The 72,089-nt window shown below is 36.4% G+C and overlaps 1 long non-coding RNA gene across 1 annotated transcript; it reads left to right on the top strand.

Moving 5' to 3' along the window:
* The first annotated feature begins 37,668 nt into the window (after positions 1-37,668).
* Positions 37,669-51,275, top strand: LOC121142243. The gene is made up of 5 exons (XR_005879227.1): positions 37,669-37,776; positions 43,960-44,046; positions 46,106-46,134; positions 46,931-47,015; positions 51,244-51,275. It is a non-coding gene; the product is annotated as an uncharacterized LOC121142243 (long non-coding RNA).
* The last annotated feature ends 20,814 nt before the right edge of the window (positions 51,276-72,089 follow it).

The following is a 72,089-nucleotide window of genomic DNA, read 5'->3' as shown; positions in this document are numbered from 1 at the left end:
ACCCTACATGCCTACCTGGACAACACTGGAAAGGAGTACAGAGTGTTTCCAGAGAGATTACTTTCTTAGCTATTCTATGTCAGTGCTTGCTGAGCAACTGAAACTGATTAGTTTGTGGAGACCCATGTGAGTGAAGGCCTCTGGAAATCCTCACATGAAATTTTGGAGACCATGCTAAAGGGAGAGGTAAAGTCTGCCTCTCAGCTTCAAATTTCAGCACTCACTGGAGGTTTAGTTGAACAAATGTCAGAGAAGAGCATACTCGATGCATCTTCTAGGGCATGACAAGATTGAATTGGCTTCCCAGGTAACAGGGGTGTTACTGAGAGTCAGGCGGTTGCAAGCCATCTTGAATGTCATTCTACTCAAGAAAGTGACAACAGGGATAAGAAAGTCAGGCAGCAAGCTCTGTAGAGACTGAATTTTAGAAAGCAGGAGCTGAACAGACCAGGGAGACAAGAACTATAAACATTCTTCGTAGGTTTGTAACAGGACCCTACAACTTTAGGCCAAGAAATCTACAACCTGAATGTTTGCTTTGTAAAACCCCTCTTCTAGTGAGTTATCCTTCTCTGTATGCATCCATTCATGATTCTTGAACCTGTTTTTTAAGAATCAGAAATAGCAAAAAACAAAATGTATTTTATTATTCATGCAAAGTATCTGAACCACAAGTAGACACCAGGTCCTCTTGGGTGGTATCTGGACAAAGCAATTTTGTGTTCTTGGAAGTTACTAAGGAGGGCAGATCACAGGGATAGGGGCAACCTGGGCATGTCAAGAGGCAGGCTTTGCAAAATAAGGAATTACTTCTCAGTGTCATATCTCCTCATTTAGACCTTTCAACAAATTTTCTATGTGTATAAACAAAACTATTTTCTAAGATGGCTGTCTCAAAATGACTATCATTGACCCAAATGGGAAGTGCATGAGAGAAGAGAGATGACTATGAGTAATTCAGCGTGGTTACAAACGGGATGAAGATGCAGGGAAGCCATGAAGACTAGAAGCACCTGTACATGTCCCAGGTTCTGAAAGCCCACTCAAACAATTTCTGTTCACTTTCTCCAAATTTAACATCATTTTCCATAATAGAAAAGAATGACAAGGATGTTGCAGAGATCTGGGTTCTTACTGTCATGTCTACATAGTAGCATTACACAGCTTTTACTTAGAAATAGGTGTATTTCTTCTTTGTTATTTGAGTTTTGCTTTTCTTGCAAAGGTGTATTTGTTTCATTTTGTTTTGTTTTTTTACCCACTGTTTGCTTTGTTAAGCATCTGCCTCATAGTTATTTTTTCTTCTCACATTTTCTTGTGAAGTTTTGTTACTCATGAGTTTTAAAATTTCTTCTCAAACCTAAACTCCATGGAAACATACATCTAAGGGTCTCTGAATGTCCATATTCTTTTAACACTTTTGCATAATTCTGAACAATTATTTCAGAATTTGGCTCTTGTCATCCTAACATTTTCCAAAATGTCCATTATAGGACTCAGCTACTATATAACTAATATTTTATTTATTTTATTTTTATAGTTTGATAGATTACAAGGCACACATAATAACTGAAGAATGATTTTTGACATTTATGAAGTTCAACTTAGGTGACTAAAATCTCTGTTTAAATTTCCAAACATCTGCACTTCAACAAGCTTTTTTTTTTCATGAAAGTTGAACACTGTAATGAGCATTCTTCCTGCCAGCCTGGTCCCAGACTGCATCAGTCCCAAATGAACACAAACAATGCTATATTAATTATGAAGCTGCTGGCCATTTTCTATGGTTTCTTGTTGGCTAGCTCTGACTTAATTATTAACCCATAATTACTAATCTATATATTTTTATAAGTTCTTAACTTACCAAGGACGCCAACCTCATGTGTCCTCTCTTCCCGGGATCACATGGCAACTCACTCCTCTTTACTACATTTCCCAGAATCCTCCTAGACTCCTAGTCCCACCTAACTTGCTTCCCTACTGGCCAACAGTGCTTTATTTATCAACCAATAAGACAAACAGATATACAGAAGGTTTCCCCCATTAGAACACAAATCCGCTTTTCAGCCTATAGAATATGATTTCTGAAAATACATTCAAAGTTGAATTAATTCATCATTTTTGTTTCTTTCCTTCATGATGGTTTTGTCATAATCTTTCACATATGGTTTTCTGTTTTAAAATTTTCACCTTTCTAGGAGGAAAACAATGCTGCCATTAACCATGTGACTTACTAGAGGCACATACAGATGAGGTAATAAAAGAGCAGTTTACCACACCGCTAACCACACCCACTTTAGGCATGACTAAAGACATATATGGAAGAACGTAAAGATGTATACAGATGTAGGCGGTGAACTACGTCACTAGCCAGGCCCACTTTTGGGCATGGCTAGGGGCGTTACGGGGGAAGGTATAAAAGACTGAACAATGGAAGTCTTGGTCTTGCTTTTTCCGGCTTTCGGCTTCCAGTTTAGACGGTGGAAAACTACTCAGCTCATCTGGGTTACTTGTTTGTCTCTTGTGAGTAATTTCTACAATAAATACTTAGTTTTACTTTCAGTAAGTGTGCCGTTTATCGTTGAAGCATCACACCTTTCCAAAAGCATTATCCATGTTTATATCTACTCTTTTACCAGCCATTTATCATATTCCATTGTGGTATTTATTCATTAACTACCCAAATTATCAACATTCATTTGTCCTTTCTCTTACAATATTGCTTTATCAGACTTTTCTTTAAGTCTCTCATGATCTATGATTTTTAAAAAATTTTCACAGTGCTATTCTATTTGTCATTGAATTATTTTTTTGCAATTACTAAGTAGAATTTCACTTTAGAATGAATCATTGTTTTATTATGGTGCAAATACATATCAGTTTTAATAAATTAAGATTGACCAATACATTTTCTTCTGCATATAATCTTTCAAATAAAATATACTTGCTCAGTTTTGGTAATTACACATATGCTAATTAGTTTCTCTTACAGAGATATGGCTGAAGACCTGTCAAATAGCTGTAAGTTTTAGTTGCACGTGTCTTCACTACTACCAGTAGACAGAACAAAGGTAGATTGTGGGATGCTTTCAACGTTGTGATCCTGTAGGCTAATTTCATAATTTAGTTCTTATTACATATGCATATATTATGTATGGTTCTCCTGATAAATGATTAACCATGACAGAGGCAAGAGACAGTATCTACTTCATGTACTTACACTATAATATCCTACTGTGTTATCCGTAGTTTTAATACATAATTTTTTATCCTTGAGAGGATTTAGCTGTGAAAAACAGGGACACCACAAATTCACATTTCATGACTAGTCTTTCTTAAGAACTTGCTATATTATCCGTGAAGATTCAATTTGACATATTTACCTAATATTGTATACATATTTAAAATGCGCATTTCTTCTACTAATACCCTACTACTAATGGGCATTATTATTCAAGACCTAATCAATACAGCTCATTTTGCCCACTTGCCTCAACAATCTACATTTTCATTCAAACTTAGGAAAAAGGTCTACTATAGTAATTGATCTGAACAATATCATTAATTTCCAATGTCCAGTGTATGGAGCACATATTATATATGTTTTTGATCCTGTATGCAGAATTTATTCATTAAAATATCATGTTTTTGAACTTCCTAAATACTGTAAAAGACAATGCCTTTGTTGTTAATCTGGTATTGAATTGGACATTGCCAGGAGACAAATGAGCACACCAGTGCTCATTTCCATATTAAGATCATCCAACTGAAAAACAATTTGCCTTAAAGAGTAGTTGCTTTGAAATATATTTTGAAGTATTTTGTGTTTTTTGAAGTTGAAATTCAAAGAGAAATGAGTAAGACTGATCTACCATTAAACATAAAATGTCGCAGCAATTTTCAACCGTTTAGGTAAGTAGTTTTTATTTACATTTTATGGAAGCCACCAAATTAAGTAATAGGTAATGAAACAATTAAAAATAAAATTTAATAACATGGTAAAATGGAGTGTTTACCTAGTTCAAGTTATGAAAAATAAGATCCTTGGTTCAGTTCCAGCAGAAAACAAAACATAACAGAATGAGTCAAATGAAATCACAGCAATTACAAAAATTCCAAAAACAAAAACCTTAGGGATAAATAATATGAAATTAAATCAATGGCTTCTTCCTGTTATTAGTTTCTTCTCTATGACTCTATCACCAGTCATCTATAGGTCTCTACTCTGACACAGACGTACTGTTTTTTCACTCAAAAATATACATGCAAAAAAAAACTCTCGGGAAATTAATTTTTACTCAGACTATCTCTTCCTTGACTATATTTGTAAAGACCTTCTTATCCCTGCACCAGGCTGTTTGTGTCATAGAGAAAAATACTAATACTAATTTGGTCTTTGGTTTTCTGTTGATAGTATTTTAAGTCAGTAAAAATTGTATGTTCTGAAGTTTAGGAGCAAGAATCAATGAATTTTGTGTTTTTATTTCACTTTATTTGTGATAGGACATTTTCTTATGTGCTGCACCTCATCATAGAATACTGAGTAAAAACATCTGAAGATTGAATATGGTTATGTACAGACACCCGACTTCATGTTGACTCAGAGTGGAACATATGCACATAGACGATTAGCCAGTCCTACAGCTCAGATCACCTAACTAATCCATTAATGATTATTTTCTCTTTTAAGGGACATAAAAACACATTTGTTTTAAATTATTTTCATTGCAGTAAATATTGACACACACTTTAGCCACTAATCTCCATTCCCATTGTTCTTCAGAACCTGTTATAGTGAATGCATCTTAAATAGTGATTTAAGATCAAATTCTATAGTGTATGTTGCTCATGCAGCAGTCAGGCTCTCTCCCTTCTTCCTTGACAACAGCCCTTCTGCTTTGCTAAGGTAGTCATGGTTACCATGACACAACAAAACTTCTAGTTGTCGTGCTCTCTCAGATCATGCCCCACCACAGTTGATAGGCTCCTTCTGTGAATGTTAGAGCACATATTCCAGAGAACACAGCAAGCCTCCCAGGCACTTCCAGCTGAAATGCACACTTGTGTTATTACATTGTACCTATGTGTCCCATATTCCTTGACCCACAGACTGGGATAGTTGATGTGGAACGTTGTGTTACCTCTTAAAAACCTACACAAACCAGATAACTCCCTCTACTCAGGGGGTAAGAAAGCTCCTTCCATGTCAACTATCATGTCGTACATGACCACTGACTCTCCTATTCATCCATTTTATTGTTTCTAATTAATATTTTCTCCAGGTTTTGTATGATAAGCATCCCTCTCTCTATCCATGAGCCCCTCATTCTCCTGTTGTTATGATGCTGTTATTTCCTAATGCTTTCTTAATACTCACCCACCTCATGGCTCGATCATGGTTGCCCCAAGAGGTCCTGAGGCTCTATCTCCCACCAATGATCATTTTGAAGCATAATTTTATGTCAGCTCTTCTCTGAAAATGACCTGAGGCTATCTGGCCTATATATTATCTATAATATCCATGTTTTTGTGAAAGTCAATTTAGGAATGTAAACAAGAGAAAAGTATGTCAATCTCACTCATGAAACCTGTGAACTTTTTATATGTTTATATGCATAGAAAGACACAACCTCTGATTCCCCTGAGTGTCATCCTTGGTCATGGTCATTAGAGATGCTATAGCCATTCTGTGTTGTTGCTGCATTATCCTGAGGGGCATTAACCAACAACAAAGACATCAGATGTTGTCCTGAAAGAATGGGAAGATGTGGTTCGATAGGTGGCTCAGTAGTTAAGAGGGCTTGATATTTTTTTCAGAGGACACTGCACTCACACTGTGACTGAAAAACTAACTCCAACTCTAGTTCAAGGGGAATGCAGCACCCTCTTTTGGCCTCAGTGGGGCATGGACCCTAGGCATAGCACACATTCACTCATGAAGTCCAGCATTCATATACTAAAATAAAATAAGTAACCCTTTAAAAGTAAGATGATTCTGGGTACTTGAAAATGGAATTACCTGGATGAAATTACTTCTTATCTTATCATATTAAGTAATGACTGATGCTGATTTCTCAATCTTGTCTAAGCTGATGACCTATTTGTCGTAAAACATTTTGATTGGTGACAATTAACAGAATTTCTAAGGATTTTCATCACTTTATTCTCTTTGCAATAAACACAGTAGTCACTTATAAATATTGTCACTATCATTTCCATTTTTTCGTTTCATACTTAGTTTAATTCCAAAATTTAAAATATCAGATATCAATTACTATAAGTGGGTGTAAGTATTTTAAGTTACTACATTATTGCCGTAATCCATTTTAAAGCAATAGTCAGCCTGATAATCTGATACGTACTGTTGTCTCTCAGTAGCCATCAAAATCTCTATTTGATGAATATTCATACAGTATAAACTAAATCTTCTATTCCATGTGTTTTATAATTTCATTCCATTTTAACACATCAAACAACAAGGCTCAAAATGAAACTTAATATATAATTCAACATTTAACTTCTTGTTGTGTTCATTAATATAACATTACATTTGTGCTTAAGGTATGTCATTTTTCTTAATTTGATAAGAGATTGAGTTACATAAATATTTTTATACACTCATTTATGCTACATAGGTTAAGAACATGTCTGCTAAACACACTTGTAATAGATTTACAAAATTTGAGGTCCTTATGTATATCAGTTAATATTCATTCATTGTTTAAATATAGAAAGTAAGCTTCAGAATTATCAAACAATAAAAGTAACCTGTTTTGGTAGTCAAGTCTTCATATTCAGTCTCTTATTCTTTTCAATACATTTGACAGGATATTTCACATCATCAAAATTCATAGTCTCAATAAAGAATTTGGGTCTGGGGACAGGACACAGTGAACAAAGAACTTGTAGTAACATGGGGATAGGTTAGGATCCCCAACCACTGTGCAAAACCCAGAATTGGTGGCAGGTTCCTGTGATAGATAAGTCTAATTGACTGTCTCCATGTGCAATAGTGACCTTTTCTAAACACTTAATTGGTAAGTAATGGAGGCAGGTGGTCAAAGTCAGCCTTTAGTCTCCACATGTTCAAATACAGGACAAATACACACCCTATACACAAACACTGATAATAAAACAATGTAAACCTGTATTTCTAATACAATAAAAACACCCAGCAAAGAACAAAGCATTAATTGAAACTCTGATGCTGTCACATGTCTGTGAGGGCAAAACTAGGGGAAAACTATACCTGTTTCTTTATCTGAGGCATCTCTGCATTCTCTTATTCATCACTTTAAATCACTGATGAAATACTATAAATTGAGGATTAATTTTTAAATATATTATTTTTATTTTATGTATGCTTATATGCCATGTGTATGCCTGTTGTCTGAAGAGGCCAGAAGAGATTTCCCTGGATGTGGAGTTACATTCATGAGTGAGACTGATGTGGTCTCTGGGTCTTCTTAAAGAAGAATGACTATACTTCTCTTTGTTTTATCATAATTTCCTATTGCATTCATCTCCCAGCTCTATAAAAGGAAACTGTGAAATGCAGTAAACTGCTCTAGTCTTTTAAATACAACAAAACAACTACAAAAACTAAGTGTTTTGGTGTAGCTGTATTCAAAATAAAATACAGTTTTAAAACAACTGGAAAGTTCCAGGGAATCCAGGACATTTACAGAGAACCTTACCTTAGAATAACACAAAGCTAGACAATGAGATTGAGTCAGAGACTGACTTAGCTTGCCAGGTCTCCAAGTCTCAAGTCCTTCCATACTCTGCATCCCACTTGGATGAGAGCTACATTCTAACTTTCCACTTAACATTTATATTTAAACATTATAATATTGATCTAATTTCAAAAAATGATGTTCTTAGAATACATTTACATTTCGTGTAGCCTGTGAGGTTAACATTTATACAGAAAAAAATCTCTGTTAACACTTCATGGGGTTCAATTGTCTAAATTAGACTCAAGAACAAGAAACAGCAGGGTAGACAACACTGTGTTAATTTTCATGTTACATTTTTTTTTTGTTTCAGTCCATGGATTTATTTGCCTAATTGTTCCCAAGATGCCTTGGTTTGAAATTCACTTTCTACTAATCATTGTTTATTAGGGATCAGCAAACACTGACCTTTTAAGGTCTCAGAAGACACTTTCCTTATTACTAAAACATAGCCACTTCCATGGTCCTCCACAAAGGAGGCTAAGTTCACCAGAGTCCCAAGTGGAATGTGAGATAAGTAAACAAAACAATAAAAAACCTGGCCTCTGAACATCTTCAAGAATGTCTGCTATGGTACTACATGAATTGCTAACACAGTTGAGCTTTTTAACTTCAGGTAGTTATTTCTTTTTGCATATTTGTAATTCAATAAGCTAATGATTTTTATATATTGTAAACATTTTAAACTATAAGCAACAAACAATCAGTAATGTCAAATAATCTGACTTTTACAATTAAGGTATGTTAAATAAAATAGTGCTTACTTCACACAGTTATTGTCTTATTACAGCAATCAACCCGATAACCAGCATCATCTCTAAGATCATTAAATGATGAACCAGAAGGTGTTGTTTAAGCTATGGCCACACAGGAAAAAGGGTAATTATAGTTGTCCTCATAGCATCAAGAGTCGAAAGACAGAGATTTCATGGGCCCTTAGCATACTTTGCAATTCAAAACTCACAAATCCTTTGGTGCTGAAAATTTTTAATTTATGTCTTTGAACAACAAAACTACAGATAAAAGGAAAAGACTGTATTGATTATTGCACCAAACTAAAACATAGTCTGCACTAATCCTTCTCTCTCAATGGTCATCTATGCAGTTGTATAAATATGTTTGTGTAGTCATTTAACAGTTAATATATTCATACAGATGTCTATATGTACACATAGATAATTAAAGGTTTCAGAAGTTACGTGCCTTGCTGAATATTTAGATAAATAAAGTGATGTTACATCTTATCTATTTCACTACAGCTTGTGAACGGATGTTGCATAGTGACACACAGTATTTTATCCCTTAAAAACCACAATGTACTGTTAATAGAAGCTAATCATGTATATAATTTATTGTGATAGTTTCATGTCTGTTGATCTGATAAAATATTGACAAAAGTGAACTCAAGGGAGAAAAAAGTGTATTTTACTTCACAAATTCAGGATATAGTTAATTCTTGTGGGATTTCAAGACAGAAGGAGTTTATAGAAACTATTTAATCATAGCCATAATCCAAAATTGTGAGAAATAAACTCATATTTAGTTTATAATCTACACTTACACAGTCTTTGTTTCTATGTCCAGGGATTGTTATTGCCCACAGTGAGATGGGTCTCTCTGCATCAATTTAAGTTAGTAATTCAGACAATTCCTTATAGATACACCCAAGGGGCAACCTAATCCAGACAATTCTTCATTCAGATTCTCTTTTCAGATAGTTCTTAACTGAGAAGTTGACCATTTAAGTACCAGAACCAGTAATACAAAGTTTGAAAATATGTACTCTCCTTCAAATAATGAAAAAAATCTGTTGTTCATAAATGAATAGAATAAAAATATGATACTATATTTAATATAATATGCCACATAAATAGACTTTATATAGTATATAAAGTTTTGGATGGTTTCTTTGAAATAGATATTGTTGAAGAATGAAAAATAGTGGTTAATGTTAATCCTTATTTAAAAACTGTTATGGTCTATGGATAGCATCATGACTTTTCAGCAAGTTGGGACTGTTGTGGAAGCGAACATTAGGAAAGAATATTAGAATAATCAAAACATGAAAATGCTAAATGTTCTTCATGATCTTGACTCTCGATCTGATTCAATCAATTGATGAATGAGGGCCCTATGATCATAGTTGGGGTATTCACCAACATGACTACAGGGGTAGGCCAGTTCATGCACCTTCTTCACTGTTGCTAAGAGTCTTAGCTGGAGTCCTCTGTGTGGATTCCTGAGAATTTCCTTAGCACCAAGATTCTCCCTAGACCCGTAATGCTCTCTCTGTCAAGGTATCTCTTTCATTGTTCTCCTACTCTCCCTCCCTGAACTTAACTGCCCTGTTCTTTCATTTTCTTATCAACCATCCACTTCTGTTTAGCTCAGAGGGAAGGAGTGGGAGGGAGAGCTGTGTTTGGAATGTAAAAAGGAATTTGAATAAATAAATAAATAAATAAATAGGTTTTAAATGATGCCTAGTATTATGTAGTATATGATTGTTTCATTTTAACATTAGTTGCTATGGCTTATTATGCCTACTTGATAAGTTGGTCCTTGTCATAGGTATGTGATTACGACAAAGTACAGCATAAACAGATGCCAGATTTCTGATGGTTCCACTTAAGGGTTCTTTTCTTTTTATAACTTTCCAACAATTTTATCAGGAAACTACCATGATTAAATCTCTGAAAGCTGTGTGTGATTCATTGCTATCTTCTGTTTCCAACATCATCCATTAAGGATTCGTGCCACATGGATAGACAGATTACATTTGGGGTAAATTATATGTGTATGTGTTCATTAATTACTATTATGGTAGAAATTATTAATAAATAAGATGATAGCTAAATATTTAAATTAAAATAATATAACAAAACAATGTATTTATACTATAATTATACATTATGTAATACCATATAGTTATAAATATAATGTAAATAAGATGATATAATTTATTCTTTATTAATTCAATAAATTAAAGCAAGATAAAGGCCATTTGATTCTGGAAACATGTTGCTTAAGACCAGTTCCTCCTCTCCCTATGATATAAGAGTATTAAATTTCTCCAGGCACTGCGACTCTTGGGTGTCAAGAGCAACCCATGTTACAGGCAGCTGAATTTGCTCATTACATTGGTTGTGTCATAAACAATTTGTATTGCATTGGTTAAGTAATTTTATCATTTTCCTTCTCAATTTTCTCTTCTGTGAGAACAGAATAATAAAATAGCCAACAGGATATGATGTTCATTTATATAAAAAGATGGGCATTCCAATATAGGATAAAAACTACAGTGACGTTTAGCCCTTGTTCATGTTAGCAAAAGCAGGTTAGAGACAATCGGCAAATGTTAGTAGACACCCTGGCTTTTTTTTTTGCCTTTATCAATAATGCACGAAATATCTCACAGTATTCAAATTGTTTGTTAGAACAGTGTGTTTGGCTGTGCAAAACTCTTACAAGGTGAAATGGAGGGTCAAAAACATGGGAATTTATTTCTCTCAGAAAGCCTTTCTGCTGTTCTTTCAGAAATGGTTGTAGTAGAGGGAAAAGGGACGAGGATGCGGGAACCACTGACCATTCCATTGGAAGACAAAAGTGGTGGCTCACAGTTTATTAAACCTTAGCTTCTCTGGATTCACAATGATTTAAAATTTTCACGTTATCACCTGAGAATTGATTTCCTTTTCAGTTATTCTCCCCTTATCTCATTGCGAAATATGTAGGACATAGTTTCTATAGTTGTCATCTATTTTCCCATCGCTGCTGACAGAAGTGATTCCAGCCTGAGACCAACTCACACCAGAAAAAAAAGAGGTGAATAATTTCAAGTGTGCTGTGGCTTAACCCACAGCACTGTGGTTTTAAAGTCCATGTTTTAAACGCTGCCTGTAACCTATGCCCATGAAACGTGCCTGGTTACGGAGAGTGCTTCATGGAATCCAGCCATTATCCTACTTCTAATAAAGTATCACGACTGATCTTGTTCTTGCTATCGGTTTGTTCCTCAGTCTGTGTTATTGTTCTCCGATGACCTCACAGCCATGAGTAATGAGACCTGAGAAGACTCACAGTTATAAAGACCATGGCAATGGTAAACGCCCATTGTATTTCATGCTAGATTCTGAAAAAAATGATTAAAAAACATAAAAACCCATCCTTCAAACACCGACGTGCATGCATCTCCTGAGTCCCAAACGGTACCAGGGTCTACTAAGCTTACGCAAGTAGAGTGTGCGCTGCTGTGTCACACCATGCGCAGTGTAGACATCCACCCCTCTGCTCTGCTGTGGCTTCGTTCACAACACCTTTTCATCATCGCACTCACTTACTCCATCCACACCACATTTTAACTCATGATGTCTGTCTCCCCACAAGTCATCTAGTCCTGGAGGTTGGGTCTTTTCTTCGCTTGTGTGGCTCCAGTACCTGGCATGAAGCCTCATTGTAAAATGAATAAAGGATGAACAAATGCCCGGCCACTGAGATGGGGTAGACAGAAATGCTAATTAAGTGCAGCTTGCAAAATAGGTTTATTCCTTTGCCTGTATCCAAATCAAAATTCTGAGAGGAAATAGGGTAAGAACTATAATAATTGATAGTACTCATATCACTTTTTTCAGTTATTAAAAACTATTTTCTTTGTGCTTCCACTTCTTACATTTCCATTTTATTATTTCTGATGTAAAAGACAATAAGATTATATCAAGTCTACAAACTGAAATACTAAATGCCTCTCCATTTTTTTTCTTTTGCAGGCCTACTAAAATGATCATGCTTAACTAACTAATGCTATTTTTTTAATGCAGTGGCTGTTTTGACTTGCCCCGAGGCAAACGTTTTGAATATGCAAATGCATTAAGGTGCCAATTCTGTGACCAGAGGAGAGTCTGCATTATCTGAAACTGAATAGGACCATGCAGTGTACGTTTTCATTATAATCAATGACACACAATGAAATGAAATGAACACACATACACACATTGCTTAATTGTACTCATCTGTTTACACCTAGGTTTTTCTGTTCATAATGACCTTGGCATAAATTGAGGGGAAAATCTTCCTGCCTCGAAAATGTCACATAAGGCTGTATGACATTTCATCTCAGAAATACTACTTTTTCCTTTGTAAGGTGTTTTGAACAGCAGACAGATTTCAGGGCACATAGTGTAAAGCAACATCAGAGTTATAATAAAGCCATAATGTGCTTTTATTACTCAAGCTTTACAAGTAGTTCAGGGACAGCTCGATTGTATTATCACCACTATTGAGAAAAACATGCACCACTTTACCAGGACAACAGGAACACCTACCAGCAGAGCTGTTAGATGTGAGGTTCCCCATTGCTCAATTCAGCTAACAAGCCACTTTGCACAGGCTCCTAATGTCTGTGTTACATCAGAACTTTACTTTCTCTGTCCACTCTTCAGAGAGCTCTTCATCAATTTTCAGGATTCTTCATTATTCTCCTGGAAAACCAATAGCCAGGGAGCTAGGAGATTTTAGCACAAAACCTGTTACTTACTAAAGCATGAGTCCATTGTTAACACATAGCTGACATCCCTTTGAAAGTTACATAGTAAACCCTTTATCTTATTCCAAACCTGTCTTGAACGTTACCATTATAATCTTCCCATCATTAAAAGAAGAAAATCCTCATTTTAAAGGCTGATGAGGTCTTGGAAATGACTTGATTACATTGTGATCACTACCTGGTCAGGCACATTTTGTTTTCTGTCCAGAGAGTACTGCTGGTGAGAGCTAATTAGGGTTAAAAGTTGGCAGTTACCTTTCTGTTAAAATCATTGTTCTGTGGTTTCTCTTACTGAGCAGGTATGTGGGGTTGAGATCTGGTATTTACATGTTCATAAGTTCTGAAATTTAAAATACGGTCCTCGGTGCTAATTACCTTGAGTGACCCCTGTTATCCATGCCTCAGATTTGCATGGCTGTGCTGTCCTGCTTCTCCAGCATGATGAACTGTTACGTTCCCCTACTCTGTGAATGATGTTGTATTCATAAGGGTTTTGTGAGCAGACACCACTGTAAATCAATGTTATTGGTGATATTTCAAACAAAATGTTCACAGAGCCAGTCATCTCACTTTGAGTGGGATCTCTTGCACGAAGGTCAAATAAAGTTGATATCAACTTACAAATTGTCTTATTAAAGGAGCAAATGACCAACAAATTTTAGACACCTTAATAACAATGTAATGTATTCATGTTTAATTTCAAGTTCCCCAGAGTCATAAAAGCTCTGCATGAGCTATTAAACTAATGTCATAGGGGTGACACAGAACTTCTCATCATAAGGAAAATCGGAAAACATCAGAAGACTGTAGTTCTTCATCATGACTTTACATAGGATGGGCCAGCATTAATACCACCAAAACTTGCTACAAAATAAATATGATCTAATCACAACCACTAACTCCTCATTGAACGGCTCTTGTATTTGGTGGGGAGACATCAAGGCTATTCATTAGAATTTGTGATGTGTCTGTGTGCAGAGGGGAAGAAGAATCTTCAATTTAAGTGTGTACTTCAAATTTGATTTTCAAAACTGTTTGGCGTGGTGGAGGGTTCCAGGAGGTTGCTGGTAATCAGATACTCTCACGTGTGTTTTCTGCTACCTAACTATATGGCTTTTAAAGAAAGCCTGTACCAGGTAAAGACCATGCTCAAAACAATAATCTCAACTATATCAAAATCACACATCTTAGTGTACATATACTGGAAAAGAATTATGGGTACCATGGAGTATCCAAGGGCTGAACCTGTCTTCACTTTAAGGGTCTGGGCTTTCAAGCAAACAAAACACAATCAAGAATTACAGACCCGCCATTCAGAAAGGTTCTCCTTAACAACAAAATGCATGACCTGAACAAATTAATAAAGGAACAGTAATTTGGCAGGTAAAATAAATTAATTTTGCATAGAAATTGCAATGTGCTTCAGGTAGGCTAATCTATCTTACAATCCAGCCAATATTTCATACTGTGATGACATCCATCCATTTTATATTCCATCTGCACTCAATACATACAGTGCTACAGTCATTCATCATCTAGTTCCATAATTGTACTGCACAATTATGCTTCTTTGGGGGGCTTTGTAAGAGAAATAATGGCGATAGACACCAAAGATTTAATTAAGGAGCAAAATATATGAGTGGTCTGGCTGAAGGAACACTGTGTACCTTGAATTTTAAGGTGTATTTTACGAAGACATGTTATTAATGAACGTATTCCTGGGCATAGATTGTTTCCAGTCTTTATGTTTTTGGGATATTTTGAACAACTTGATTTTACTAAAAGGAGTGAGATATAACATCAAAAATGGGAGGAATAAAGGAAATAAGGAAAACCAAGTTTGCCTTATTCCTTATGTAGCAATAACACAGTTGGAGAGTCAAATACAAGGTGTCTATCTGGGGTTTCCTTTAACTATGTTAAGTTCTTTTAATGGTATTCATTTGTTGATATCACAAGGAGAGCAGTCTTAGCGTCCATTTCCCATCGGTTCATTGCTATGCAGCACAGACCCCTCCTGAAAGAACTGCTCACCTCACAGAAGAAGAAAGCAAAGAATAAAGAGGCCTGCTCCCTTGCCTAGGGTTACAATATAAGTCTGTGGCAAAATGCATATTAAAATCCTGGTCTCCAGAGTCCCAGTGTTTTAATTAGCTTAATAATCCGTGCTAACTTTCATGATTGTGAGGGCTTCGATTTTGGTATTCTCAACATTGTTCTCTACACCTATGAATAATGGCTGCCCTTCATAAGGTTAATGTGAACTATGAGTTACAGCAATTAGGCACAGTCTAATCTTTGCTACTTATCCAGCTCCAGGGTGCTCTGTGCCATGTGAGCACTTTTCCTTATTTCATATTCAAAAGAGCTTTGCTAACTTCTATGAGAATTTTCCCGTTACAAAACAAGACAATTACTGGAATGTTTCAACACATAAACTTATAATGAAGTAATAATATTCATATCAATTACAATAAAAAAACCTAACGTTCAGCAGCTTGTCTACAGCTGCATCACTGATGAGAATAGGTCGGGGTATTAGTTCTGTGATGTTTTTATCATGATACATGATACTTTATTTCTAAGAGCAACTTGCAAATAATTAATTTGATGTCACTAGATTAATCAATAAATGGGTTTGACAAATACAGGATTTATCAAGCACTTCATATGTATAAACTATTTCCTTAGATCCAATTTTACTTATTCACAATTTATACTGTAAATCAAATCTATTATATTTTTGGTTTATTCATACATTTAATCAGTATTGAGTCAACTAAGGGGATTAAAACTAGGATATGATTTTAAATTGTGCTGTGATTAATCTTTTAGAATGGCTTATAAGTGGAAATCCTCTCAAGATGTAGTGATGTGTTGTATTGAAATTATGAGCTGAAAACGTTGAGATTGTCATACCAAGGATAGTGGAGAACTATCCACTAGAGATGAAAGAAAAAAAAACTTTACTGAAATTTTAATTGGTAAGACACCTACCAACCAAGGGAATAAACACTGTTTAATACACAAAGAGAAATGCAAGAAGAATTAGGTGTGAGAAGATGCAGGATAGGATTGTTCTGAGGCAGGAACTTTGGAAAATTCCACTTAGACAGATGCCTGACTCTGGCTGTCACTGAGGTTTGTTGTGAGGGCATTATATCCACAGTGATCTTGTTCGTGTCCAGAAAGTTTATCTGGTATGGGTCCGAGTAAAGGAAAGAAGAACTCAAATATGGGGAGTGATTCAAGAATTAAGGATCTAGAACAACACAGTTCTATAAAACCCATATTAAAAAGGGACTCTGACACGAGCAAAGATGGTGTCAACACATATGGAGTAGATTGAGCCATGCTTTGAAGGTGGAATCAACTGAATATAATTAAGTATGGGCTACGATAATATAAGACAGGGAGTTACCATCAGAGACCACTAATTTTCTAGTAATATAGCTGTTTTGTTTTCTTTTTAAAGACAGGGTCTCACTATGTGTAGCCTTGATTGGGCTGAAACTGGCAATATAGATCAATTTGCCTTTAAACTCAGAAGGGTCCACGTGCCTCTACCGCCAGAGCACTAGGAACAAAGCTCTGTGACTAGAGCAAGGTGCTTTTGGTTGAATTAGGAAAGACTTATAACATGTTTTAGGGACAGAAAACAGTGTTTTATTTATCCTTATTGAGTTTCTGTTGTTTATAATTTTACACACAATGTATCTGGTTCATATTCTTTCCCCTCTGCACACATCTTTTAGATCCTTCCTATCCATTATTTCAAATGGCAACAAAAAAATTCAACAAGAGAGAAAACAAAAAAACAAAACCAAAAAGCACCAGGGAAAAAATGGAGCCCATTTTGTGCTGGTCAATTACTCCCGAGCATAGTGTCTGCCCTAGATCATGCTTGGTATACCAAGTGACACTCCACTGGGGATAACTGATTCTCTCTTTCCCTGCAGTTGTCAGTTATAAACAGCCTCTTGGTTAGAAGTAAGACCTTCTGCTTGTGCTGGGATTGACTGTTTTGAACCTACAGAGGTCTCCTTCTTACAGGATGCAGCAGCCCCTGGATTCATATATGTAGCACCTTGTTCTGTCTGGAAGAACTCCTACACATTGCTTATTTGTGGCTTGCTTTGTTAATAACAATCTACTGGAAGAAGATGGTTTTCTGATTAGTGACATATGTCAAACTTATCAATAGCAGTATTTCTACAGGAGACCCTCCTCGCTATAGTCCTTTAACAGATTAATAGTTGTAGATTTTTCCTGTATGGTCCATTACCCATCTAGTTTGTGGCTCTTCACCGCTTTAGCAGTATAAGATATGGGTTCCATCTTATGGAGTAAGCCATAAGTTCAATTAAAACGTGTTTGGCTTCTTCCATAACATTTGTGCTACTGTTATATCTGCATAACTGGCAAGTTCACTCTTACAAGTCACAGGGTGTGTAACTGGGTGCCAGTGATGAGTTTTTCCACTCTTGTTCTATGAAAAGTACCAAACGGCACTGTGACCAATACTATAAAGGGATGACGGTTCTAGATGGGTACCAGCTCAATTTCTCTATGTTTGATGACATAAATTAGATCACTTCAATAATATGTATAATTTAAAAATGTTCCTGGTGGGTAGTTAGACATTGGACTACAGAATCCAAAGGTATACAACAATGCTAAAACACTTATCTTTGTTTTACTAGCATTAAGATGATGTTGAATGAAATACAAAGATTATTTATATCTAAGAACTAAATTCAGTACAAATTTAGGACTGTAATACAGAACTAATCCAAAGATATAAATTTAAATTTGAAAGGGTAATGATTGCTAAACCAATAAATTATTCTAGTCTTACATAACAGAATTTACAAGAGTTGATTTTTGTCATTATTTCAACAGTTTTGAAACAAATTATTGATGGAAATATGACTAACTTTTGAACAGAAGCATCATAAACACATCAAAAATTCTGGGACCACCCGCCCATCACCCATCCCCCTCCATCTTCGGGGCCGCTCCCGGCTTCCAGAAGAGCCGCCCACACAGGAAAGAGATCAGCTCCTCCAAGACCCCAACCCAGCGAGCCCAGCTTCAGAAGAGCCACCCACACAGGAAAGAGATCAGCCCCTCCAAGACCCCAACCCCAGCGAGGCCAGCTTCAGCTTCAGCTGCAGTAAAGAAGGAGACCAGTGGAGACAGAAAGCCCCCACCAGCACCCACTGGAAGAAGAGATGGGAAGAAGACAGAATAAGAGATCACTCAGCAATAGAAACACCAACACGACCCCACCAGAATCCAGGGATCCAACACCAGCAAGACCTGAAAAGCACTACATAGATGAAGAAGAGGAGACAGACCTTAAAAATTATTTCATGAAGATGATGGAGAGCCTCAAGGAAGAAACGAGGAAATCCCTTAAAGAAATAGAAGAAAAAACAAACAAAAAAATCCATGAAATGGGGGAAAAATTCAAGAAATAAACAAATCTCTCAAAGAATCTAAAGAGCACCAAGAAAAAACAACCAAGAAAATTAAGGAAACAGCTCAAACAGTTGAAGGATTGAAAGCTGAAATAGAAACGATAAAGAAAACACAGAATGAAGGGATGCTGGAAATAGAAAAGCTCGGTAAACGGTCTGGAATCACAGATGCAAGCATCACCAATAGAATACAAGAGATAGAAGAGAGAATCTCAGGTGTTGAAGACTCATTAGAGGACATAGCATCGTCAACCAAAGAAAATCTCAAAACCAACAAATCCTTAACACAAAATATCCAGGAAATATGGGACACCGTGAAGAAGCCAAACCTGAGAATAATAGGTATAGAAGAAGGTGAAGAACTTCAACTTAAAGGTACAGAAAACATATTCAACAAAATCATAGAAGAAAACTTCCCTAACCTAAAGAAAGATATGCCTATGAAAGTACAAGAATCTTACAGAACACCAAATAGGCTTGACCAGAAGAAGAAGTCACCTCGCCATATAATAATCAAAACATCAAACCTACAGAGCAAAGAGAAAATATTAAGAGCAGCTAAAGAAAAAGGCCAAGTAACATACAAAGGCAGACCTATCCGAATTACACCTGACTTCTCAATGGAAACGATGAAAGCCAGAAGATCCTGGTCAGATGTCCTACAAACGCTAAGGGAACAAGGATGCCAGCCCAGACTACTATATCCAGCAAAGCTCTCAATTACCATAGATGGAGAAAACAAAATATTCCATGACAAAGCCAGATTTAAACAATACGTATCCATGAATCCAGCTCTACAGAAAATGCTAGAAGGAAAACCTAGAGCCAAGGAAGATAACTACATTCACAAAGACACAGGCAATATAGAATCATACTTTACAAAACACTAAAAGAAAAAGGGAGGAGAAACTACACAAAATAACTTCACTAACAATAAATCAAGCGCAAACAAGGATCACCAATCAATGGTCATTAATATCCCTCAATGTCAATGGCCTCAACTTACCTATAAAAAGACACAGACTAGCAGAATGGATACGAAGACAGAACCCTTCCTTCTGCTGCATACAAGAAACACATCTCAACACCAAAGACAGACGTTATCTCAGAGTAAAGGGCTGGGAAAAGATCTTCCAATCAAACGGCCCCAAGAAACAAGCGGGCGTAGCAATCCTAATATCTAACAAATTAGACTTCAAATTAAAATCAATCAAAAGAGATGAAGAAGGGCACTTCATATTCATCAAAGGAAAAATACATCAAGACGAAGTCTCGATTTTAAATATCTACGCCCCAAATACAAAGGCACCTACATTCGTGAAAGAAACATTACTAAAGCTCAAAATGCACATAAAATCTCACACACTAATAGTAGGAGACTTCAACACTCCGCTCTCACCGCTAGATAGGACCTCCAGACAGAAACTTAACAAAGAAACAAAAGAATTAATAGAAGTTATGACCCAACTGGGTTTAACAGACATCTATAGAACATTCCACCCAAATACAAAGGGATATACCTTCTTCTCGGCACCACATGGAACCTTCTCTAAAATTGACCACATAATAGGAAACATAGCAAATCTCCACAGATACAAAAAAATTGGAATAACCCCCTGCATCTTATCAGACCACCATGCATTAACATTAGAATTCAACAATAACACAAATCGCAGAAACCCTACAAACTCATGGAGATTGAACAATGCACAATTGCACCATCCCTGGGTAAAGGAACAAATAAAAAAAGAAATGAAAGACTTCCTCGATTTCAATGAGAATGAAGACACAACATACACAAACTTATGGGACACTTTGAAAGCAGTGCTGAGAGGAAAGTTTATAGCACTAAGTGCCCACATGAAAAAACTGGAGAACAGTCATACTAGAGAATTAATAGCACAGCTGAATGTTCTAGAACAAAAAGAAGCAAACTCCCCAGGAGGAGCAGACGCCAGGAAATAATCAAATTGAGGGCTGAAATCAATCAAGTAGAAACCAGGAAAACATTGAGAAGAATCAATGAAACAAAGAGTTGGTTCTTTGAGAAAATCAACAAAATAGACAAACCTCTGTCCAAACTAACCAAAAGACAGAGAGAGAACATGCTAATTAACAAAATCAGGGATGAGAAAGGGGACATAACAACGGACTCTGAGGAAATCAAGAGAATCATCAGGGCATACTTTGAAAATCTGTACTCCACAAAATTTGAAAATTTAAAGGAAATGGACAATTTCCTGGATAGATATCACTTGCCAAAACTAAATCAAGAACAGATAAATAATCTAAACAGACCTATAACCCCTAATGAAATAGAAGCAGTCATCAAAAGTCTCCCAAACAAAAAAAGCCCAGGCCCAGATGGCTTCAGTGCAGAATTCTACCAGAAATTCAAAGAAGAGCTCATTCCAATACTCGTCAAAGTATTCCACACTATAGAAGCAGGAGGCTCACTGCCAAACTCTTTCTATGAGGCTACAATTACCTTGATACCCAAGCCACACAAAGACACAACTAAGAAAGAGAACTATAGACCAATTTCCCTCATGAACATTGATGCAAAAATACTCAATAAAATACTTGCAAACCGGATTCAAGAACACATCAGAAAAATCATCCACCATGATCAAGTAGGCTTCATTCCAGGAATGCAGGGATGGTTCAACATTAGAAAATCTATCAATGTAATCCACCATATTAACAATCTGCGAAAGAAAAACCACATGATTATCTCACTAGATGCTGAAAAAGCCTTTGACAAAATCCAGCACCCCTTCATGATAAAGGTCCTAGAGAGATCAGGGATAACAGGAACGTACCTGAACATAATAAAAGCAATATACAGTAAACCAACAGCTAACATCAAACTAAATGGAGAGAAACTCAAAGCAATTCCTCTAAAATCAGGAACAAGACAAGGCTGTCCACTCTCTCCATATCTCTTCAATATTGTACTTGAAGTTCTAGCTACAGCAATAAGACAACAAAAGGAGATAAAGGGGATACAAATAGGAAAAGAAGAAGTCAAGCTTTCATTATTTGCAGATGATATGATAGTTTACATATGTGACCCAAAAAACTCCGCAAGGTTACTCCTAGAGCTGATAAACAGCTTCAGCAAAGTGGCAGGATACAAGGTAAACTCAAAAAAATCAGTGGCCCTATTATATACAGATGATGAAGTGACTGAGAAAGAAATCAGAGAAACATCACCTTTTACAATAGCCAAAAACAGCATCAAATATCTGGGGATAATGTTAACCAAGGAAGTGAAAGACCTGTATATCAAAAACTTTGTGTCTTTGAAGAAAGAAATCAAAGAAGATACCAGAAAATGGAAAGATCTCCCATGCTCTTGGATTGGTAGGATCAACATAATAAAAATGGCAATCTTGCCAAAAGCAGTCTATAGATTCAATGCAATCCCTATCAAAATTCCATCACAATTCTTCAAGGACCTGGAAAGATCATTAATCAACTTTATATGGAAAAACAAAAGGCCCAGGATAGCCAAAACATCCCTATACAATAAAGGAACTTCAGGAGGCATCACCATACCTGATTTCAAGCTCTATTATAGAGCTATAGTCCTGAAAACAGCTTGGTATTGGCACAAAAATAGGCAGGTAGACCAATGGAACCGAATCGAAAGCCCTAATTTTAACCCACACACCTATGAACACCTGATTTTTGACAAAGAAGCTAAAACTGTACAGTGGAAAAAAGAAAGCATCTTCAACAAATGGTGCTGGCATAACTGGGTAATGGTATGCAGAAGACTGCAGATAGATCCATGTTTATCGCCTTGTACAAAACTTAAGTCCAAATGGATCAAAGATCTCAACATACATCCAGCCACACTGAAACTTTTAGAAGAGAAAGTGGGAGATACTCTTCAACGAGTTGGTACAGGAGACCACTTCCTAAACATAACACCAGTGGCACAGGCACTGAGATCAACAATTAACAAATGGGACCTTCTGAAACTAAAAAGCTTTTGTAAGGCAAAGGACACAATCAAAAAGACAAAAAGGCAGGCCACAGAATGGGAAAAGATATTCACTAACCCTACATCTGACAGAGGGCTAATCTCCAAAATTTACAAAGAACTCAAGAAACAAGTCTCCAAAACACCAAAGGATCCACTTGAAAGGTGGGGTACAGAGCTAAATAGAGAATTCTCAGTAGAGGAGGCTAAAATGGCCAAGAGACACTTAAGAAAGTGCTCAACATCCTTAGCCATCAGGGAAATGCAAATCAAAACAACTCTGAGATACCATCTTACTCCTGTCAGAATGGCTAGAATCAAAAACACCGAAGACAATTTATGCTGGAGAGGATGTGGAGAGAGAGGATCACTCCTCCATTGCTGGTGGGAATGCCGACTCATACAGCCTCTTTGGAAATCAGTATGGAGATTCCTCAGGAAAATGGGAATTAATCTACCACTAGACCCAGCAATTCCACTCTTAGGCATTTATCCAAATGAGGCAGGTTCATACAACAAGGGCATCTGCTCCACTATGTTCATAGCAGCATTGTTTGTAATAGCCAGAACCTGGAAGCAACCTAGATGCCCCTCAACTGAAGAGTGGATAGAGAAAATGTGGTACATTTACACAATGGAGTATTACTCAGCAGAAAAAAACAATGGAATCTTGAAATTCGCAGGGAAATGGATAGCACTGGAAGAAACCATCCTGAGTGAGGTAACCCAGTCGCAAAAAGACAAACATGGTATGTACTCACTCATATATGGATTTTAAATATGGATCAGGATAGTGCCAGTCTGCACTTCCACAGATAGAGAGTCTGGGAAACAGGAAAGAACCTAAAAGATATGCATATATGCATAGTACCCAAGAGAAGAGGATGGAGACAAGATCCTCTGAATGGATGGGGAACAGGGCGAGGGGGGTAGTGGGACCTGGGAAGAGTAGAGGGGGTAAAGAGGAAGGGAGTTGGTCATGGGGGAACAGGAAGTTGAGGGGGTGGGGGTAAAATAGGGGGAAGAGGGAATCATAGGATCGAAGACAGATCAGGCACCAGAGTGACCTCGAGTGATCTAAAGGTATAACATCAATTGTCAAGCTAAGCAATAGTGGAAGGACCACCTCGAATGCCCATTCCTGATAATGAACTTGATGTCTATAACTATCCGGGAGCCTTCATCCTGGGACTGATGGAAGCAGAGGCAAACACACAACTAAGCACTGAACTGAACCCAAGGAACCCAGTGACAGAGAGAGAGAGTGATGAGCAAATTGGCAAGGAATGGGCTGGCAAAACCAGCAGAGACGGCTGATCTGAACAGGGGAGTGCTCTTGGACCCCAGACCGACAGTGGGGAGGCCAGAATGGGACTGATCTGGACCCCCCAAATGTGAATGTCAGTGAGAAGGCCTGGGCAACCTATGGGGCTCTGAGCTGTGGATCAGTGTCTATCCCTGGTATACAATCTGTCTTCATGTGCCTATGGCACAAGAGAGATGCTCTCTCAGCCTGGACTCTTAGGGGAGTGCCTTGACCCTACCAAGAGTGAAATGATAGACTCTAGACATCCCCTATGTGGAGGGATTTGGCAATAGGGTGGGAGGGAGGGTGGAAGGGGAGTGCGGGAGGAGGGGAGGGAGAGGGAACTGGGATTGACATGTGAAACAAGCTATTTAAAATTAAAATAAAAAATGATTAAAAAAAAATGAAAAAAAAAAAATTCAAAAGCAGTAATATTAGGCAGCATTTAAATATGATCTGTCTGTTAGTTAATAAATACCCTTCATATATTTATCATGCCATATGACCTTGAATTCACTTGCGTTACCCTGAATTCAAATAAGATAACAGTATATGATCATGTAATTAACGTCAAGATATATTCAAGGTTAGGGTAAACACTCCATCTGTTTGGGCTGAAGGTACAGGTTGTTTGTTGAGCTAGTGTTCTAAAATGATGTACTTTAAAGGCAGGATGTGTTTTTCCTAGTTTGCTCAGGTAACCTAATTTGCCTACCATCTTCTCCAGTATACAATTATCATCTCCTTGGTATTATTTCTCCTTCTTTACTGAGCTACTAAGGACATTGTGATAAACAAACATGTGTTCCTATATTAAGGAACATGTGTTCCTATATTAAGGAATTAAGTTGTCTCTATTGATAATGGGCTCTCGTTTTAAATCTCAAGTAAATGTTATATCAGGAAATAATTTTACTGTCTAATTTTTACTTATTGAAAATTTGGGTCAAGATGACAATTATGGGCACTCTATGTCTGTCAGAATTCTACCATGACTCCAGTTGACTCAATGGTGTGGTACTCACCCCTCCTTGGATTTTGAGTAACCTGTGCATACAGGGATTTTCACATGCATTAAATGGCTTACATCAGTCAATCATAAAAATCAGGAGATTACATGAATGGGCATCACTTAGTCATTTAATCCTTTCTGAACCTAAAGGGTAAAATCAAGGATTCCAGATTTGGCATTTGAAACGGATTCCTCTTGAGGTACAATCTGTTCTGATTTAGGTTCATTGGGCTATGGAAAGGGTACGTGTAAATTTTAAGGCCAGAAAGAAGATGGAGCAAGGAACAGGGGCCTCAGTTCCATAGCTTTAATACATTAAATATGAACAAATATTAAACAAGTTTGGAAATGCAAAGTTTCCACAAATGAACAGCTTCCAGCTCATACCATATTTTGGCTTTATAAACCTGAGTGGAAACCTAAACACATAATCAGAACTTGTAACGTTAAGAATTGTAAACCAATACTAATGGGTATTGCTAGTTACTAAATTGTGGCAACTTGTTAAATATCAAGAACAAACTAGATTCATGCAATTATGGTAAATGGTGAAGGACCTTCTACCAGGCTTGCCCCCAAAGGTTTAGCTGAGATTTTTATGCATAAGTTGTGGAGCTGTGACTGCTGCATGTGAGATAAGCAATGTTGTTTACTTAGTTGGCTTCTTGTTTGTTTAACAGACAGAGATTCTGGGTCTCTGCTGGTTCCTTGAAGCTCTATTCTCAGAGATGTGTGGAGCGGTGCTGAGAAAGTCAGGTAATGCCTGGGCATGCACTGAATAGTTTTCATGAAGGGAGCTATCCATGCGAGAAACAAAAATACATTACACCGGGTGGTAACCCTCATGGATCTTTCCCCACCATGAGATATGCTTCCTAAACTATGCCACCTATCAATTTGTTGTTGCTTCATGAAAGGCTCCACTTCTGTCCTGCAAGGTCAATTTCTGTGCAAAATCTTACTCGTGGATTGAAAAGTCAAGAACTGTCTGGTGTACATGGCTCACGTCTGCAATTTCTCTTTTGAATAAAACCATTACCACATCTTTGCCTAGCTAAAGTAATATTCTACTACAGTCATCCATCTCTACATTGATCATCATAAACAGAAGTAAGAAGCATTTCTGATTAAGACTAGTCTATTTCTTCATCTTTGTGTATGAAGGTTAGAACTTCTGGATTTTTCTACCACTACTTTTTTTTTTACTTTCTTTTTATTTATTCTTTGTGTCCTTCATATCAGGCATCCCAATATCATTCATCCCCGAGTTCCTTTGTATGTGCCCTCTGCCCTTGCAAAATAAAATAAAATTTTAGAGAAAAAAAGAAAAACCTTGTCATGGAAGCTGTAGTGTGACACAGCGAATCACACAGCAAACCCTTTTGTCTATATTTCTTTTCCTGCAAGTGTTCATTGCGAAAGAGTCGTTGGTCTGTTTTGAGGACTCTGTTTTCTGTTACACTATCAACACTGGGCTCAAGATGGAGGTGTCTGTCCTGCCTGATCCCACAGCCGCTTTGCCCTAAATAAATATGCAAAGATTTACATTAACTATAAAATGTTTGGTCCATGGCTCAGGCTCCTTATTGACTAGCTCTGTCTTAATTACTAACCCATTTCTATTCATCTATGGATTGCCAGGAGGCTGTAGCTTACCTGTAATCGGGCGTGTTATTTCTTCAGCAGCATGGCATCTCTCCCCAACCCTTTTTTAAAAAAATGATACATAGGTGTTTATTAGGGAAGAACTTACATAGATAAGAGTAAATAACCTCCGGGTCCTTCCTGCTCTAGAAGATGCAGTCTCTGCTCCTCTGATGCCCTTTCGACCCAAGAGAGTGCGAGCCACGCCCTCCCTACTTTAATGGGTCACATCTGCACAGGAGACCATGCCCAAAGGCTGCTGTCACTACTACAAGTTTACTGGCAAGGCAAGATGCCACTACACAGGGCCCTCGCTGGGAATCCTCTTGCATATCCTGTTCTTTGCTTTGTTCTGTGATGTAGGGATCCTACAGCTTTGGGTCTGCAGGACCTGTGCTTTCCCATGCTTCATCAGATAATAGATGGGATGGCTGTTGGGGTGGAACTGGGTAGTTGCACGGTTGATCAGTCTGCCAACTCTCCCCTGTCCTCACCACCATGCTGAGTCTCTAACAGTGCTCCTGCTAGTTCACCCCATGCATCAATGAGCAAAGAAATGCTCACTTCTCCTGCCTTCATGTTGTCAGTTGGAACTCCCTCACCTGGACCATCACAAAGAGCTCTACTGTGCTGCTCAGATGAGGTGTAGGGGCCACTCTCCGAAGTGCTATAGCTCTACCACTGCTTTTAATTTCACATTGTGGTTGTAGATTCGCTAAATTCTTCAGATATAGGAGAATTATTTTTAAATCAAAATAATGATAGTGGAATAACTTGAAAGCAAATAGATGAGAACATAAAAACAATATTTTGTAGCCTTCTCATGATTCTATAGTATAAAACCATGCTCACCGTAGAGTAAATTATTTTATAGTAAAGCTATCAGACTAGCTTGAAAATGCCGGGTAATCCGAAGAATTTGGATTTTGTGTTATGAAAGAAATCGCTTTGAAATATTATTTTTTTAATGTTGCCATGACCAATTGAAGATTTTTTTGTATGCCTACATTCTGCTAAGGTGCACCAAACAACAACATATATGGTAAAGACACTCTGTGCTCCTTTTTGTTTGTTTTTTGTCTTTTGAGACAGGTCTCACTATGTAGCTCTGGCTATTCTTGATCTCACTATGTAGACCAGGTTAACTTCGAACTCACAGAGACACTCCTGCCTCTTCCTCTAGAGTGTTGAGATTAAAGTGTTGAGCCACTATGCCTGGATACTCTATGTTCTTTTTAATGCTAATCTAAGTTCTTTTTTATGCTATTCAAATAGCATTAAAAAATGGAAGTTTTCAAGGCTAACACTGCATCAACTACTGTGTAGAGAGTCAGATCAGAAGCCAGTCTTAAAGGAATTTAAATGAAACTAATTTATGTACTTAGGCCAAGCAGAAACTCATGTGGAAATGGGAATGGTTAGTTCCAGACTACCTCCAAATAAGATGACAGTATAGATGAGGACCCAGAAAACACATGATAACTACCCGAGTCAAGACAGAAACTGTCAGGCAGCTCCCAGAGGAGACTTGGACACGGACCTCATCATGAATGTCAGGTTTGCTGGTCAAATGTTGATCTTTGATCTCTGATCTTGTCATTTTTCCACTCTACTAGCACATTTTTTTAGTACAGTTACCTAACATTTAATGAAAACAGACTTTGAAATATGAAAAATGTAGAGATAATGAGTTGTATGAGCTCTTTTTGTAGAATAATATATTGTCAAAGGAGAATACCCCCAGGAAGAGAAACCCTGGGATGGAGTTCTTAAGACAATATTTGACTTTTATGTGAATTTGCCTAGTTCAGGGCCTTAGATTACTCAAGAGATAACAACACAGTGGTAGCCTGCAAAATCTATGCCACCAGAGCCCTGCTGCAGATTCAATTCTCCCACTGTGACTTCACCGAGCAGCTCGACCTAAAACAAAGAAAACAAATTCCCATGAAAACCAAACGAAAGGTCACAGAAAGGAGAGGCAGAACTCATTAATTTTTTTCCAGGCCTGAGGGTTCATTCTTTAAAACGTGTGCAGCGCTGGCACGTGCTGTTCACATAACGTTTTCTTTTGTTGTAAAGCTTGCCCTCTCCAGTTTGCCTTACCCTTCAGCTCCATGCCCTGGGGTTAGCTGGAACAGCCTTGTAAACTCAAAACCTGGAGAATTTGTGATTCAGCCCAGGTGACTCTGCCTCATGACAGACTTTGTTCCTTAAATAATTTCATAGTGGTTAATTATTCATCTGAAATAGAAATAAGCTCAAACAATAAAATTCATATCTTCGCCTTAGTAGGTAAATTCTGCTGTTTATGATTGCTACATCATTTAAATTGGACACGTGGGTGGCTTTTATCTTTGGGGGGAACCATAGAGTAAAAAGAAAACAGTAAATGATCATCCCAAACATTTAGGGGCCCCTTCAGGTGTTGGTGGCAGGCAGTGAATTTGAAGTGGTACACACCTGACTAAATTCAGACTTTTGTTTTTGAGATAGGGTTTCTCGGTGTAACAGTCCTGGCTGTCCTGGAACCCACTTTGTAGACCAGGCTGGCCTCTAATTCACTGCCTCTCTCTATTTCCCCTTTTCTGCCTCTCTCTTTGTGTGTCTCTCTCCCCGTCCCTCTCTGGCCTCTCCTCTCTGTCAAGTGTTTGTATCGATGGTGCACACATGCTTGCTCACTTGCCTAGGCCAGAGGAAAGCGTGAGAAGCACTGTGCTCTCCCTCTCTGTTTTACTTCCTGGGATCACAGTCTCTCCACTATGTTTAGATGGCGGTAAATAAATCCAGGTCTTCCTCCTGTCACAGATTCTGGCACCCCTTAGGCGTGTGTAATCCTGCCAGCTTTGCATGTGTGTTCCAGAGATCAAGCTCCCAAGAGTGCATCTCACGTTTTCTATCAAGAAGGAGAGGTGAGAGAAGAAGAGGGGTAAGACATTCTGGAGGGGAGAGGGAGAAGGGTCAAGAGGAAGAGGGGAAGGAAATAGATAGGTTAGCTGGCATTGGTAAATACCCATCTTTTCTTGCATACTTTGAAATTGCCTTATGTTTGTTTTGGGATGTGGAGAAAGGAATACGTTCTGAGCTTTAAAGAAAACAGTTCAGGTTGGAGATCAAAATGTATTTTTTTCACATGTCAATCACAGGACCTCCTTGACATGTGAAGCAAGGTTGTTTCTAATTTAAATTAAAAATATAAAAGATTAAAAAATAGCTTTTCCTAAGCTGGCAATGACAATGCAGGGATGGATAGAGCTCATTTAATTAAGTCATTAGATGAGTCTCTTCAAAAAATGGAGTCAAATCCTATTCTATAACTTTCCCAAATAATAACGACGAGTAGCTTTAATAAAATACAAACAAACCAAAAAACTAAACAAAACAAAACAGTTTTCATTTCATTTTTATAATAACAATCTTTCTGTCAAAATTAAGTTCAATATCTCCTTGATAGGCAAATAAATACTTGCAAATATCTTTAAAAGGCATCCAATAATAGCCATAGCTATGTTTGAATTCTACATACCTGAGGGGAAAAATACATGTAATTAAAATTGATGACATAAAGAGATAGCAAAAACATTCAGAGAAAATATTTTCTTGTGACAATTCTATGTATTAGTGGTGTTTAAAACTTTGAAATGCTATTAAAAACTGTGCTTACATCATTATTAGTATATAGTATCATCATGGGAATCCTGAATAAAATGTTACATTGGAATTCTTTCCAAGTCTGTAAGTCATATTTATTGAAATGTTGTTTACAAGTTTAATGTTGTCATCCTTGGAAAAGTCAAGTGGCAAAATTTCGTAGAGCCAACTGGAAGAAATGCAAATCGCCTTCATTTGTGAAATCTTGAAATTTATGTCAGACTTATTCAACAATAATGCACATATTCTGCAGAGTTTTGATTGGAAGGTTTTGAGCTTCTCTCACTTCAATGAGCTAATCTTTCAAGAAAATGACTTATTTTAAAACATTTTATTTTCTCTTTAATTATGTGTATCTGAATGATAGTTCTTACAAGTTCATGCATTGCCAGATAGGACGAACAGGAGTCCCTTGCACTGCACTTAAAGATACAATAGTATGAGCAGCCAGCAAGTCCTGGGCACTGAACTCATGGCCTCTGTAAAAACAGTACACACTTTACAGTGCTGAGAAATTCTCCAGCCCCATATTTTCATGTTTTTGTGTGATATGCTCCAAGGCTCTTACATCTTACACTGGGAATATCTGTAATCAAATCATATCATTAGAACTATATGGTACAGCATACTGATATGAGTATTTTTGTGAGGGACATTCTTTTCAGAAATAAATTCATGTAAAAGGGGATATATATCTCTCCTGAGAACGGAGTTCCCTAAGAACTCCTAATTAAAATGTGAGAATTCTGGAATGTTTATTTTGTAAAGAAAAGATGAAAATTCTTTTAGGAACATTATCATAAGACAAGCAGAATAACTCTTGCCAGAATTCAAGATTTATTTTGACAATATCTTCACTAAATTTCTGTGGGTTTTTAATGTAGATAATGTATTGTCTCTGTGTTCATCATAATGTATTGTCTCTATGTTCAACTTTATAAATTACAATTCCTATAACATACTGACAAATAATAAAGTATAACTGATACTTGTGTGCACAGCTTCAGCTCCCCATCTTTTCTGAGTCTTTACTCAATGCCAATTTCACCCAGTGACACAGTGGTACAAAGTGTGCTGAGGAGTTTCTCCCTTAATGCAGTACAACTTTGAAACTTTGATTTTTTATATATGTATAAAATTGTTAAAATAATAATATAAAAGGAATTTTTGTGCACCCTCTACACAACTTTCTCTAATGTTAACATATTACACAAACATAATAAATTTTTCAAAACTAAGAAGCTAGCAATGATTCAATATTATCAACAGAAGCAAAAAATTTATATCAGTGTCCTGCTTTGTTTCATTAGCATTGGCTTTTCTGTTCAGACTGTAGCCTCTTAGGTCTAACTGCTCTTAGTTTTGTTCTCTCACTTGATATTGGTCAGTTTTCCATTCTGTGTGGTCTTGATAACTTTGAAGAACAGTTTTCGTTTAGCAGTTATTTTAGTTAATCTTATGTTTTTTTCTCATGGATTTGGAGAAGAATATCAGAAATTAACCATATTTTTCCCTACCAGAAGTCATTAACCCTGACTGGTCAACAAAGAGACTGTTTCTGAGATACTTATTTCCTGCAGTTATTGTTATCCTCATCAATAGTCATCATAATCCATTTCACAGTTAAGAAAAGGAAGGTGACTTCTTTTGAGTATGTGAACAAGGGGAGATGATTTAGGTTTAGTACTGTACTGCTAAAGTACCTCATCTACTCAAATCATGTTGTGTTACAAAATCATTCTTGGAGGCTTTATGATAACTTAGGAGGAGATGTCTTTATGATAAATCTATTTCATCCTGAGTGTGGATCAGGATGAACCACAAATAGCCGAATTAGTGAAAGCCAGAGACAGACTTTCTTCTTCCCAGATTTCAATTGTTTATTTGCACATAGTTAGATTACATTATTCCAAAGGTAAAGGTTTGAGAGAAGAGAAATGAGACAGTATGAGATAATGATTCTGTCCTCAAAGCTCTGAGAAGACATTGTACCTGATGTCTCCACATGAGACAGGAGTCAATATATTATGCTGACAAATGACCTGGAACCCCTTTCCACTATGGTAATATAATGGGAGTTAGTATTAGAAATTAAGTTTAATGATGAGAAAATTTTAAAAATATGGTTTTTAAGTATCTATGTTTTGTGGACTGTTGCCAGAATGAAGCTTTAACTTCTGAAAACAACTTGACAGTGGAGCCACAGCATACCGATGTGAAGCCTGTCCAACTGTCCAATTCATGCAAGACAGTCACACTGTGCTTCTTGGTTAGGCTGTGGGAGATACTCCATCAATTCATTCTTGGTCTGTGCAGGCATTTTTCACAAGACCCAATGGAGACAGAAGTGAGTAAATATGGAAGAGAGCATGACTAATCCTGGTGAGAGTTTCTACTGGTATCTGAGTGATAGCTGGTGTTACTACTGTTCAAATCCAAGGTTTCACAGCAACATCGGGGCAACCAACTTTGGCTAAGGCCTAAAGTATCTGATGGAATGTCTCAGAAGCATGGAAATTGAAAAACTCTCTTACCCTGACTTGGCAGGGTTCAGCAGTATTCTTTATGTTTATTTCCTGCAAACCCAGTTAGGACACAGCATGTCCAAGGTCAGTGTTGGAGGTGGGGGCAGGTCTTTGCCCAAGAAACCAGTAGCTGAGGAGAGAATGATCTCCAGATGGAGTGTCATCAGAGGCCAACATACTCTCAGGAGTAGCTTGGTGCTCTCAGGAGCATTTGTGTCTCATGTCAATGGAGTTCTAATATTAAAACATTTAAATGCCACATTCTGCAGATCTTTGAAGTGTTTGAGGATCAAATATCTATGTCTAACTAACCTCACAGGTATAAAAAGCACGGTTAACTACAACCTGTAATTCTCAGAAATACAGTTTCTCAATGGCTGAAGCTTTCCAACATAATTTAGAAAAGATAATGACTTCAAAAAATGTATAAATGACAGAGATAGAACGGAGATGTTTTGACTAGAGGTAGAACTGTAAAGTGCAATATGATAAAATATCCTCAGTTGTATCAATATACAAAATATATACAAAAAGATAGTTTTGTATTTGTGTGCAGAATATTTTAACAGAAAAACATTACTTTGTCAACATACAACCATCTAACAATTTATCTATAGCTAATAGTTGCTAAAATTAGTTAATCTACATATATCCCATCCTAACAATATTTTCCCATCCATACCCTAAACTTCTATAAGTGATACCAAAATCTAACCATCACTTTCCATGTCGAACTATACAACTTAAAACCAACTCTAAGCAGGTGATAATTATCCCTTTTTCAGCAATGAGAAGAAAATAAATACCATATGCAAACTGTAGGGAAATTGAGCATTATCTCCCTTACAGCTATTTCCTGCTGAAATGGGGAGACAGTGACTCTATGGGATTCTGTAGGAAAAAAAAATAAGGCAACAGAAAATCTTGAAAGGACTATCTGTAACATTTGTAGCTAGTCTCTGCATTGCAGGAGATGCTTAACTGAAATTCTTATCTGAAGCTCTGACCAGAGTGGTATAAGAAGATGCAGCATTTCAGCTATCTACTCTGGAATTGTTTATAGCAGTATTAGTCCTAACCCAGTCTTAGAGTGGTGTTTATTATTTCAGAGACAAAAAGTTATTCAAGTAGAATCAATGAAGTGAGGCCCCATCTTCTTTTGGGGACTTCAATGATTACTTTTAGGGAATGTTATTGTTCATTGTGGAAGAGTATACACTAATATTAAAACAGAAAGTTAACTATTTTAGGTATGCATACAACGAAAGGCAATAATAAGGATGAAAATAAGCATAAGGGAAATTAGGATTTTAGAGAGATTAGAATTTTGATAAATTATAGTTTCTATATTTTGTTTCCTTCTGTATTTCACTAATTGGCTTCTTGATATAAGATAAAACTCTGATTTTTGCTTCATGTAAACTGCATTCTTCCTGCCAGCTTGGTCCCAAAGCTGTGTTAGTCCAAAATGAACATGCAGAACATTATGAAGCTGTTGGCCATTTGCTATGGTTTCTTAATGACTATCTCTGCCTTAATTATTAACCCATAACTACTACTCTATATTTTTATAAGGTCTTATCTTACCGAGAATGCCAGACTTGCACCCTCTCCTTCCCAGATCACATGGCAACTCTACTTTTGACTACATTTCCCAGAATCCTCTTTGACTCTTAGTCCCACCTATGTTGCTTCCCTATTGGCCAAGAGTTCTCTATTTATCAAACACTAAGACAACATATACACAGAACTTCCCCTCTCAACTTAACAACAGGTTTGAATTTAGAGAAGGAAAGCCAAATCCAGCTCCAAAGCCAGCATTGGTTTTACATGAATTGGGACTAGTAGAGTACTAGGAAGTAAGAAGATGACTCTTTGTAGAAAGCTACCAACAAGAGTAGATATTGGTACCATAAGTAAGATTCTTCTTTGTTTGATAGCTCTTTCTGGATAGCTAACATTTCTTCTTTAGGCATATATACGTCCAATGACTTTGGTCTCTTGAAGCTGGATGTTTTCAGTTTGCCTGTAATGAAAAGAACAGAAAACTCCCTCTATCTTTGTGAGGTCTCCATACAACTCTTGGGGTACATCTTGTGGATGACCTATCTTGTCTCTTCATCAAGAGGTTTCTCCTGTTCAAATGGGAACTTGATCAATTTTGATGGCATCCAAATTTTTCTACTCCTTTAGAAACAAAGGTGAAGCAGGTCAGGATGGCCAAGCAGTCTAAGTTGCTGCATTCAGAACCAAAGGCTAAACCTCCATCCAATGTAAGACATATCCTGGTTTCCATACTGAGGTCAATACATCCTTGAAGTACACGGGCTGATTTAGCTTAGAAGATTTTTTCTATTGTTCAATGTCTTTCAATGACTGTTTTGCCTTTTTCATTAGCATGAAGAAAGTTTAAGGTTAGTAAAGCATTATGTAATCTACTTTGGGGGTCTTGTTTCCCCTCTGCCAGTTTGTAGAGCATTTCCTTAAAGTGTGATTAGATCTCTCAACAACCGCTTGTCTTGTAGGATTATGTGGTATACTAGTTGTAAGGTTTATGTCATAAGATTTAAAAAAACTGTTCCAATTTGTTGCAGACATATGCTGGAGCATTGTCAGTTTTTATTTGTGCAGGTATATGTAAAGAGAAGACTTTTCCTTGCCAGCGGCTTGGTTCCTCCCCCAACCCCTGCCAGTCGCCTGGGCTCTGCCACGTTGTAGTCCCCAAATAACACACAAGACACTGTATTAATTATGAAGCTGTTGGCCTTGCTTGTTTCTTAGTGGCTAGCTCTGACTTAAGTATTTATCCCATAATTGTCAATCTAAGTATTTCTCTTACCGGAGCAAAGTTCCGGACATCTTATTTCTCTGATGGGCAACATCGTGACTCCCTGTGTTTTTCCTACCCAGAGTCCTCCTGGACCCCTAGTCCCACCTATCTTGCTTCCCTATGGCCAACAGTGCTTTATTAACATATACACAGTACTTCCCTCATCAGGTATACCCATAATAGCCATTACCTCTGATAGGTAAAACTTCCTTTATTTCCTCAAACATTTTTTAACATCTCTGCCTTAGATTCAGATAACAATATATCATCCATATAGTGGTAAATTATACATTGCAGTAACTATTAAGATATTATTTCCAATGTTTTTTGCACAAAATACTGGCACAGGACGAGTTGTTTATCATTCCCTGTGGCAAGCCCTTAATTTAATATATCTTTGCTGGCTAAGAATTATTGTAATTAGGTACTGTGAAGACAAATTTTTCCTTATCCCTTTCTTGTAAAGGTATAGTGAAGAAACAATCTTTTAAATCAATAACTATAATAGGCCATTCTTTAGGTATCAGAGAAGCTAAGAGCATTCCAGGCTGTAGAGAACCCATCAGTTGAATTACTTTGTGGATGGCTCTCAGGTCTGTAAGCATTCTCCATCTTCCAGATTTCTTTTTAATTGCAAATACAGGAGAATTTAAAGGGCTGGTAGATTCTTTTTTTTTTTCTTTTTTTTTCTTTTTTTTTATTTTAAATAGCTTGTTTTACATGTCAATCCCAGTTCCCTCTCCCTCCCCTCCTCCCGCATTCCCCTTCCACCCTCCCTCCCACCCTATTGCCAAATCCTTCCACATAGGGGATGTCTAGAGTCTATCATTTTACTCTTGGTAGGGTCAAGGCACTCCCCTAAGAGTCCAGGCTGAGAGAGCATCTCTCTTTGTGCTATAGGCACATGAAGACAGATTGTATACCAGGGATAGACACTGATCCACAGCTCAGAGCCCCATAGGTTGTCCAGGCCTTCTCACTGACACTCACATTTGGGGGGGTCCAGATCAGTCCCATTCTGGCCTCCCCACTGTCGGTCTGGGGTCCAAGAGCACTCCCCTGTTCAGATCAGCTGTCTCTGCTGGTTTTGCCAGCCCATTCTTTGCCAATTTGCTCATCATTCCTCTCTCTCTGTCACTGGGTTCCTTGGGTTCAGTTCAGTGCTTAGTTGTGTGTTTGCCTCTGCTTCAATCAGTCCCAGGATGAAGGCTCCCGGATAGTTATAGACATCGATTCTTAGATATGCCTAGCATTTAGCTGTTCCTGAACCAGCTTTTCTAGAGTCTCTAGCTTCTCAGAGGTCATAGGCCATTGCCCACCCAGATAGGCTTATCAGTTAGCCCCTTTAATGGTAGGGATTTTGATTCCTCTGTTAGTTTGGTACTTGCATTCTGTTTTTGTACAGACTGGATAGTTGGTGTCTGTTTTCTATAGCTCCCTCCAATATTTTTAGTTGATGGTTTTTCAGTGACCATAATGGGCTAAACCATAGGGGATGACATAACGACCTTAGGTAGGTCATCGCTGACTCTAAAAGACACTGGTAATGTTAAATAACTTTCATTCTCTATGATTTGTACCTCTGCTTCTGGTGTATCTGCCTAGAGGTGTTCTGGGCCTGTTATCTATTTGCCATTGTTTCTTCGAGTGCTTGAATCTTCTAGACAGTATAAATTTCTAGGGACTTCATTGTTTCAGTCAATTTCTTGTTCTCTTAATTTATATATGATTCTAAAGATTTAATATTCTCATTCTTAGAGCTTATCTGAATGGCATGTAAATAGTCTTCTAAAAACAATGTTGTATCTGTTAGCTTGTCATTAGTCTCAGACATGGAAAAGTATATTTGCTGTTAGTATTTCAATCTTATGTTCCACATTGCGCATTCTGTTTGTTAAATCACCATTACTGTTTTCAATGTTCTGAATTCTTTCTTCTAAGCTCTCATTATCAGTCTGTAAAGTTTGTATGCTTTCTGTAAGTTCCTTATTCTTAGTTCTACTGTCTGGCCATTTATTTAAGGATATTGTATGGATTATGAAGCTAATATATTATCCAGGTAGGTTATAATCCTCTTTTAAAATCCATATAAGAAACCAAGAAGTTTTTCACTTCCTGTTTTGTAATATTATCTACCATTGCTAAGGGGAGTCAGTTTATCTTAAGTAGATTTCTAAAACATGGAGATTTGGGTCATTATTGACTCACAGGAAACCTTGTATGCAGGCAGGCAAATTGAGCAGAAGAAAAACTATTATGACTCAAAGCTTTGTGCTACTTTCCACAGTTGTGTGCCTGCAAATCCAAGGCACTCAAAAGGCACAGCAAAGTACTGGCTTTTCCCTGGACAGGCCACAGAAACTGTGCTTCCAGCCCAGCAGCCAGAGCAAAATCCAAGAACCACGGGCTGTACAGCCAGTCATGAGGCAGGTGCAGGGACCTACCCAAGTAAACATTGGGTGCCAATTGAAGGCAATGATGTAATTATATCACTGACCCAAGATAAATGATAAATGGCGTTTATTGGGGACAATACACAGAAAAATACAAAGAACCACCAGAGCATTTCCCTGTTCTTCCTCCTGGATCTGCCACAAAGGGGTGTGGTTGCAGTTTCAGGTCCACAGAGCAGATGCCTACATGTATCTGTTTCATGAAGAGCACTGAAGGGGCTAGACAGATGGCTCTCTGGTAAAGAAGTATACTGGTCTTCCAGAGGATGCAGGTTCAGTTCCCAGCACCTATGTGACAGTTCACATCCATCTGTAACTCCAGTCCCTCCTTCTAATTCCCATGCATGTGGTACAACAAGCATGCATGAATGCTCAATACTCATTTGCGTGAAAATCAAAAAAGAAGAATACTGAAAATAAGTTGAAGGGTATTTCAAAGAAAGTTTAGCTGGCATTTAGCCACAACTCAACAGGTTGTTGGAGACATCTCATGAACAGCACTGATAGACTAACTTAGTCATATACCTGCAAATGCTTTTTATGAACTAGTAATATTAGGGTGTAGAATGGCTCTTTATTTTATATCTAAGAAGATTAGACTTCATTTTATTTTAAATATCAATAATCATTTTTAACAACTATAGCAGGATGCTGCAAGTCAAACAGAGTTATAAAAGTGGTATGCCATTTCTGGCATTATAATTTCCATCGCCATTGTGTATGAAGAAATAGGAGAGTACACAAAGGAATGCTTAGCTAATAAATGAAAGCACATATTTCCTAGTCTTTGATATTATCAATTAAGAATGAAAGCTATAAGGAATATATTTGCTTTATAAGTTTAGGATTACACATATAAATATACAAGTTCCTTTCTGACTTCATCTACCTGTTGAAAAATTCACATGATGGGTTTTACTTTACTGATATCAAAGAGATGATTTGTACTTAACAGATAAAGGAAAGATAAGGAAAAATCTTAAACTTTCATTAGAGCTATACTTTTCTCTCATCAGAGAACCTCACAAACTCCCCTGTTGGGTCAGCATTGCCAGATAGTTAATTTCTCTGCTCAAACAGAATGTACAGACTTGCTGACATTACAATATCCTGTGTTTCAAGATCCTCAAGGATATTAATAAAATTCTCTTTCTTATGGGAACTTCAATTTTTCCCCTGGAAAGATAACAAATCGGTATTTGTTATCTCAAAATATTAAGGTAATTAGTGCTGGGTGAACTAAAAAGCCAAGTGCAGCATTTCCAGTGGTCCAGATACACACTCAACTTGGAGGATGCTTACTTAAACTTTTTTCAGCACTAAGGAAATTCTGATGTTTGCTGAATTGAAGTTGCAAGTCTGGGGAAAAGGGTTGTCTTGCAAGACTTCTTGAGCTTCATGTTACTTGGTTGTATTGAAAATACAATGGGCATGACCATTTTGTGCTTTCTTTGAACTTGGAGTTTCCTTAATATGAGTTGAAAGATATTGCAAGTACAGAGACCTTAAAAGGCACAGCCAAAGTTTCAAAATATTTATAAAATGTCTTTAGAGGATTCTTTTTGATATCCTTGCATGGCATTACTTGATCTTTGTTTTAAAGAAATAATCCTACCATTCATTAATATTTTCAAAGGAAGAAACCCCCATGGAATCCAAAATAATTAGTCCTAGGACTGCACAAGCTCAGAGAGTTCCAGGGCATGGTGGGCAATAGGCCTGGTATCTGTGGTGGTCGTTTAAGTGGATTGTTCAGTATCATTTTACATCCCCTTATTCTGAGTTATGCTGGTTCCTGTTTGCCTGGTCCTGACAAGATCTGAGCTATTGATAGTTTAAGGGGAGACTGACTTTGAAAATTATCTTTCTGATGTGCACAAAACAATCACACCAGGCACGAGCCAGCTCCTTGTGCATTCTGCTTCAGTGGTCTTAAGTCCATTTCTGAAACTCAGCCAGCTTCCACTGGTGTACTGTACAATGCTGTCAAGTCATCAGCTCAGTCAACAAGTTCGTGTGTGTGTGTGTGTGTGTGTGTGTGTGTGTGTGTGTGTGTGTGTGTGAATACATATGGTTCTTATAAACAACTCTCTGTGAAAAGACCATAGCATTATTTATTAAGTAATTGATAACAAAGTTTCAAGGGAACAGAAAATATGTTTTCTTCAATGATATGTAAGAAATGGTTAAAAACCAGCTTGGATGTGTGGAGAGGGGAGAAAAGCATTTGTGGATGGTTTTCTAAATTGAACATATGGTCTGAGCAGACATTTACAACAATGTCAGATCACATCCCGGTGTGTTCATTTCTGCAACACGATTCAAGAGCATCTGATTTTTAATGAATGGACTTTCTTCAAAAGCTTGACTGGGAAAGGTCTGCGGTTGCAAATCTGGTGATGTCCTTTGGGATTTTAAGTCCCTCTTTGATAATATTTTCACAGACTTTGGGTTTTATTTTGTATTTTCCTTCTTATTGCGTTTGAAGTAGAAAAAAGTATGAAAGGAAAGTTTAACAGGAAAAGTAATTTTTTTTTGCATTAGCTGGGGGATAGCTGTTCCCATCCAGGTGTAGGCAAGAGGTCAGACAGCACGGTCTTGGTGGGAGTTGTCCTGGAAGGTAGCAGTAGCTTTGGGTGGAGGATGGGAAATCAGAAAGGCTACAGGACTGGACTGAACTCCGGGATGAACATCATTAAATGGTGATGGGCAATGCCAGACGCTCCTTACCCCTTACTGAAACACTCCACATCTGAAATACCCAAACTTTATTTCTAGGCAGCAACAACAATAGCAATCTTGGCATGGTGGTGGACTGCCGTGAATTTGAGGCTGGCCTGGCCTAAACCAACATTAAGATCTAACTAATTAAGATCCTATATAAAAAATACCTAAAAAATAAATGCATAAATTTCAAAGTCGATATTTTTCCATAGGGAAGACAAAGCAAACGTTAAAAATATTTTATTAAAATCTAATTTTAGAAAACAAAAAAAATGCTTTCTAGAATGATGGAAAGTTTTGATGTATAAAATGCTTTTCATGCTGCCATACGGGCCTGGGTTTGAATCTCCACAAGCCGTGAAATACCTGCTGTGGGGGCGTTTTTCAGAAGTTCAACTGCTTTTACAAGGACATGGGCAATGTGAAGAGAAGTATCCCGTGAAGTTTGCAGGCCTGCTAGCTCAGGTATGAAGTAACAGTCAACAAATAGGTAATGGCATGGACAAGGTAGAAATGGATGGTTAATTTACAAGCTGTCCTTTTATTTTCCAATATGCTTGTAAGCACCCATGTGTGTGAGCCCATATCCTCTTCTCTCTCTCTCTCTCTCTCTCTCTCTCTCTCTCTCTCTCTCTCTCTCTCTCTCTTCAATTTTCTGAAACTCAGTATGTTTTATTTAAAGGTTATTAATTTTTGAATACTATCTTAATGTATTCTTTTAAGCACACATCTAGAACAATGAGTAAAATGAAATTAAGCAGTGGTAAAATCTTTATGTGAGTTCCCATAATGAGACAGGACACAAATATTAAATGACATATAAGAGAGGGCAAAATGCCTGAAACGGTGTTAAACCAGGAGTGTGTATGTGTGAAATATTTATTTAACCAATTTCATACACGAACAACCAAATGAGAAGATGGCAATAAATGGGATGGTGGGCTTGTCTGTTATTTTTTAGCACTAGCATAGAAATAAGTTTGAAATATGAGTTAGGCCGTGCTATGCTGTCTAAATATGGAGAAGTAGCAGATTTTATTGGCCTTTTTAAGACCGCTAAGTGGGGAAGAAAATCCATTACTATTTTCAATTAGTATAGATAATACACTTATTCTAGCAGGGACTCAGTTAATTGCTTTACATGGATTATTTAATTGTATTTTCATTAATATACCATTTTAGATTTAAGAAGAATACAGAGAAGGTTAGAGTCAATAAGCAATTTGTTTAAAGTCAGTAGCTAGTTAAATGGTAAAACAAGAACTTTACTCCACTACACTTCCCCACATCAAAGCTTTCCAGGAGATGACAAAAGTAGAATGGAGTAGTATGTCAAGTCTCTTTGATCTCTAGGGGGCACAAGAAATAGAAATTCGTGATTTCAAGGCTTTGGAACAGCAGAAGAATACTTCAGTGGTCCAACAGTGCATCCAGTAGAGATTGTTTGATATGGAGTAAGCAAAGACACAGAGAAGGATGAAGACAACCACAGCCTGATCTGCATGGCATCAGCAAAGTGTTAAAGACTTAATCATAGATAGAACAACATGGGCATCAACAAACAGGAAAAAAATTACCAAATAAACCAGCCTGATCTCAGAGCTCAGCTGTATCTCTTGAAGAGGAAATATTTGACAATGTTTAACACAGTGTTGCTCATTATTTTCCGGAACTGATGTATCTAAAGATGGGGTTGGGTAACATAGACTAGAACTAAAAAGACTGATCCCTTGGAGTTGTCCTTTTTTTTTTTTAATCACACAGTATTTTAAATCGTTCTCTTTTTTCTCTCTGTACTCTAAGTTCTGAGGAGGACTGTTCTACAAATGGGTTGTTTAGCATATAAAAAAGCAATTGCTCAAGTTATGCTTCCTTTTTTAATTTAAAATCAGTATGTTTATTTATTCATTTTACTGAAAATTCCATACATTATACCTATTTTGATCACATCCACATTCCAGATCCTTATGCCAATTCTTCCTCTATTTCTACCAACACTGTTCTCCTCCATTTTTACCCATACATTTTTAAAAATATCACAGTGTGGGCTACATGCATATTCGTGCTGCTCTATTTATAGGAACATCAGTAGACTTTCAGAGATTTCGTCCTTGAAGAAAACGAATTTTCCTTGTAGCTGAAAATTTCATCTTTGTCACATGGGCTGGAATGATGGACATTATAAAATTGAACATGTCTTCAGTTAGTAACATAGGAAGTTTCATAAATATAATGGAAGCAATGAGAAAATGATAACAATAACTGTTAACAAGGTTTTATTTAGAAGACTGTAATATTCTCAGCCCTTTTGATTGTTTATTTGTTGAATTGAATACAAGCTCATTTTTCCAGAGGTGAATCCCCTACCCAGAAAGTAAGAAAAGTCAGCTGCTCTTTCCAATATTGCATAAATGCATAGTAATACTTTGTATATGTGCTTAAATTTTAACAATATAATCAAAATAAAAATACTCAACCATTTTACGAGTCCATTTAAACAAATTTGTCCAGTTTAAATCAAACAGTATTTTTAAATGTTTTGTATATATGATAAAAATATAATATATAAGTTGCATTGGGAGAAAAATAATGATGTAGATACTGATATACATCCCATCTGTCCTAAGAAGCATAGCTACTAGCTAAGATTAAATTTCCTTGCCTAAAGATCTTCATACCCTGTTTAGAGTGGCAGGCTCTATTTCATATGTCATCAGTTTCCAGTATATTAATTAAAAACCATGTAGAAAATTGGAGAAATTGTACTTAACAACTAAATAAGCATTTAAGTTAATCTATTAATACCTCAGATTGTATCAGTCGTAGGAATTAATATGAAACAAGTCTAAATGACACAGTGAAGGATGACTAGTACATTCACCAAATGTTCTATGATATGTTTCAGTCTTCAAACACTCAAACATGCATTATACTACTGGAGAAACAGCTCTGACTGAGTAGAGAAAAAGAAAACAAGTGTGACTTAATATTTTTGACTATATTTGTGTTATGTTTGATTAAACTGGACCATTGATTGTTTATGTTTTATTTTCCCACTTGGGAAGGATTTGAAGCATGAGGAGTTAAAAGATGTCACTCAAGGATTATCTCCCAAATGTAGCCAGCCTGTTAAACATCACCCTTTAGATCAGGTAATCTTCTTTTCCTCTTTTCTGCAAAATAATAATAAATAAATAAAGCAAATGTTTCAGAGATAATCCCTGATTCTTGCTAAGGCAGTTTAATTTAAAACCATAAGATGGTATAGATAATTTCATAAAATGTTTTATGAAGACTGATTTTAAAATGGTTCATTTTCTATGAAAATGTTTATGGATTTTTAATAGATGGTCTCTGGTGAGTCATTTTTCCTGAGTCTATTACTTTTTATGCTTTCTGGCAGTAAGCTGTCATTTTCATTCAGTGTGAATTTTTGAAGAAGTAATAACCAAAGCTGACACCTCCGGAAACTTACCCACTTGTTACAATTAAGCTGATTGTCAGCCCATATTGTTCATGTGGCAAGAGAACTCGTTAGTTAATGGCGAGTAGTATTTGATCCTGCCTACACAGATGTAGCTTTCTTGCAACATGCATCATTCCCATACATTTCTCTTGTTTTTGGTTTTTTTTCCACAGTCTTCTTAATCTTTTCTGGGAAAGTATCTCATAAACAATACAGTTTATAATACTAATAGTACTAATAGTACAGTACTAATCAAAGTAAATGTCAAAATTTGAGGCAGGAACAAGTAATAAGAATCATAAGTGTGTCCAGTCCACCATTTGAATCCTTATCAGAGTCATGTAAATAATAAGTAGGGTCATGGCTCCCCCTTTTCAGATTATAGACTAGCTTGATTAATTCTATGTGTTTTTTTGGTCTCCTTCATTAGTATCTCATTGAATCATTATTTCTTTTCACCTATTATTTTTGTTTTGAATTGCTTCCTAGCACTTCAAGATGAATCATTAGATGATCTATTTGAGATTTTTCTGGTTTTTAATGTGGGCATCTCTAGTTCTTAGTTGTTCTAGAACTCTTGAAACTGTATGCCCAAGGTCTGCTAAATTTGGCTGTCATTCCCCTGAATTCTAGACTTCTGTTTTCATTTTCTCTGATTAATTCTTTATCTAACATTCATTCAAAGTATGTTCTCTGTTTTTTAAAGGTATTTGTGCAGATTTTGTGGTTCACTTATTATTGTTTTCTGATATAAACTGTTAAAATACAATGAATTTCATTTTTTTATTTTTTAAAACTTTCTTTGTCTTTTGATGTGATTGGTTTGAAAGAAGGGCCTATGTGATGGTGAGAGAAGAATGTATGCTTCGTATCCTTTGTTTCAAAAGTTCTGTAAACACACCCAGAAAATCTAATTTATTTGTGATATAAGTCAGCTCCTAATTTGTCCAGCTAATTTTTGGTCTGGAAGACCTGTCTTAAAGTGTGAGTGGAGTACTGATGCCCAAAAGATTATTGTATCAGAACCTATCTGACTTTTTAATGCCATTTGATATTTAGTCTGTAAAATCTGCAACCCTAATATGTGGTTAAAAACAATAATTATTTCTCCAACTCCATACTCTTATTAATTTGTGATGGCACTTTTTGTCTCTTCTGGCTGACTTGAACTCTATATCTCCTTTATCAAACACAAGCATAGCTATGAAGGTTTATTTATGGCCTCTGTTTGGTACTCAGAAAACTGGAGAAAACAGATAGTCATACTTGATTTTTCACTGTCCACAGACAGTATTCAGAGTGATTCTTATAATTAGTTCATATCTGTAGTTATGATAGCTTTTCATTCATTTTAAATATATCATATGATAAGAACAAAACATTATCTTTAAACATTATCTTGACTGTTTTTATTCCCTGTTAATGTTGAAGAAAAGTAGTTATTTGTTTTATCGATATTACATGAACTTACAGATGTACTTTAGGGAAGCTTACAATCTTACTACTTGTCAGATTTGCATGCAGTAATTTTAGTTTGTTTTCTGCTACTCATTTATTGTCATATATTGCAGTAATCCCTGATCATTTGTTCTTTCTAATTTATAGGGAAATTCAGTCATCAACCAAATGAACATTTAATTAGCTGTTTTGTTAAGTTAGAATTCTGTCAGAGTTAATATTAATTAACAACATATTTCTGATTACCAAGGTGATATTTACTAATTAAAGCAAATTTGTATTAACAGGGAAAACAGTAAGAAAGAAAATACCTATTGTAAGTATTTTCTTATTCTCATTATAGATTTATATTATGGGCATTTCTATTTACGATAAAATTAGCAATGTATTGTATATGGGTATACATTTTCACTTTTAATTCCAAAAATTTAAACTGACCAATATATCATCATAAACATATAAAATTAGTATTTTATTCATTTTCTTTTATATTGGCTGGCTGTCTTTAATCCTGCCTTATTATAAATATCATTCTTCTCAGAATCTGGTATAATTAACCTCACTATCTCTGCAGAAATCCTTGGGACAGAAGTCAGGAAAGTCTGGTTTGCTGTCTGCTTTTGTGGCTACTACTTTATGAGATCATCACAATAGTCAATTTTTATGTTTTACCTAAGGCAGTTTATATGCTACAATAGCAGAGTTGGAGTGCTGAGAAAGGATCTAAGAGGCATGCAGGCCCAGCATCTCACAGAGTGAGTGAGATGCTGACTTCTACCTTAGAGTGAAACCCAGGACTTGAACTTTCTTGGTAATGCTGTATGCATGATTCTGTAAATACTAACACAGTATAGGTTTTCTAGTGACGTTCTGACATTTATGAAACTTTGTCTGAGTATATTGTAGGAGTACATGTCTCAAGCACAATTACCAAGATCAAATACAAAATTTAAGATTTGTGCTGAGCATTTTTACTCTGTTTCCCCAAAAGGATTTAAAAACAATGAAAATACGATTTATTCACACACTGAAAAAGAACTAATATTCATTTTCTTTGAGCGATCTCTCAGTGTTCTTAAGTCACAACTCTGCCATTGGCATGTTTCTCACAGGTGTGTTCTCCTTAAGAATTCTATAGAGTCAGGTGATGGAGGCAGAACAGGACAGTAGCCAAGGTGACGAAGATTAATGAGAAAGGTAAGACAGGTTTGGCGCCACCCCTCCCCTGAATCCAAAGGCAGGTCCACTGATATATCCCCATAAACACCAGGAATCTTTCTCCTTTACTGCCTGCAGGGATATATTCAATCCTCACTCATCCTGTGCCTTTACCTTCAGTAGTGTGTACATCATCAACTCTACAAAATGATAAAGATTTATTTATTATTTTATGTCTTTCATAGCTGTGTCAATGACTCCCAAATGTACATAGTAATACAAATTCTATTTTATTTACTGACAAACAAAACAACTAAATGATAGGAAGTCATATTTTTCCTTCTTTAGAAGAGCAACTAGTACATTCTAGCAACAAAATTGTTGAGAAAATGTTCATGTAATATTATTACCACTAATAACAAAACATGCATGCTTTCTATATTTTTCTCTTTATATGTCCTTTAGGTGTATAGATCCTTTACAGGCCATGGGCTATTATTGGTATCTTCATTTTACACATTACAGAAGGTGAATGCTTACACTGAGTTTGTGGTTTTGTCATGAAATGAAATAAATCTTTACTCCAACTTACCCACTTCAGCCATCATGTTTTTTCATGAAAGTACTTCTTAGAATCTCAAGGCTTTTTCTGTGGAGAGATGATGCATTTCTCTGAATCTGAAGGGTGATGGAAAAGTGGAATTAAGGTTTATTGAAGATCAGATACTTCCAGGAACTTTTCCCTTTACTGTAACCCATGTCTTACCTGGAATACAGAAGAGGAAAACATTATTCATTGTACTTGTGTTTCCTTTGCTAAAGTCACAGTGCTATTCATCAATGGAGCTGTGCCCTGATTGGGGCAGTTTTGCATACCTCAGCCTTTAGATTTACTTCTGTGTTTCAAAGATCTGAATTGGGTGTCTTCTGGCATCTAAGCCAGAACCCTTTAGAAGGGTGTTCTCTATTTCTTAGGGCCCATTATACATCAGCATATGGAATGAAACCATTAGGAAATATTGTAAGTTCAATTTCACTAATTTGAACTTTGTAAGTTTATAAAAGTTTTTCCATTGTTGTCTTTGCATTGGGATTTATGAGACACCACACATTTATTATCCTTTCTCCTGAAAGAAAATCAATCATAAGTAGTCTTTCACAATAGGGATAATTCTGGAAAAACAGAAACAGCTCTTTGAGTCTGGCTGCTACAGTTCCTCAAGAAAACTACAAGGCTTAGCCTCAGTACTATGCTCTTCATGGCTGAGGCTGAGACAGACAGCTTCAATCTCATCCACAATGAACTGATGAAGTTTCATGAAAATATACTTACACTACTTTTCAAATACCCTCAAATGAATAAATTACTATTTGTAGCAAAATATATTGTAAATAATTAAAATAGATGAAGCCAGATATTTTCATATCTCATAATTTAAACTCTTTCCCTTCAAAAACCTGTCTGTAAGAATTTAAGCATTACCACATATGACATTTAAGTGGAAACAATATTCTCTTCATTTATGGAACAGTTCTCTTTTTCCAAACTTTAGTAATTCATCTAGGTAAGGGGGAAGAGAGATATTAACTTGTTTTTAGTTCAACAAAATCAATCTGTCTTTCCTGCTTTGCATGTGAGCCAACTGTCACTAACTCTGGCATTGGCAGTGCCAAAGGCAGATCCTCACCATGGCAATCCTTTTCTGTGTCCATGTGGCAATGCTGTTCAACTCTACATGTTTGTGGGATGATTTCAGCATGTCATGAGGTTCTCTGAGAGATGACCTTATAGGGAGCTGAAAGAGAAAAGGGTGGACAGCCATTTTGAATTGTACACTCACAGGCACTCAAGCATTTCTTCAGCAGCTACAGGGAAGGGATTTTGCACAATCATTTGAAGTCTCTAATCAAATGACTTTATGTTGCACACAAAGATTGTACTGACCTATCATGGTAACCAGTCAGAAGGTATTTTGGAAGACTACATGCCAACACTGTGATCTAAGACTCTTGATAATTGTTAAGCCAGAAGTTCCTCTTCCTCCTTTAGATTTGTAGGATTTAACCACCACCCCTCAATTCTCAGTCTAAGATTCTCATTCTCTTTTTCCTGCTTGCCAACCCCAAACTTCAGAACAGTTAAGGAATCTCTGTGGCTCTGTAAGCCTATCCCTTGGAAGTAAATTCAAATGCAGGAAGAAAAGTCTTTCATTTATTTTACTGACATTGTTTCATTGTTAAAGAAGCAATGAGAGAAAACACATTGTCAAAATTGTCTTCATCTTTTCAGTAGTATTTGGTGTCTGTATGAGGAAAATGGGCCAAAGTCAACATTCACTCTAATAGCAGCAGGTGCCTGGTAATTTTCCAAAACCATTCAAGTTCAGTATCCATAATGAAACAATCCCTGGATTTCTAGAAACTAGTACTGAGTTCAAATACAACAACCTGGTTTTGATGGCTAATGATGATATTGCTAATAAGCAGAAATTTAAAAAATATTGATTTATATTGTCTATGGGATGATGTTACTATAAGTTCATAGAGGGAAATAAGTACAGAAAACATGGCTTTATACTTTAACTAAACAAAATTATATTATCATTTCTGTATTTATAAGTCAGAAAACTTTTTATTCTTATACACTTAGCTGCTTCCTTTCTTTTAAATGTTACCTACAAAGAAACAAATAGGACTATAAAATCATTTTCCTAAAGAACTGGATAATTCAATGAATAAATAAAGTTGAATTTATGTGATAGAAGTAATTTTCTGAAAGTACCGATAGATGCTGTATTCATTCAGATGACAACAAAATCTAAGTGTCCCTAGTGTTTACTAGGAAGTTTACATTTGTTGACACTAAGTGCAACAGAAAAGTTGATATATGCTGGAGCAAATGCCCTATTTATGCCATTTTATCCTATGATAATAATTTCTGATTATCATGATGTCGTATGGATCATTTTTAGTATCCAAAATTTACCTGGGACCATGGCATAGTACCCATGACATGTAGTGGTCAGAATTTATAAAGTTTTCTATGTAGTAAAAGCTAAAACTTACTTCAAAAACACAATTTCAGGACAGAGAGCTCTTCATTGATGACAGTCCTTGTGTCTTCCAGCATTTTATCTCAAATGAATCACCCCAGGGTAGTACATACTTGACATGATCATTCTCATTCCCAGAACTCTACAGCTTGGGGTTTAGTCATCTGGGTCTTAGTCACTATACAGTCAATGCGAATCTGTCTCTAATGTTTCTGATTTTTACTGTTGCACTAGAGCAGATTTTGGCAAACTATGGCTCATGGGTTAAATTCACGTCACTTCCATAATTTATGAATAAAGTTTCATTGGAAAGCAGCCATTTGCATCATATATTTTATCTGGCTACATTTGCACTGGAGGCTTTAGTGTTTAGTCATTTTGAGGGAATTCTTCTGACCTGTGTGGTTGGCACAATCCTTAAAGCTCCCATGGGATTCTCTGATTTTCTGTTCTAATTCCCCAGATTGAACATTGACCCTCTCTGGCTCACACTGCTGTCCAGCTTCAACTGACCATTCCTGTAGCTTTCCCCTAACACAGTGCTTTTTTTTTTTACAGAAATCAGACAAAACATTCTCCTAATCAACTTCCTGAGTGAAATTAATCACGTCTACGGCTCACTAGTATAATCACATATCTTTGGGAGTTTAGCTATTTCATTAGCAAATATCCCATGAGTTCCTGACTGTCATAGGCCATCAACTGTACGTGGGTGAATGTTGCTTTGCTCTTCTGGGTCATTTTCTTCTGTTTTGTTTTGTTTTTACAATGTCCTATGTCTATGAATTGTTTTACTGACTAAGGAAGGAAGGGCTACGTGTCAGGGTGTCATTTTTCTATTTTCCTAACAAATTCTATTGTTAAGCTATGATTATTAACCTGTGTGCTGTGATGTCATGGAACATATACATGGTAAGGTTCTGCTGCTGAAATACATGAACATGCCCATTCTTTCCATGTACCACTTTCCTGGGGAAATGTACTTCAGAATAAAACACTAACATCTTTATTCTGTAAATTAGATATTTTACTTCTTTCTACATATTGTATAATTAGTATCCTGAGCCCATCACCCTCCTACCAAGCCATAGTGAGAAATAAACCACACAAGAAAAAAAACATGCAGCACACATGGAATTAAACTAAAATTTCAAATTAGAGATAAAAACAATGTCATGGTTTTATTACATTTTTATGTCTCTGTCTCTCTGCAGCCAGAAAAGCAGCTACAGCTAATGCATTAGGTAAATATATCATTTTGATACTTTAGAAATATTAATGTAGGTGTTGCAATATAGATTTCATCAATTTCTGATGTTTTTTCCTTGCAGGTTGAACACATTTTATACATAAAAAATAAAACCACTCACTTACATGTTGCCTAATCATCTCCGGGATATCTCTCTGATGCTCTCAACTGCAATTGAATATTTCATATGTGAATTAATTTCTTTAAATGGAATAAGGTATTCTAAGTTTATCAAAGACTCAAATTAAATGCCTGTCACAAGTGGTAGAAGTGGGATAGTCCAAAATATCTCAGGACCTGAAATTTGTCTTCATAACTCTGAACCAGTTGTCAGACATGAACTCTAATTCTTGTTTGAATGAATGAAGTTCTTGGGATCCTACAATGGCTTCAAAACTAATAATTTATGGAAGATGACAGGATTAGTTTAGTGATTTTTAACAATGGTAAAAATATCATTTATTGTTTTGAAGTTTTTCAAGTATAATATTAAACAATTTTAAATACCTGAAATATGACAAACATGCCATGTAATCTGATGCTTACATTCATTTAACTTGTATAGAAGATAGAGCATTGGATTAAACTCAACCACATATAACAACCAAAAGTATTTAGACACATTTCACCATCTTTAGCTTCAACAGAAGCTTATACATGAATCTTTTTCTTCCTTCTTTCCTTGTTTCATTCTTTCTTTCTTTCTTTCTTTCTTTCTTCATTCCTTTTCTTGGTTCTCTCTCTTTCTTACTCTTTCTTTCCTTTCTTTCTTTCATTTTCTGTCCTATGTGTCTGTTTTCCTCCTTCCTTCTTTTCTTCCTTACTCCCTTCCTCTCTCCCTCCCTCCATCGCTCCCTCCATCCCTTCCTTTCTTCCTTCGTTCGTTCCTTCCTTCCTTCCTTCCTTCCTTCCTGGCTTTCTTTCTTTCTTGTTTTGTTATATTTTTCAGCATCTATGCTTGCCAAGAAAGATTTAGAGTAACAGTAGAAATGGGTGATTTGAATAAAATCTACCTTACTATACTAACAAAAAATTTGGTTTCCACAAACATTTTATTTAGTTACCTTCTTAATTGATTTCAACTAAAGTTTGATATAAAAGAATTTAAAGATATTTACTTTGCCAAAATGAAGAAAAGTTGATAAATATAAATGATTTACCTTTAACATTATTTCCACAATCTACTGCCGCCAAAAGAATTCAATTCTCATACCTGTCATAAAATATTCCTTAGATAACAGTAAGTTTACCTTAGAAGTACCATTTTAATCAACACTCTGAATTTCCACATGCTTGCTGTCATTGCTGACAAAAATTTAAACATCTTAATAAGCAATTGTGTATTTTAGTAAAGATTTAAAACAATGTATTATATGAGTGGGATAAATTCTTAATAAAGTTTGAATACATTTTTTCTCTTGTATAGAAGCATGTTCTTCACTTTTAGGAAATGGCCACAGCCATTTGTATATTACCATATAACACTGTTAATGTTGTCTTCTTTACAGTGGTTCAAAAGTATTAATTTGTGAAGGTACATAAGAAGATCTCAGTGCTGAAAAGTGAAGTTTATACTCACATCTAAGGATGCTGACGTTAGGAACTACAGTTGGGAAAGAGTATATATCTCCTGTCATTTTGTGTCTGGGTTACTTCTGCCAGTATAAAGTTTTCAGGGTTTATATGCTCATCTTCAGATTTCATGATTTCAAGTTTCACAGCTGGGTAATATTCATTCTGTATGTGTATCACATTTACATTTTCCATTCACCTATTGAAGGCATTTACTTTGCTTCCTACCCTTGGCTGTTGTGACAAGAGCAGCAAAGAACACAGCTGAGCAATTATCTGTGGAGTAAAATGGTGAATCTTTTTGCCACATGCCAAGAAGTGGTACAGCTAAGTCATATACTAGATTTATTTTCAAGTTTTTTTGAGGATTCTCCATACCAGTTTCCAGAGTGGCTGCATAAATTTGCATTCCCCACAACCGTGAATGGATTTTCCTCTTTCTCCACAACCACACCCACGTTTATTGTCAGCTGTTTTGTCCTTCTTTGCTATTCTGTCTGGAGTAAGATGCAATATCAGAATCATTTTATTTGAATGTGTGTTTTTATACTTGCTAAGGATATGAAAGGAATAGATTTTATGTATTTCTATGTCATTTTAAATTATTTCATTGAATACTCTCTATTGAGATACTTGTCATATTTCATTTTTGGGTCGTTTCCTCAGCTATTTGTATATTCTAGATGTTAATTCTCTGTCAGAAGTATTTGTGGCAAAGGTTTTTCCCCAATCCTGTGGGTTTCCAAGATATGCATATATAACTGTAGACACCAGGAAAATATAAAGTGATAATAGGTGTGTGTGTAGGGTATAATCTTCTGGCATAAATAGCATTGCAAATATGATATGAAGTTGCAAACCCTAGATAATAAGGGGCTCTATTCAAGGAGGCAAGATTAAGTTCAAATGTCAGGACAAGGATGAGAAGGAAAAAATATCCCCACTCTTGTTTGACAAAGTCTGAAGAGTTTATATTCATCTAAAATTATATAAAACACACTATTTTATACGGAATACACACAAACACAGAGAGACAGGCACACACACAAACTCACACACACACACACACACACACACACACACACACACACACACCCGACTTGAGTTGACAAGACTCCTCTGGAGAACAGTAAATTAGCAAAATATCCAGCATCAAGCACAAGAAACCTTTTAAATAGTTGGTCAGGGTCATTCAAGTGAGTACCCAATTAAGTGAGTCCTTGGCTGCTGCTCAAGCATTACAGTTGAACCCTGTTGCTGAAGATTTCAAATATTTGGGACAAAGGAGTCAAATGGTTCAAGCTGTATTGACCAGACAGTCAGTCTCATTTCAGCAGTCTAACTTCTGAATGGCTCCAGAAAATACTAATCAAGGAGCCAAAGGAGGGAAGCAAGTAAACAGTCCTATCCAGTTGTAATTCCTATGAACAGCAATATTTTGCAGCATGGCAAAATGTACCCAAGCTATCTAACTAGACTGGATTCCAGTACAACATACCTGGTACTAAAATCCTAATCATCTTCTCTGGACTAGTGAGGTCATGGACTCTGGAAAGCAATCTCTAGACCTTACTGTATTCTAAATCTTATCTTTATCTCATATATAATTACAGACACCAATGCCCCCATCTGCAAAGAAGCCCCTCTTTACAGTAAATGAAAAATGCCTTGTGGACATTGTAAAGAAATCAATGGATTGTGAGTTTCGCATCCATTGGATATATCTACATCAAAGCTCCTGCACATATACCTAAATTAACATCAACAGGATATAGAAAGATTGTGGGAGCAAGAATATCAGTGAGCCTGCTGTTTAATGGTCTCTCCTAGATAGGGCTGCATAAAAGTATTGGAACATTAGCATTATTAATGGATCTATTAATGCTTAACTGGGGAAGTTTCATGGAGTCCTCCCCGTGACTGTTGGGGAAGGAGAATTAGCCATTCCTAAGATTGAACTTATTGTTGGTTGCCCAGTGCACACTGGCCTGCCTTGAAACAAAGACAGATTAAGCAGGTTGTATTTACATATACATATATATGTACATATTTATGCATAAACATGCATATATACATATATGTATACAATAATAATAAAAAAGAGGTTACTTGAAAGGGGCCAGAGAGGGGATAAGGATGGAGGAAGGAAAAGGAGGTAAAAATGATATAATATTATTTCAATTTTGAAAAGTTAAAGATAAAAAACAAATAAATTAATAAATGTATAATTTTCAAGACAATGTTCAAAAAGTTACATTTATGCATAAGGAGCTACAATCATATGGCATAAATTTTATATGCTGAATTCAGAATAAACATTTTATGTTGTACAAGGAATATGTACAGTAAATATTTCATGGCAACCCATAAACTCAATTGTTATTTGTATTTTCATAATATAATAGACTTGTATCAAAAGAGCATTTATACAAATATATGTTTTTCCTTTTGTTTAAAATACAAGCATCTCTTTTTCTCAGTAAATCAATTTTTCAGTATAACCAAGCATACCTGATGTGTGCCCTAAATACCCTGTCATAAAATCAGCATTTAAACTCTTACTTAATGCAGGAAATTTGATTTACTAGAATATGTACCTTGCTTACCATAGGAAAATGTTTACAGGGGTTTTTGTAGAGTTAAAATTGCATCTTATTTTTTTGTACTTAAGCGTAAGAGAAATTCAAAGAATAAAGACAAATAGTTGTCTAATACAGAGGCTCCTCATTTGTAGTCATGGGACACATTGATAAATGAAAGATGTCATGAATTAGCTCTACTCACATGTGAATGTTAGTGCTTTGTTTTTCTCGTGCTTCCTATGATAAATTGTAATAATACTAGGAAAGATTAGCTAGCTTCTTAGTTAATCAGCCCAAATGCTTAACCAGTCATAGCTCTATGGATGAGAGAAGTCTATTACTAGAACACTATGGATCAACATTAAGCATAACAAAATTATCTTCAAATGCTGCCATCTTTTTTCTTTGTAGTAATTCTTCTATTTGTGATGGGTGATTCATCCAACTTAACTGAGCTACATGTTTAAAGCTTAAACTAGGGGTTTAAAGAAAAATTTGAAAATATAAAGTTGAGGGATTAACCAAGGCTGTTAATATTTCATGTTTTGTCTTCGAGAGTATTTGTTTAGTTTTCCTTTTACTGTCGCAGTTCTTCTTCTGTTACTATAGTTTATTTTTTTTAGTCACTACTTCTTTCTCCTAGCTAAGTGAGCTTCTTGCTCTGTGCCTTCACTATAGGACCCCGTGTTCCCTTTGTCATTATTCTCCTGCAGATCCATTTCCACGGTTTCAGCATTTGATGGTTTTCTCTTATATCGGAGTTGTACAGCTCAAGTCATGGCTTCAAAATCTGAATTAATGACACCAAGTTCACCAAAATACTATTTTGCCATGATAAAGTAGTCTTCAAATAAACAATATCCCATTCCCTTTCCTTTCATAACAATATGGAAGAAAACAAAAGCCACATCAAGTCTTCGGGCCTCTGGATTCACATAGCACAAAAGAAGCAAAAGACAAAAGCACACAGAATTTCTAGAAGATCTTATTCTTCAGCATGAACACAAAGGGCTAACAATATTCAAGGCAGAGAGACAAGAGCTTTACCAGTTGTCTGTAAGGATTTGCCCACAATGAAGCTAGGAAAAACTCAAACTCTCAGCTGTTTTCTCCTTTATTTCCCTGGCCAAAGCTTTGACTCAGTGAATTACACACATCCTAACAACAACAATAACTGCAGCAACAACAAACACTTTTATGCTTTAGTCAGGAACATCATCACGCACTCCAAAAATGTGACATGTTGGTCATGAGGCAGATCATGCCAATATTAACATTCTAGGGAGAACTAGGGCAAGTTGAGAAATGAGTTCCTCAACCACACTAACCAAAAAACTAATAGAAACCTAGGTAGAAATAGCTTGCTTTGTTCCTTAATTGTACCACCATCCTTATTTAAAATTGACTTGTCTGACCAACTATTCAACATGCTAAGAAAAAAGGAATCACCTGAGGCCCCTTCTAAAGTCTTTCTCTACAGTTTTTCAGTCACCAAAGTCTATTCCTTGTGTCTTAAACTTTTCTGTCTACTTCTATAATTCTGACCATCTTGGACATAACAAGATTTTCAAACAACCTGAGTGTTTCGATGTTGAGACTTAATGTCCTCAACTTTATCCATCCAGATTTCTGTTTGTGATGTTTAATTGTAAATTTTGTGATATCCATGTTGCTTGTGGTTTCTAAAATCTGAGGGTAAATGGTTTAGTCTAGTAGGAGATTAATTATTTTTCAAAGTACAGACTGTGCCATAGACCTCATTTTTATTTCAGTAACTGTGAGCCATGGTGACACATTATTTACAATCTAAGAAAGCCATGATCAAAATGCAAAGGGAGGCACAGCCATAGAGACATGCAATGGTGGTACATACTTTTAATTCCACCAACAACACTAGTTAGCTATAGAAGATCCCAGGACTCAGGAGACAAATGCACATCGATCTCTGTGAGTTCAAGGCCATCCAGGGCTATATTAGAGTGAATCAGTCTAAAAGAGAAACAGCTCACACAAAGGAGATCTCAGTACTTGGGATCCCATGCCTTTAATCCCAACATTAGAGAGGCCTACAAGATAAGAACAGGGCATTCAGTAGTAAGTCTCCGAGGTTTATTTTGCAGCCACACTGAGGACAAGACAGCTCTTTCAGACTGAGTTAGAGGTAAGAGCTAGTGACCATCTGCTTTGCTTCTCCATTCTTCAGCTTGAAACCAATATCTCTGTCTGGGTTTTTATTAATCATGTTTCAATGAGCTCATCAATAGACAACCCTGTGGCTCCCAAACTGGTATGGAGTTTCTTCCTTGTCTTTCAAAAACTGTCTCACCAGGTTAAAAAGGGATCTCACTTAACCCATTCTTCATTTTTTCTAACATAGAAAACTTTATTTTCTGTGCTCTCATATCACCCCCAGAGAAAACACTGTTACAGACATAATGATGTTGGATAGATATTTATCACTCATCCTTCTACACTTAGCAGGATCTACGATCTTAGAGAAAATTTTGTTATATTTTTGTACACTTAGCAACAGAATCTAAAATAGATATTATGTTTTTAAAAGGTTTTGAATGCATATAGTAATAAGACACTCACTATATTACCAGAAATGCCTCAACAGTTTCTAAACCCTTTTATAGGCTTATTCAAGTTTGTAACAGCAGAGTAGAGATATTGTTTTACTTCCTCAAAATGTGTTTTCCTTTTTCTTCCATTGTTTGGAGTTTTATCTGTCATTGAAAATATTTTCAATTCCTGAGCTTTTCTGAGATGTTTTATATATTTACTTTTGTTTACTGGCTATGTAATGCCCTCACACTGTGCTCCCAAGACTAACTGTTTTAAAATAGGCAAAGTCTCCTAGAGTTTTCAAGAAAAATGGCAATCAGTGGCACTAAAATTCAACAAAAGTTAAGTAATTGTTTTTGAAAGAAAATATTTTTGAGTGCTCCACAGTTGAATACTAACAAATAGTCATTAATTTATTATGACGCATTTAGATATTATCTTTTCTTTGCTCTCAGCACACTAAGTCAGGAAATTTTGACTAGGAATAATTATTAAATCTGAAAAATATTACCAATTTACAAAAATCTCTACAGAGCACTCTCAGAATGTAAAGTCACAAAACTATAATCATATTTAAAATGTACATCTAAGAACACTTTTTAAAAATAGGAATGCAAAATAATAACATAGATTAGCAAGAAATATGCACCCAGAATTTTAGTAGGTCTCTCTTAAAGGAAATTTTGACAACCAGGAACAAGATAGGAGATAAAAATAACTTGTATGTTAAAATATTGCCTCTTTGCTCACAAAAATTACACACACAATAAATAATATTTGATTGAGAAGCACTAGTATATTATATCAAAAGGCTGAAAGATACTCATAGTATAGGATGTGGTATTTACACTTTGAGAATTTTTTCCTACAAAAATACTAATAGTGTATACATTATATCTACTGACCTTTTGTAGTGTTAAATTAGCAAATATTCTGAAGTTCAGATTTTAAAATGTTTCTTTAAATTTTTTTATTCATGAATGTGGCTTCTGAATTTGTAGGAAACATGAACTCACAGAAAACTCTCTGTTCCCAAGGCTCTTACAATTTTTCCAAACCCCTCTCCTCTATAATAATTCTTGAGTTTAAGAGCAGGGATTGTGTTGTGTGCATATCATTTGTGAATGGGCTTTACAACTCTGCATTTTGATCAGCTGTGTTTTGCTATAATTGTCTTTATCCTTTTGGTCAAATTTAAACTGTGAAACATTGAATATCAAAAGTGCTAAAAACTGCTTGTACCCTGTAGGATATAGTTATACGTATACACATTCTGAATATATTTACATTTGGCTAAGAGTTAGCAATAACAGTTGAAAAATGGGAATTCATATAACTAAAGCATCTGTACAGATAAAAAGACAAATAATCAGGACAGAGTTTCTCTGTGTTGTTTTGAAGTGTGTCCTGGAACTCGCTCAGTAGACCAGGCTGACATAGAACTCACAGAGATTCACCTGCCTCTGCCTTCAGAGTGCTGGGATTAAAGGCGTGTACCACCAACCCTGACCAAGGCCAAGGTCAACCTACTAATAGTGCCACTTCCTTTGGGGGCTTTTAAAAAATCACCACACTTGTCAAGACAGAATCACAGACCATGTGGATAGGCAACTCACTTCTCTGTTCTTTCATGATTTTATTTACTTTCTTATCTTAATTATTAAGTACAGTCCTCTAAATGAAATGTTTTCTGTCTTCTCTAAGAATAGTAAAGAAACTATTACTGTGATTTTCAGAAAGAAAATGAGGTTCTTATAGTTCATTTCAATTGCAGTGTGAATTTTCTTAAAAAAAGTTTCTCCTTCTTTAAAATCGAAATGTTGGGATTTTCATTTTCAAAGGATCTCTTTGCAGTCTCCTTCCCTCTTCTGGGAGCTCAGAGAACCCTGTACAAGTGGTGCAGAAAGACTGAAGGAATCAAAGAGGGAAGAGGACAGCAAGAGAGCTTGGCCCAGTGAGCCAGCTAAGCAGGGCACACATGGGCTCACAGAGACCAAAGCCCCAAACAGGTGGTCTGCATGTGTCTGCATCAGGATTTCTGCATGTGTCTTGTTGCTGGGAGCTTGATGTTTGTGTGGGAAACCTAACAGTGCGAGCAGTTATTATTCTTTTGCCTGGTCTTGAGACTCTTCTCTCCTATTGGGTTGCGTTGTCCAGCCTTCAAACGAGAGATGTTGCCTTGTCTTTTTGCATATTTTTTGATGTGTTTCTCTGTTGTCTTTTGTAAGCCTGCCCTTTTCTGAAGGGAACTCAAGAGGGAGTGAGTCTGGAGTATGTGTGGGGATTAGTGGTGGATGGAATGTTGAGAGAAGGGAGGGGAGAAGCTGTGGTCAGTATGAGAGAAGGATCTATTTTCAATTTGAAAGTATCTCTGTATGGAAATATGATCAATAAGTTTTTGTGGAAGAATTAGAGAATTGGAACATCAAAGGAAGTGATTGTAAGTGTTTGGTAAAGCAATTGAAATGTCCCCAATTGAGTTTGGGAGCATGATTATAGAGAAGGTGGGATTTCAAAGTTTGTGACTAACCACATAGATGAACCAAGGAGAGATTACCTCCAGGAAGTGCAGAGTACCCTCTTGTGTTACCATCTTCATTAGAGGATAACAAGGTTCCAAGTGGTAGGCCCTGAGGGCTTGACACTTTTAAAATTCCTGGTAGTCATGCAAGACATAATTTTAAGATGTTTGGAATGAATGTTTTGATTCTGGATTTAGGTTTTTGTTTATTGGAATACAAGCACTGGTTTAAATTATAACATTAAGCATATTTAATTGGAGCAAGAATACTGGAAATCTAGGAGTGAAAACAAATATAGAATATTAATTTTGAAAGTTTGCTTTGGAAAAAGTCTAGCGTTATTTCTTAAAGGTAGAATTACTGGATCCGTGGAAAATAAGCTTCTCATTTTATATTTTCACAATCAAACTCCAGTCTACCACATCACAATATAATTCAATAACTCTAATGATTACTTCCAAAGCCTACTTAGAAATTCCAATATCTAATGACTTTTGCCTTTGTGAAAAACTTCCTTAATTTTATTCATATTTTGATTTTTGCCCATACATATTTCAACATATCCTCCAACTACTCTTATTTTGTCTTCCACTAGTCAACAGCTATTTATGTAGAGTATATAGCTATGGTGCTTTTGTCAGGTCTGGGTATATAATATTTAAATGCAGACTTTCAAATGCTTATATACTAACTGAAATTAGGTAATGGAATTTGCAATAAAATGTTAAGAAGTCCATACTTCTGTCTTACCTTGTATTACAAGATAATAATGCTGACATATTTGAGCTTTATTTGACCAATAGCAGGGACAAAAATCAGTAATGTGTGACAATAACACACTCATATTAAGGTGGAAGGAATAATTTCTCTATTTAGTATGTTAGAATTTCTATTTAAGAGATTGAATAGGTGCACATTTTTCCAAATAGTTGTTTGCACATGGAACTCAAATTCAGTTTCTTCTCTTTAAATATAAAAAGTTATAATTAAAAAGCATATATATGTATATATATATATGTTTAAATTAGTCAGCACCATATTGTCCTGCATATAATTTTACTGTGTCAATAATTTTGAATGCAAATTAAGAAAGCTTATTTTTAACTTTCAGAAGCATGTATTACTGATGGTCAATAATTTAAAATCTGTTTCAACCAAATAAACTTCCATTAAGAAGTTTAAATGATTGTACAACATAATCCAGCTGGTCAAAGATCTTTATATTTTAACATCAACAGTTTGTCTCAATCTCATTCACTTTTAAAGTATTATTGATTTCCAAATATCAGGTGACAATTCATAGATCCCCAGATCAAGAAAATATATCTCATATTTACTGTCATTCATACTGAAATTATCTTTCTTCTAGCAATTGTTATAGAAAAATATTTCAAACATGTATTTAAGTTGTGTGGCAATAATTTATGGGTTTGTGAGTGAGCCACATTCTAACTTCATTTAGCAATAAAACTAAGCTAAATCAGACAGCCGAAATGACTGCCGAAGTATACATATTACCATGAAACAGCTTTATTCACAGATTTCATGAGAAAGTTTGCAAAGTTTATTATTTTACAGACATGTCTATTAGTTCTGCATCACACTGAAGTTTAGAATCCCTAAGAATTCACAGCGTTCTGGTATACCTCGCTGCCTCTTCTTATCCCTTTTTATTCTTTGCTCCAAACCACATTTGTCTCCACCATCTGTCTTTTTTTTTCATATTGCAACAGATCTGTCTGTAACACAGGTCATGAATGAAAACTTACGTCTTTGGGCACATCTAGCTGAACAGATACGGAGAAAACTGACTCATCCCAGAAACTGACAGCAAGCCCCTGCAACGAACCAAAGAGACAGCCCACGTGCTGAAATGGGATCCAAGACTTCTTGCAATGCTGCATGAGCGGTCAGACAGACTCCTCCCCCAGGTTAGACTCACCACATGGAAGAATGGGGAGGAAAGAAATGCTCTGTGACATTAGCTGCAGTGAGAAGCAAAACTTGAACTGTGCGTCACCTCTTCGTGTTATTCATGTTTCCTTTTTGAGAAAAACAAAGTTTAATTCTGACCCTTAAGAACATTTGCCCTCAAGTGACTACAGCAAAGGAGATGTGTGGCTACTACTGTGGCAGCCTAAGGGTCACTAGTCGCCCTACAAGGTGAGAGTAAGTAGGGTCATTTAGAGAAAAGGGGTGGTGAGTAGTATTTGATGATTTATACTTTTGAGTATATTTGCGGAGGGTATCTTGATGACATTTCTACTCAGCACACAACCAGAAGTTCACTCTTACAAATTTGTCGTGGAATGATGGAATTGAGCTGATTCCTAACGTTTCCCAAGACCTTTCTGAATTCTAGACCTTTCATTCACTAGTTCATTCTTTCTTGTCATACAACTCATGCCGTTGTGCACTGATTCAAAAGCATCCTCATTTGCATGTTGCCTCAACCTTTTTGAGAGACAAAATACCAGAAAACTCCCCTTGAGTTACATGCATTTCAGTTTTTCTAGCCATTCTAGAGGAATGATACAATGTGAAGCTGGGTCAGAAAGAAACACAAATGTGTAAATTATTCCAAATTGTGTTACACTGTCTGTAAGAATATTCTCCATTTGTTTATTAATAGTGTGTGTGTGAGGTAAGTGCCACAGCCTAAATGAAAAGCCAGATGTAATTACAGCAAACCTATCAAGACAGAAATAAAGAAGATGTTACTATAATGCCATGCCATGATCACAGTTTTCTTTTTAATTACTTCAAATGTAGCTTATCTTCAGTAAATCAGCTATTAAGTGCTATTTTATTTTGTACATGAAACATTTGATGTAAGATACTGCAATTTGTGTAAGATTCCATTGAATAGGCTTTTCTATATCCTGATTACTGTTTCTATTCCCCCTATTCCTTTCATTTCCTGGATCCACACCCTTTCTGTCTTTCACCAGAAAACAAACAGACATTAAAGATGTAATAATAACATGAAATAAAACGTAATAATATAAAAAGAAATAATCTGAATTTGGGAAAACAAACAGAAGCAAAAAAAAAGCCCAGAAGAAGAATGCACAAGAAACAGAGACCCTCTTACTCCCTCAAACAGGAATCCCATAAGAACACTAAACTGTGTGTGTGTGTGTGTGTGTGTGTGTGTGTGTGTACACACTCATGCAGGCCCTGTTATATAAAGGGTTCAAAGGGTTCTAAATAGCAGAAAGACAGCCATCCATGCCATCCATATTAAGCTAAACAATATGTAATGGAATGGTGAATTTAAAATCATAAAATTGAAGACAAGAGCACTGTACTATAAGCTTTGGAAAAGAGTGATGGAAAAGGTGATATGGCATGGGGCTGAGACAAGAAGTCATAGACCAACATTGAGGCTGGTTGTTCATCATTGTTCTAGAGATGGTCCTGATGTTATTGCATGGGGAGAATCAAAAGCCTCAGTTTTGTTTGGGAAGAATCCTGCCCATCCTTCCATATATTTTACAAAGAAGGTGAAAACACACCTTGGGTGCATGATACAGAAAATCTATGTGGAACTAGACTGTAAGCTTCCTCCTTCCTGGCTAATTTCCACAGTCCCCGAAGGGCTGACATGGGATGATGGGGGAGAACGTCAATCTTGGAGAAGACAAAGGAGCATTCTGTGACCTATCCTATATAGTCGAGAGGTTATATGGTGACCCATCAGGATTATACAGGGGGCCTAAAAGCTGTTGACAGCGGTAGCTCTTCTGTTTGATACTGACTGAGGGGAGAAAGCATGTTCCTTTTTAAACTCTGCTTTATTTCTCTGACCTCTCTAGGGTCTCTAATCCTATAAAATGCCCCTCTCCTGGCATGAAGGAAGGGCATCACATGCTCCTAGAGGGAAAATCATGGTCCTCTGTAGTGTGTCTTGTGAAACCTGATGTACAGCATGAACAACACATACTTTTCAAACAAACAGGCATCTAACGCCTCTGCTACAAATAAAACAATAGCACAAAGAAAGAAGAGACTTTTTAATATGAGATTATGAATAGGGAATGTTTAAAACAACCCATTCTAACTTGTTGAGAGGAGTGCTGAAGCTAAAGCTATACATATAAATGTGTGTGTAAGAGACTGGTAAATTGAAAGTTAAATAAGACTGTCCTTAGTTATAATTCACAAATAGAATACGAGGCATGTTTATATTTTAATAAATCCTCTGGACTCTAGGCTTCCCTTCCATCATTCTCAAGATCTGTATAATACTAAAAGGGAGCTGAATTCCTTGTTTCTATTGCTATGATCTTTATTTGTTTGTTTGTTACAATATTTCCTTTTTGTTAAATCCTAAGGCACCTTCCACCAGGGCAGCGGCCACCGTGTTCCCCTCAGCATCTCACCCACCTTGTTTTGCTCTTCCCTGTCAGTAATTTCATACCTGAGGCCAATTTGTACTTCTCTCCTGTAGCTAAACCAGCTGTTTTGTTATAACAGTGTCGGAGTCTGAGAATGGATAGTACAGACAGCGGCCTTTTACATTACCATGACATTTGTAGGACACGAGCCCTAAAGGATTGGAAAAAATACATAGCACAAGAGATCATGAGAAGCAGTTCTGGTTTTAAATATTTTGTTCACAGTAGGATACAATAATGAATATATAAGGGCAACCTCCTGCCTGGGATGGATTCTGAAGAGCTCTAGTCTTTAAGGACACAGTGTTTGTCTAAGAAAAAGGAATGTTGGTTGCATCAAAGTGGATCATTTCCTTAGGTCTCAGAAAACATGCCAAGGGAAAAAGATGGAAGCAGCCAAGTCCAACGTGTGTAGATGTGTCTGTGACACGGTCAGCAGAAGAGTCTAAGGGTAGGGACAACTGACCTGTTTTTAAACTACACTGAGTTCCATGCCTTCTTTAATAAAACTGATACATTTTAAAATTCTATGTACATTTTTTAGCTAGACATAAGCCTTAAGCATTTCTACACGATAATTTTTGGAATGGCTAATGCATTACATAGATTAAGCAATAGCACATTGGGTTTTTCAAGTGTTTCTGAAAAACTAAATCCTAGTAAATATAAATACTATGACACCTCTCAGTCTGAATGGGATAATTCTGCCTTAGCCTGACTTACTTGTCTCCAGTGCAAATATCAACATGGTATGCAGGTTGTAATGTTGTTATCTAAAGTGAAATATTTGATTTGCCACTTTTTGGGCACACAAACCATTGTTTGGGATATTTTATTTTTATCTCTGTCATTGACTAAGCATAAAAATTAAATTTGCTTTTGTTGAGTTTAGGAAATAGTACTGTGAGCCCTTTTATGCTGTGATTGATGAACGACTTTACAATGCTGCTCATCTCTCAGCACCTGCTCCAGATGTAAAATAGTATGCCAGCTCCCCAGCACTTTCAACACTCCCAATTGTTTTTGAGAGAGGCCATTAGTAGATTTTTAAACGGAAACACAAATCTGATCACATTTGTTTAAAATTTATTTAAAATTCATTTTATATTTAAAATGGACTGTCTTTTTTTTTTGTTTTTGGAAACATGGCTTCTCTGTATTGTTTTGGAGGCTGTCCTGGAACTCACTCTGTAGACCCGTCAGGCCTCGAACTCACAGAGATGTTCCTGCATTGGCCTCACAAGTACTGGGATTAAAGGCATGCGCCACCAGTGCCTGGCTCAAATGGACTGCCTCAAATGAATAATATATGTTGTGAAAAAATCATATACCTTATATATTCCCTTACAATCATCATTGAAATTTTAGACCAGTGGTATCCAATAGACTATTTGGGAGATACCAAATAAGTCTGCACTGTGAAAGACAATTTAGAAGACAGACAGACAAAGGCTCAGTAGAACAACATCAGCAGCTTCCCCTACAAACAAATAGATGATGCAAGTGCAAGAAGAAAAATACAAAAGCAAAAAATACAGACTTTTCCTCACATGTGTAGATGGAACTATGGCAGTGCCAACACAGTCTTTCCTCTATCATTAAAGTGTTCAGTTTTATTTTATTTTTTTGAAATGTATGTGTAAGTGCTGATTGTTTACCTAGTTTACCTGGAGATCAGCTTACAGCACATTCCTGGGCTGGATTTCAATGGGCTGCTTCACTATGCCCAGAACAGGCCTGGAAATTTGTGTTTCTGTTTCCCAGATAATGTTTCATGGAGCTTCTATAATAACCACAATTAATAATTGCATTCTTGGGATGAAGAGCTGACTGGGCACATCAATCACTTGTAGACAAATGTGGATATCTGGGTTCAGATCCCAGAACTCACACAATATCTGTGCCAGTATTGTGAAGTCAGACTTAATCGCAGGGCATTATGGGAACTCATTTGGCCTATAGTCTTTGAGGAACCTGCCCCTTTGGGGCAGGGACTCAGGTACTACTGGTAGACTGAAACAAGTTCTGGCTCTCTTGTGTGTGGTTTGAGACCTGCATTGTAACATCTTGTGCTCCAGGGACATAAGATCACTGTGGCTATTGCGTTCATTGTGTGGGTGCTTCCCAAATGATTATCCGTTATTCTTTTATTCGGGCATTCTTGAACTTCTGTAATCTGCCCTCATTTGGCACCCAACTGATCAAGATACTTATGTAGTATTATTGTTGCAATTGGAGGTTGTCATTCTCATTGGAACACATGTGTTTAAATATTGTTTACTTTTATATGTGACACTTTAGTCAGTAAGATATACTGGTCATTAACAATTATAGTTATAGACACCCATGCTTTTTTTTTCTTAACTTAGTTATGATAGTCAGGTTCTCCAGTTGCACAGAGATGTACTTTACACAGTTATGATTTAAAACATATCAAAGGCCTGTAATGTATGGTATTTAAATATTTTAATAATTTGAAACTCTGTTGACATGAGACATGACTGTTCCTGGCAGCACAGTGCTATTCTCGAGAGAATGCTGGGCACTGGACGCACTTCATTTGGAGTTTCTTTCTTCTTGTCAAAACTGGACTATTGGTCAAAAGACTCCCTTTGTCTTAACTGCTGAAAGGAAGCACATTGTCCAAACTGGAAAAGCAAGTTACAAAAATAAGCAACTGTTGAACCTTTCCAAGACAGGGTCGGACAGACTTCCAAATTTTTTTGCTTATGAAAATGACCTGTCAGATATTCTGGACTTTAGCCAAAGTTGGTTGTTGTAACATTTCTGTGAGACTTTAGGTGACTTTCCAGATAGCCAGCCATTCCTGTCATTTTTGCACCTTTAGGAACTGCCAACTTGCACTTACTGCTTACTCAGGCAATATAAGTTTCCTTCTCAGGTTTTTGGTGGAGTTGAAGATGAGATAGTCTCAGGTACTATCCTCTCATATCTCATCTAAGACATCTAGGTACAAGACTTAGACTCCTTGGGATAGGACAACTGTTGGAATAATCTTTTATTTGCCAACTACCCATTTGCCTAGACACTGAGTGTGTGTTTCTTGGTTGATAATGTTCTTGGTGACTGTAGCTCTAATTTTGTGTATGGATTTTTTTTACTTTTTCTTTATCCTGGACAATAATTGACATTTGTTCTTACTGTATATAGTTTTGCATTAGGTTTGGAACTCTCTTTACACAAAAGGGGGATTGTTGCCAGGACCTCATTCAGCCAATAGTCTTTGAGGCACCAGCTCCCTTTGGAGTAGGGTCTTAGAGCTTTTGCTCTCTTGGGTGGTGGTCTTAGAGCTGCGTCTAAGCATCCTGTGCCTACAGGGGCAGAAGACTGTAGTGACTCTTTACCTTCATTGTGTGAGTGTTCCCCAAATAAATACTCGTTATTATTTTATTTGAGCATTAATGGACTTCCTTAATCATCATTCACCAGTGTTTATGTAACACAGTTGGAGGTGGAAAAATAAAAGCCGTGAAACTTACTAGCAGGTTGTCCTGTCATACGCATCTGCATATAGCAAGAGACTCTGACTCAAATGATGTTAAAAGTACAGCACCTTTTTTAGAATTTCCTCTGAACTTCCTATGTGTGCTTGACACACAAGGACACACACAAGAACACACAAACACACATGCATACAGACAAACATAAATGCACATGCACACAGGCACATACATGTATATACACATCCTCACATGCATACACACATGCTTACACACATATTCACACATACACACATGAACACAAACACATATATATATACACAAACATACACATGCATATGCATGCATAAACATACATGAACAATGAGAGAATAACTACATGCTAAAGAGCATAAAACAGAAAGATTCCTCTTAAAAATTATGCATTTCCCCTCCTATTTATTTCATGCTTTCCTTAATTTAATGGTGGATGTACACAATTGCTATTAAGCAAAAAAATGTCAAGGCAGATCTGATCTCCTTGAGTATGGAAAAGGGCTTATTTGAATTTATTTCTTCTATGTGGCTGCCAAGAATGGGATTTAACTTTATGTAAGGGGTTTCCTCCAGTTTTGGAACTTTGTTCCTATGACTGCATTTGGAGTACTCTGTGCTTCATGTAACTCAAAGGGGGTTTTGGTATGGGTCTGGGGCTTTAGATGCCATTGATTTTTTTTAATTTTTATTTTTGTTTGTTCACTTGTCCCCTGTCCTCCTGTTATTTCAGCATTTATTGCTTTTCATGGTTTTGCCAGACAGAGAGGTGCTAACTTGCTACATAACTTTTACTGTTTCATTCATTAGCTGTTTACTATTAAATCCATCATATACTCTTGGCAGGGCCCAGGAAGGCTAGATATCATGGCGTGACTCTGACCATGACTCTTGGAATGTATGTTATAATGTCTTAGTTACCAGCTAATGAGACTTGGGGTAGTCAGTGGATTCTCATTTCTTTGACTTCATCACTTGGCTAATCCACTGGTGCTTTTAGGATGTTTCTTTTTGTTTGAGTGTATGTTTATACAAGAGTGTTTGGTACAGAGACACATATGTCTATCTAAGGATGTGCAAGTCCACACCTAGGCATAAACACCAAAGGAAACTGTGGCTGTCCTGTTATGCACTCTGCACTCTGGACCTTTAAGAGGGGGTATCTAGTTGAACTTGGAGTTTCTCCAGCAACCCAATAGCCTCAATGTCCTGCTCTCTGCCACCCTCACCTTTGCCATGTAGCATATGATTTACAGATGTGCACAGATCCTCAATTAACTTTTTTGCATATAGAGTGAAGATTTGAATTTGGCTCCCCATACTTGTAAAGCAAGTGTTCTTACCCACTGAGACATACCCAGTGCTTACATAATTTTGGTTTACAGATAAGGGTTTATATAATTTGATTATATTAATTCTTCATGATGAAAACTGGGAGAGAAGGGCTCAGTGGAAACAAGTGGGTCAAGAAGTGTTTCTTGGAGGTCAGATGACATCTCTAGCCTCTTTGACTCCATTACCTGGCTGGCTGGCTGGCTGACTGACACAGTGTAAGCAGATTTCCTGTCATGCTATTCCACTGCAGACTTTGGAGTCAACTTTAAAGACAATAGCAATAGAGCAAGCTGCATTAGGCTTTACTAGAAACACAAATCCAAGAGAATGAATATGCAGTTAGAAGATGATATTTATTACCTTTACTGAAATGCTTAAAGGTCAACTGTTTCACAATGATTGCCAGTAAGGTAGAGAGCAGGGGGACTCAGGGGTCAATCCTACCAAGAAGCTGGAAGCCCGAGAAGAAGGAAGAAGAACTTTGAAAACCCAGTTTGAGTTTGGACACCTGGGAACCCCAGGAGAGTTGATGGTGAGTCCATTTATGAAGCAAAGAAGCTGGATCCTGAAACCTTCAATTGCTGGCTGCAGTAAGAATAGAAGCTGTGCATGCTGGGAGCTCCAGATTCTGCTCCCAGTTCTGTCTATCCCAGTTCTACCCATAAGCCTATTGATAGTGCTACTCACAAAGAGTGTAATTCTTCCCTGATTTAGCTCACTGAGCGCAGTGCAAATTGTTCCTGGAAAGACGCTCCAGGACTCACTACTGTAGTGGAAACTCGATACCATAGGGCTTTCCAGGCTCTAGGTGTGTCAGAGCACAGTCAATTTGGTAATCAAGCCTAAGTACTACACTGTTGGTATATAATTTGGGATCAACATTGTTTGCTGTATGTCTTTACAGCATGTATGTGTGTGTGTGGGCGTGTATGCATGTCTGTGTGTGTGTGTGTGTGAGAGAGAGAGAGAGACAGAGAGAGAGAGAGAGAGAGAGAGAGAGAGATAGACAGATAGAGACTCAGAAATGCAGACAGGCAGAGGAAAAAACAGAAAAAGGTGTAGTTACCTCATCTTCCATTCTTAGAAATAGAATTCCTTTTTGATAATATTTTATTAGATGAATATTTTCTTATTTTTCCTAAAAGTACAAATTTTTCAAGATTTGATAGTTACTTTACATATCACCATGAACCCGAGAGAATAAATAGTATCTTATGTATTATTTAGAACATTATTCAGAAGAGAATATTTAAATGAATCAATGAATAAAATCTAAATATAACATTACAAGCAAACATTTCTACAGTGTATCCAAGTGGGAAAAACATACAATTGGGAAAATTTGGAACGTTCTTCAATAATTCAAATAGTTTCATCACTTGGTTTAAAAGTTTGTTCACAGACTGAGGAGAAGCGCAAACAGTAGCCCATGAAGCTTGTTTGCATACTGACTATTAAGATGGAAACAGTGTTTTTCAAAATTCATGAAATATCAATTTAAATAACTTCTGAAAATTGTATTGCTTAGAGAGATTTTTTCTCTTTAAAATGGGATATCAGGGAATGTCCAAGCATTTTTAAAGAAGCAAAACTTTGTGTATATCACATTTTAAGTGTTAAGGATACAGGAGTCTTGTGTGTTGAAAGTAGCATATTTTGAATTAATTGCTAAAGACTAATTTTTTATTTACAATGTAAGTTCATGACATTATTTTTTTAGATTCAAATACATCATCATTTTATTTTTGACTTGTATATAATGACATGTTTTATAAAAATTATAATTTTATGATAAGGGAAATATAGATGGCATCTCTTATTTTATGTTTTTGTTCAAATAGTTCTCCTTGCTTTACAAAATTTCTGGATTTTTCCTGGTGACCACTCTTCTTTCAATGGTTAATATCATGAGTAAGCATGATTATACTAACACTTCACAGAACAAACAAACAAAAATTTAAGACAATTTAAGACTCAAACAATAAAAGAATTCAGAAGAATCTACTAAGTAGAAAACTTTCACACAAAAAAAGCAGATTTCTAGAGTAAAATACAATGTCCCTCATATCATTACCTAATAGTAAATTGTGCCTGAATTGCATTTAGTTGGACTACACAAATCATGGGCAGCATTACAAAAGAGGAAGATCTAATTTATGAAATGATCTACATATTTAATGCCAAAGGAAAATGAAAATTTATAAGCCCTAAAGATACTGTAAGATCCTTGTATGAAAGTAATAACCTTGTTTAAAAAGGAAGCCCACTCATTCATCCTTCAGGAGCAACCTGTTCTTCTGGTACTCTATCAAAAACATTTGCTGTGTTCCAAACCTGC

The sequence above is a fragment of the Mesocricetus auratus genome, unplaced genomic scaffold, assembly GCF_017639785.1.
Source record: "Mesocricetus auratus isolate SY011 unplaced genomic scaffold, BCM_Maur_2.0 Super-Scaffold_100009, whole genome shotgun sequence".
In the NCBI taxonomy this organism is placed as follows: domain Eukaryota; kingdom Metazoa; phylum Chordata; class Mammalia; order Rodentia; family Cricetidae; genus Mesocricetus; species Mesocricetus auratus.
This window is presented reverse-complemented; position numbering and strand designations above follow the sequence as displayed.